At 37.6% G+C, this 56,644-nt stretch overlaps 1 protein-coding gene across 2 annotated transcripts; it reads right to left on the reverse strand.

The window, feature by feature from the left end:
• Positions 1-2,623: 2,623 nt before the first annotated feature.
• BEND4 (BEN domain containing 4) lies at positions 2,624-52,778 on the reverse strand. Of its 2 annotated transcripts, none has more exons than XM_031941519.1 (5): positions 52,196-52,778; positions 41,267-41,827; positions 28,035-28,126; positions 20,457-20,697; positions 2,624-9,013 (listed from the first exon to the last, which is right to left on the reverse strand). In XM_031941519.1, exons 1-5 carry the CDS (start codon positions 52,725-52,727, stop codon positions 8,796-8,798), a joined length of 1,644 nt encoding a protein of 547 aa, XP_031797379.1. In that variant the 5' UTR covers positions 52,728-52,778; the 3' UTR covers positions 2,624-8,795. The 2 variants fall into 2 exon arrangements, with proteins under 2 accessions (XP_031797379.1, XP_031797380.1); XM_031941520.1 differs by having other exon boundaries at positions 8,930-9,013; positions 20,528-20,697.
• Positions 52,779-56,644: the final 3,866 nt, after the last annotated feature.

Consider the following 56,644-nt stretch of genomic DNA (forward strand, 5'->3'; position numbering starts at 1 on the left):
GAAGGCTTTGATTTCCATTGAGACTTCTTTAGACTAAAAAGAAAGACCAAATCTCAGTGCATGGCTGGATTTGTTAGCTGTGGCACTAACTGAAAAACTGGGAGCCTGCTCTTTAGGGTAAAGATTGTGTCCACGCTATCCTAGAATAGTAATGGTACTTGGAGGACTTGGGGAATCTTGCAGAAAAGAACCTGAGTATCAGAGAGCTGAGACTATGGGCTAGGATCTCACCACTACCAAAGCAACCCCCAAGTGATACTGGTCCTAGGAGAGCAATGCATCTGCTGGGGCCTGGCTACACAGAGATGACCGCTGGACCAGGTTGACCACAGGAACAATGGAGGCAATGTAACTGGCTTGAGGCCCATTAGAGATGCCCCCTACAGTGGGATGCAGGCCCCGTCAACACAGTAGGATGGTCCCACAGCATCCTTATCCACATCCTCCCTGTGTGGGTCCCCATGAGCAATCCCTCCGCAAGTTTACTTCTCCCCCTTTATGGTGGGTACATTTGTGGGAGAGTGTACCCTAGGTTTATGGAGGGGGCAGGGATGTTCTTAGTATTTCACAAAACACTTTTGCTTTGAGCTAGTTGTGTCCTCTGGCTAATAGAGAACATGGAACTGCACAGGCAAAGTCTTGTGTAGCACCATGCAAAAGTAGACAAGGATCTTGAAGCCTAAGGGGTGATTCTGGGGAGCCCACATGTGAGAGGAAGGTGCTCCAGTCCCGACAAAGAAATACGCAAAGGATTGAAGGATTCCTTCACAGGTGACCCACCAAATGGTGGATCTCATTTGGAGAATTTTGTGAACTTGTTAAAGAAAAGCTAAAACATTAACCACAGTCTTGACATTTATTGTGCATTTTTTTTTCCCAACAGAACACATGGCATTCTAGAGGTTTGTGAGGTAATCAAATCAATATTCAAATTAGAGAGAAACACCCGAAATAGCAAACTCTAGTAACAAATGTCTTTTGTAATTAAAAATATTGGAGGTTTAAAAAAGCGTTATAACATTTTGAAATTACTGAAAGAAATGTGCTAACACATAGAAAACAACTTTTACTTTCTATAGAAATTGCTCACAAAAAAACCCCTTTCTAATCTATATTACACTATGCACTTGCAGTTGTACGGTACCTGGTATTTACCTGTCCCTAATGGGCATTTACACTACACAGTACAATCAAATAGAAATTAGTCATAGAGAAATACCTACACTGTTAACAATAAAAATATTAGGATCAATGGTTTTATCACAGTTTCTCCACAAGTATTTGTCATAAAAAAATTGAGTAAAGGCATGTTGGCACCAGTGCTACATGGAATTGCAGAGAGGGAAGGTAGACTGAGGCAGTGTTTAAATTGTGTAGGGTTTGGTGGGACTGATGAGTTAGGGGCTTTCTTCGGATTTCTGGAAAAGCCTAAGCCCCCAACACGGGCTCTTCTAGGTCACCTGTGGGTCTTACCTTCTTCCCACAAAATTTAAACAAAGCCGAAGTGACAACAAAACCGAAGGATCGATAGGAAAGAATCAGAGATCAGCATTGATCCTCTACAAAGTCTCCTGGGTAGTTCTCACAGTGACGTCAAGCAATGAAAAAGCTTTCCCTTCTGAATCTGACTCTGGTCAATTCTAAGGTCAAAATAATCACAAAATATAGAAAGGGAGAGGGATGATGCAGCTTATTTTCGATCCCTGTCAATGCTAGTTAATCTTTCTAAAAGAATTTGCTTTTTTTGAGCTTCAAATCATCCCTTCCTTGGGTTTGCTGTAACTGGGAACCTGTGTTAACTGAACTGTGTAGAAAGTGAGCATGAGAATGTCCGCTATCTTTTTTTAACCACTTATTTCCTTGAAATATTTTCTAAATTTGATGGGATTTTTGATCTGGATTTATAGATTATAATCTATGTGTAGAGACTTGCCAGTTTCCAGAGTAGGTGTCCGAGCGGTGAGAACTGAATTTGTTGTGCATGTTTTTAACCTCAGAATCAAAAGAAATCTTAGGAAAATGCAAGCATTAAGTTGTCCTTGATGAGCTCAGCACAGTGAACGAAACGTTCGCCCCAATACCAGATATTGAGGAGACAGGTGAGCTTTGAGAATATTGTGTCAATGATAAGGAAAACTATGGAAGGCGAATGAACTACTACCCCACTTGGGAAAAGGACTTGTTTTCTGGGCTTACCCAGTTTAGAGTTACTGGGCCTGAGAGTTCAGAATGAGCCCAAATGGTCTTTCAAAATTGGTCAGGACTGATTGATTTGTTCATTTAGAGATCTATATACTTATCTACAAATAGGCAGAGTTCTGAAATGGACCATAGCATATATTCAGTACAACCCAGAGGTTCTGTGCCATTTGAGACTTAGCCCTTTTTACCAGCTATCCATGAAAGATCATGAGGGAAATAAAGGAGAGATCACAATTATGATTAACTTCATATAGATCCCCAAATGTGATGCTTTAGAGACTAAAACTCACTTGTCCAGGGGTTTTGTGTCTAGTGTGTGTGTGTGTGTGTGTGTGTGTGTGTGAGAGAGAGAGAGAGAGAGAGAGAGAGAGAGAGAGAGACAGAGAGAGAGAGAGAGAGAGAGAGAGAGAGAGAGAGAGAGAGAGAGAGAGAGCGCCAATCACGCTTGCTACCAACCAAATCCAGCAAAGGTACATTTCCCAATTGTTAACCCATAACTTTGTAGAGGTCTATGATCAACTGTGTGATTTTTTTTGACATTACTCCAAATGAAATGATTATTTTACTCTCATACTCATACATCTGAAAGAAACCATCACAATGTTTACAAAAATACATCATCAATGATACATACTGCTGTTTAGACACATTAACAGTAGAGTTCTGACTCAAGCGTTCTATTAGAAGACATTTCACCAAGCAGTTTTGGCAAATGTAACCACATTAAATACACACCAGAAGACTCGCATCATATGTGCAAAGTCATTTTCTATTATATTTCTATAAATTTGAATTTATGTGCCACCAAAATCTACCACAGAAGGTCTGTACTGTGAAGGAAGAATGGGATTTTTCTTTCACTAAATGACATGAAGTGAGGAATTTTGAGTCTTTCCCCTCAAAATTAAAACAAACCCAAAGAGGTAGTTGATGATGTTTAGATTAGGTTCTAAAGCATTTACTGCATGAGAATCTAAATGCAAGAAGGGAACGTGGACTTGTCTGAAAAAAGTCACCAGACACTGTCTGCTACAGTGAGCCGGCAGCTATTTATACATCTAGGGCTGATTAATGGGAATAAGGAATCCCATGAAGTTGTCGTGGTATTCAAATTTGCCCTGCAGATTTCCACTGACCTAGAACCAATTGCCTTATTTTAAATGATGTCATTTTAATGTCAAAAAATCCTAATTTGAATTCCTGTGATTACTTCATGGTATTCATCACTCAAAAGTCAAAGCCTAGTTGTATCGTATATTGCTCATCTGTTCAGTTTATTGGACTGTATGATGCCCCTGTTGAATGCCATTTTTTTAGAATATGTAAGTAACTAGAAATAGCATTTTTTAGATATAAACTTTAAAAATGGTATTTCTAGTCACTTGCATATTCTAAAAAAAAAGACATTTCTCCCTCTATTAGCAAGAGAAAGGACTATGAACATAGTCAACAATGTCCATGTTTTGGAGAGATCAACTTATCTTTGTCTATTTGTTTATTTCTTAAATAAACTGGCCTACCTGGACACATTCAATAGACAACCATCAACATCAAAGGCACCATTAACAATATCAAATTTGATTTGATTATAATACCTCAGATATCTAGGCTCAAGTAATAGACTGCCAGTCCCTCATATGTCCCTGGATCATAGGATCCATAGAAAACAACATTTTACCATTATGTTCTATTGTATTTTTATTTCTTTTGTTAAATATTTCTCACATTTTAATCTGGTTCAGGTCACCCTTGTTACTTTTTTTTCTAAAACATAGAGAACCATATAAAACTTGACTATAGAGACTTCGTTACATGTCTGGAGGAAGTTACTATTATGGGAGGAACATGATGATAAGTTCTAGGGTCTAGTAGCACATCTCCTGGGACTTTTAAATAGAGAGAAAAGAGTTGTTTAGATATCTGCATGGGCATATTTCTACATAGAGGAAATGCTGAGAGTCATATCCACAGGATTTTGAACCTATCGCCCTCAAAAGGCCAGAAAACTAACCGTCATAGTTATTGGGGAGGTAGTGCGCTGTCATGGAAAGCTCTTGGACCCTGAGCTTCAGGAGTCTTGGTTCTATCACTAACTTGCTATTTGACTGGGTAAATCTCTAGGCTTTGGGTTCATCCTTTGCAAAATAAGATAGTTAGACTGATTTCTCCCTGAAACCTCTTTCAGTTTTAATTTTTTTTTGATATTTCTGTGATATCTTACTTCTCTCTTAACAAGATCCTGGCCAAAATTCTGCCCGACCAAATTCAGGGTAGTATGGCTTTATCCCTCAAAGTGAAATGTAGGCTTTCCCTTTGAGACACAATGTACACAGGAAAATCCATAGGGCACAATGAGACCTGAATTCTGCATTCATTATAACTTTCCAAATAAGGGAAGACCTTTCTGGCTATTTTCTTGCATTCGTTTCCTTCAACATCTGATTGTTGATTTGGATTTTCCTTAGCTTTCTGAAGAGCCTCCTGAAATATGAGGTCAAGAACTGACCACGTTATCTCAGCAGGTCTGATCAGGTCAGAGTATAGCTCAGTTTTGGATATTTAATGCCACCTTGGCAGCGGAAGATCACCTGAGACCTAGGGAGACTTGCTCCTGCAAAAGACCATCTCTTTGACACTAGGATTCTCCTGGTGATGCAAGATGGCTGTGAATCATGCACGGGATACCAAGATCTTAGAAGATTCCCTGTTATAAGTAGTCTAAAAGACAGTTAAAAAGACACATGATATGGGTAAGCAGGAAGCAGCATGTTGCCAACATGACTTGTGGGAAGGAAATGGTATAAATGATGCTTTAAGGTCTAGAAAGCACTTTCACCATCATCAAGGATGCATTTGCCCAGAAAAGGAAGTGGATTGGTAATATAGACAAGAAAAAGACAACAGATGGAACGAAGATGATTTTGTTACTCCTTCATCCTACATACATAAAAAGAACCAGAGAAAGGTCTTCGGTATAGTGGGTGGAGACAGTATGAAGGAACTATGTGAACAAATAAACAAAAATCATCCAAGAGGGGATGAATTCTCCTTTGGTAGAAGGAATATTCACAATAATGAAATTATGGATCCTCAGAGTTTCAAAGTAATGTGGTGAAGGGGCCCAAAAGCTGGTGTAATGCTAAAACTGCCAAACGATGATGAAGATAACCGAATCAAAGCAGTATTGTATTTTTGGAAGAGAGGAAGATGAGCAGATGATCCACACAAACTCCAGGCCAAGTTAGAGGTCCCTAGGGCAGCAATATGCTGACCTTTCATGTGGTTGTGATATTTATATCAGCTGTAGGGATACTTTTGACTTCTTAACCAGTTAATGTTATTTACAGCTATGGTAACAGAGCATCATTGGAAGGGATACTTAATGTCACCAAGCTTTTCCATATGAGACAGATGTCTAAGCAGATGTTATGGGGCAGCCAAGGGCAGATGAGCAGAAGAAGCACTTCAGGGACTCGCTGAAGTAGTAAAAAACCAATAGGATACAATGGACATACTGCATCTTTTTGGATCTCATTTTTGAGTGGACTGGATAAAAAGTTCCTGAAAGTCCATTCCGGAGCAAACACGAAATGTCAGGAAACAAGAGGCAGATGCAGCAACTTTAAATGGAGTAGTTGAGAAATGGTGATTCTTTTTCATTAAAGTAGGTGTGATGTCTATAATCAAAGCCTCAACAGCTGACTATCCAAGCTGGGGTAACGGTTATGGACGATTCACCATAAATCTTTTCAGTCATATTGTCACATAGATAACATTGCCCTGATCCATCTTAATTTATACTTGGTTACAAGGTTCTGGCAGAGAAGATCAGAGGGTACCCTAAAATAAGCTGCCTTTGTCCAATACTAGAAGGCCTAAGGCCTTCCAGATGAAGTCCGGGGAGTCATTTAGTGCATCCTTTCACTTTGCTTAGAAAAAAGAGATGTAGAGATTTCCTGGTTGCAAATGTCATTCCTTCAGAAAAAACAGATTTGTTTTGGGAATGACAGAGAAGGGGAATACCTGACTCGCCTAAGTCTAAAGAAACAGAACTTACTCAGATATAAGAGAAAGATGAGACAATTGTGGTGTTTCCTTTCCTGGCCAATGTTTTATCCTTGAATAATGATGGTACTGATCTCTGAGTAAGCCTTTGTGAAGGAAAAAACAGCAACCACAATCATTTGCAATATCTTGATGAACTAGTCTTTTAATCACCTAGTGGTCTAGTACTAGAAAGTACCCAACTTCTGCAGAAGGAGAAATAAAACAGGAACAAACCATGATAAAGACAACTACTTGTGTTACTTGGATAAGAGATTCTGCAGTTTTGTGTAAAAGTCCTTTCTTTTTGGTCACTTAGCCTTGTTCCCTGCCCTTGAATATGGAATGTCTTCTTATTCCAATAAGAAATTCTGTCAATTGTGTCCCAGATATTCCCCCTTTCTCTCTTGGATGATCACTTTTTTTCTCTCCCTCTCTTGTGAAATGCTTTACTTTTCCATGCTGATTAGCTTTGTATTACCACTGAGCTCGAAAGGTCATAAAAACCCAATATGTATCCTAAGAAGCTAAGGCTGCCAATAATGAGATATCAGTCTTTCTTAGCATGCTAACACATCTCTTTGCTTTCAGTTTGATCTCCTATCTGACCCAAAGTCATCCCCCCATGACAGGTTTGTCTCTTCCGAAAGGTCTCTAAGACAATTCCCTAATGTCCTTCAATATCAATCTTTCCTTCTTGGACTTTGAATATGGATGCTGACGTGGGCATCTTCACTAACTGTCTACCTAGGTACCTATAGGCAAATACCCTTTAACAGGTCAGGCAACAACAATCTATAGCAATAACAATAAAATAAATTTTAAAATTTGGAATTAGGAACTAAGACTGTAAATCAGCAAAAGAAACAAGGAACTGTTGAAATATTTCCTTGTCTTTCACACAGCAGGGACTCAATAAGTATTTGATGAGTGAATAAACAAATGAATAAGTGAATAAAAAGAGGTAATTTGTTACTTAGACAAAAAACCCAACAAAGGTAATATTTTATAAATACACATACATTTTCATTCACATGGACAAATACTTGTTGAGTACCCACTGTGTGCATGACACATCCATATTAAATACACTCAGCATCATTTTCATGTAGCCACTCCTGTGAATGGCTTTAATATTCAACAAAAGCTACCATTTTACCACTCTTGCCATAAAAATGCAATCATTTGGCACAGTTTCAAAAAACAAGTGTCACTTGACATCTGATCCTGGAGCCCTCAGGAATAATTATTTTAGCATCTATAGAACACTTTTTATAATGATAGATTTTAAGGATATTTTTAGTTTCACACATGTAGCTCTAGAGAAGAAATGTGGATGGAGGGAGAGGATGCCATTGACATGGCCATCGCCTGTTGCTCTCAAATGCCATGTTTTGGTCAATGCTGATGGAACAAATGGGGGAGAAAATAGAAGTTTTAAAATTTTACACAGATATACAAGAACTGAGAATCCAGTTCATGGCAAAAAATAAACAAAGTTCATGGAGAATTGCTGAAAATCCTGTTGCATAATAAATCCGATGGCATTGAAACTGTGTCTATTATGACGTCAGAACATCTGTTCGATTCAGTGAGAAGAATGAGCCAAGCCAATTTTTGGCAGAGTTGCAGACTGAGCAACTGATTGGAATTTCCATTTTAAGCCAATTATTTCGGGACCATGTATATATATATATATAGCTTTGTTTAAGGTGTCTGAAATGGTGGTTCTATGAATCTGTAATTTCAGACATTTGAAAGATGGCTTTTGAATGATTCTCTGCTGAGTGGATGAAATGTATTACAGTTTTTATAAACTCCAGAGATGACATAGTACCTTCTATGTCAACATGATGGAGTATCAGTAAGAATGACTGAGTGTGAACTGACTGCAAATAACCCATGCCTATATAGCCGATTCTACGTTCTCTGTATTTTAGAATTGATGTTCTTTTAAAAAAATATTGCACTTTGCTAGTATAGGAATAGCCTACTAAAGCCATGTATGCCTTGTCTGAGTTGTGATAGATTAGGAGTTCAATAATCTATAAGGGAAAAAAAGGGATTTATTGACATTAAAGCAATGCATTAATTTATATATCTCCTGTTCCTTCAGTTATCACTTACCTTAAAACAACTATGAAAATCTCCACCCTCTCCTATGGAAAGAATACTGAGCAACATTTACTTTGAGATCAATAGCCAACTTTAATGGCAGCGTTTAATGATTTCATCATAAAGATTTTTTGCAGGTCCACTTATATTCCCCACCTGACAGTCTAGATATAAAGCATTCGAAACCAATTGCAGTTTTCCATTAATGACTCTAAAAAGTCTGTGGTAAGCATAACATCTTCCCAAGCTGACCCCGAAATGGATTTCTATCTGGGACTTGTGCACTAGGATAAGAGGGTGAAAAGGTAGGGTGTCAAAAGTATGACTGAATATGAAATGCTTTGGACTCCTAATTGATATTAACAGTTCATCTCACAATCAGTATTCTTTAGTTGGCTGGCTGCTACTGTGGAATAGATTTCTTCTGATTTCCATCAATCTCCAGCTGCATCCTGGGAACCTTTATTGAGGACTTCATCCTGTGAAAGCTGATGCTCAATCCCTTCATAATACGAGCTGCCATTATGTAGGAAAGTCCCCACAGCTCGTCCTTGTCGGGCATGGCCAACCGCATCACTGAATACTTTATTTATTTGCTCCTCTGACGGCATCCACCAATCCGGGTTGGAAGTGCAATGCATCCTAATGAACTCTGCGAGAAAGCAGACATTAATAAAAACAAAACAAGACAAAGAAACAAATAATCACACAACAAGAAGCTGGTCTTTGCCGAAGAAAACGGGTCTGCTCCTAGCAAACTAGAAAAAGAGCAGTCCCATGACTATGGAAGTGGAGGCTTTATGGAAAAAGCTTTATGAGAAACTCAATGAAATGCCGTGATGATGCCATTTGTGAGGCCTCGTTTATTCCTGGATCTGTCGGTCCACATGCAAAATGCAAATTCAATCATCTAAGTGAGCTCTGGAAAAAGCCCTTCGACTCTCCCTCCCACTGCCACCTCCCCCCTCCTCTACTAAGAAAGCTTAAGGGAAGTTTTGAAGAAAAAGAAATATCATTTGTATGATGGATAATGTAGGTCTAAAACCAAAAGAGGAATAGATTTCCAAATCCATATTCATTCTCATTTTGGCAATTTTTATCATTTTAGTATTTTAGAAACATAATCATGTTAGAATAATGTTCTTTGACTAGCTAAAAATCTGCAAATTTCAATAAACTGGGACTAAAGTTTTGAGAAGTGGAGATGATTGCTTATGAGAGTCAAATTGCTGAACTATAGATTATAATTAGATTTTGAACTATATTCTATATACATGTATTTGTATTACTTAATATTTTAAAAAGTAGATTGACTTCCCCTTCCACCATCCCATACAATTAGCAAGTCTGGAGGGGGCAAATTCATTTTAAATTTTTTCATTTTTTAAAATCCTTTTTGTGATCATGGTCAACCTGCTGATGATCACTGTCTTTGTACTTAGTTAGGTTGGTTCTTTGGAAGTACAGAGTCCCCTACCAAGAACAGATTTAAAGCCTTTCAAGTTCAGTAGGTTCTATAGAAGCTTGTTCAAGCATAATCTTAAAGAACACAGAAATCTCTCTTAAAATGCCCAATTGAAAATACAGAATGACTTTTTTTTGTGATTAGTTTTTTTTTTTTTTGGTCCACACCTCCTATTTCACTGATCTAAAAAATCCCTCCACCAGTAAATTGATAACTCATATTCATCTGTTATTTATGGTCTAAGAGAATTGTTTGGGGTTTTGTTCATCATTACACAGGAAAGATTTAAATAGTGTCTTCCTGACTCCTCTATGTCAATTCTCCATGGATGATGTCCTAGTGCCTCTTTAACTTTAGTTATGCTTTTTATATATACCCTAGGCTTTCCTAATGAGTTGGGTCATGAACATAATTCCTTAGCAACTATCTTAATCTCAAACCAGATTGAGAAGACTTTTAAAAACATTTCTAAGTAAAGATGTGTTATCACAATTGTACTTTATATTTTAAATCAACTATCTTGATCTTAAACCAGATTGAGAAGACTTTTTAAAACATTTCTAAGTAAAGATGTGTTATCATCAATATACTTTATATTTTAAAGCAAGGCAGATATTACTATCCACCTTCAATCCTTTTAATGTTAGCTCCTCCACAATTGAACACTGTTGACTATGGGAATTTTTTTTTGGTCTGAGTCTTGTTTTGTTTTTAAGAATTGAGGTTTCTGTTCTCCCCATTCCATGTAACTCCATAATAACTAGTTGACATGTAAAGAGGTATTTTTATTGGCTCTTGAAGTTATGGAATCCTATATTTTTTAATTGCACAGACTCAGATATTATGTCCAATATCAAAAAATAGTTTTCTTAACAGTCACAAAGCATAGGAATAATTAATGATACAATGAAAAAAACAGTTTGGAATCAGAGAATCAATCTGGATTTGAATCCCGCTTTTGTCCCTGATAACCATGGGGGACTTGAGAAAGTTTCTTAACCCCTTAAAGACTCTATAAAATGAAAGTGTTGAGCTAATTGGTCTCAGAGGTTTCTTCCTACCTAAAATATAATCAGGGGGATTCTTATTTCACAGGGAATTAATCACAGGGAAGTTCTTATTTTAAACCATTAACTATTTATTTCCTCTTGCCAGTCTTTGTGTTCATCCTCAAGAGCCATCCATTCAACTAGTCCGATTTTGCTTTAGATTCTTCCTGAATCGTATATCTTTACTCGCATAAGCTAAAGGAGGGAAGCTGAAACACTGATCTATGGAGAAGTTTTGGGGCTACCCAAATAAAAATTCTGCAGAGGTCATTGCCCTTTGCCAATGATGAAATGAACAAATTGCAGAATCCAAGCAATGAAAGGGCTTCTTGGGTAGGATTTATATCTAATAGGACAGAAAAAGCAACATTTTCACACTTTCCCCCTGCAGACCAGACTGAAATGAACAACTGACAGATGGTGTAGAATTAGTGGATCTTGCTAATATGGACATTAAATGCACCTGAAAATGCACCATTTGTGTGGCCCTTGGAGCTCTCATTCTGCTTCCATATACCATTAGTTGAACTTAGAACTGGCCTGTATTTCCTTTCATAAACCCTGCCCCTCTGAGATTTTCAGGGACTGCTTTGGTGATGTCCAAGCATTCATTTAAAACAACATTAAAAACCACTTATTCTATTGTCTTTATTTGGGGGGGGGGGTAAGGCAATTGGGGTTAAGTGACTTCAAGTGTCTGAGGCTAGATTTGAACTCAGAACCTCCTGACCCCAGGGATGGTGTTTTTTCCATGGCATCACTTAACTGCTTCCTCTATTATTATTTAAGATGTTGGACTATGAGATCCCAACTAATTAAAAGCCCATTTTTCCCCTTGTCCTTTTTGTCTAGAATGAGTAAAATTGCAGTGTGTTCCCTACTAGTCTCCTTTAAAGCTTCACAAAGTGGTCCCCCAAGTCTGCTGAAAATCATAAGAATCATAGTGTATCATATATTGTATCTAGGATATACTGTGACATATTTAACATGTATAGGACTGCTTGCCATCTGGGGGAGGGGGTGGAGGGAGGGAGGGGAAAAGTCGGAACAGAAGTGAGTGCAAGGGATAATGTTGTAAAAAATTACCCTGGCATGGGTTCTGTCAATAAAAAGTTATAATAATAATAATAAAAAAGAATCATAGTGTATTTTGCAAAAGAAAGGGACCTGGTGAATTTGTATAAGTGTGTCAATTTCTTCAGGTGTTTTTGAGAGTTCTGAGGACCTCAAGTCTTCCTCTACATCAGTAGTTCTCAAAATGTGGTCCAGAGAATCCTGGGCATCTCTGCTTTCAGAGAGTCTGCAAATTCATATTATATATATATATATATATATATATATTTAGTTTTTATTTCTAATATGGTAAATATCTATAAATGTAACCTACATTAAAAACTTTTTGGACAGATCCTCAATGATTTTTAATGGTATGAAGGAATACTGAGAACAAAAGCTTGAGAACCACCACTTTACACCAGCCCAATAATGGAATATGCCCTTTGGAGAAATGGAGCTGGCTGGAGCTTGAAGGAACAGTCTTTAGCTCCTCACTGTGACTTCCCTTAGAGTTATTAAGAGTGTGGGAAGTCATACTCCCTGCAAGAGGAGAAGAATAAAGGCTTGGATGGGGCTTATGCTTACATTTCATAACAATCCATTAAGTTTACCATGGGAAGTGCCAGCTTTAAACGTGGGCAAAGGAGATGGGTTAATAACGTGAACACTATTGTTTTCACAGGAACTGTTGTAAGGAAGGCCTTTTGTAAATCTTGAAATGCTGTAGAAATAACAAGAGCTGTTATTTTAGCACTTTTGCTTTGAATCTCTCTAATGAACTTATAGAGAGTAATATTACATTATCTCCTCTATCTAAGTGTGTACCTTCTCTTCCTTACTAGATTAGATCCTCCATGAGGGCAGGGAAACAAGTTTTTATCTCAGATTTCTATCTTCTCCAGCACCCACACTAAGCTCTACATACAGTAGGTGCTTGAAATATTTGAATATTTAAATATTTAATGTTAGCTCCTCCCTACTCCATAATAACTAGTTGACATGTAAAGAAGTATTTTTATTGGCTCTTAGTGTTATGGAATCCTATATTTTTAAACTGCCCAGATTCAGCTATTATGTCCAATATAAAAAATAATTTTCTTAGTAGTCACAAAGCAGAGGAATAATTAATGATACAATGGAAAAGGACACTTGGTTGGACTGTAAATTTGCAGGACCATAACTGATCTATCTTTTTCTCTTCAGTTGTTTATGTACTTTTGTTCTTAGGTTCTAAGTCCATGTGTGCCCAACCTTTTTCATTCTCACTTGAAAATTTCTAAATTTCCTGGGGCATCCTCAAGGAGCACCCATAGAATTTGCCAGTAGTGGCAGCTGGGTTTTGGAACAGAAGGAAAGCATGGAGACAGCCATCCCTAGGTTTAATCATCAATCTAGCCTTTTTTCTGACCCAGATAAGCTACAAAAGATCAGAGGAATTAATCCCTTGCTGTCCCTACTCCTACCCCAAATTCTACCTCTTTTGGATGATACTGCCCTTTGTCCTTCCCCATATAGATTATCCCTTTCTTTCCCTTTTTAAGGCTGACTTGACATTTATTTTGACCTGATTTTGTTTGCATGAAAATTTTCTGTTGCTGGGTGCCTCCTGCTACTGAGGCTGGTGAATGCCTTGGGGGGTGTCCCTTTCTCTCCACTGAAGTTGATGGATGTCTTGAGTTCGGGAGCTCTGAGCTGCAGTGGGCCAAGCCTATAAGGAAAAGCTCTGAGTTGGGCATTAACATAGTGGGCCCTGAAGAGAGTAGGGTTGCCATATTCTCAGCAGAGGCAAGCTGACTCAGGACAGATACATAGCAGGTCAGCGTTTCCATGCTAAGGAGAATAGGAGAGGACCCAAGAGTGGGTCCAGCTCTTCCAGCCTGCGCAAAATAAGGAGGTACAGTCTTTAAAAAATATTTTAAATATGGAAATATGTATGGAGGGGTTGTATATGTTTAACATATATTGGATTACTTGCTGTCTAGGAGAGGGAGAGAAGGAGAGAGAAAAATCCAGAACAGAAGAATCCGGAACAGAAGATTTTGCAAGGGTGAATGTTGAAAACTATCTTGCATATATTTTGAAAATAAAAAGCTATTCTTTTAAAAAAAAATCTTTGCTTATCTAAAATAGTATGATTTCCTGTGAGCTAATGAGGTGGAAGAAAGGACACAGGAAAGATGAGTTTGGATTCAAGGACCACAATTGTTTTAATATGCTCATAGATAGATGTTCTCAAAGTATTTATGTATGTTTTATCTCCTCCTTTAGCTTATAAGCTTCTTCAATGTGGAAAGAAGCATTTATTAAGCATTTACTGTGTGCAAGGCATTCTTCTAAAAAAAAGTTTGGGGATAAAAATAGAAAAATAAGAGAATAAGAACTCTATCATATTGTTTTCCTCTTATAGAAGAGATAGAATTTATATAATGCTTTAAGGTTTGCAAAGCACCTTACAAACATCTCATTTTATTCCCAAAATAACCCTGGGGGGGTGGTACTATGATTGGCTCCATATTCCCATTTTACAGATGAGGAAATTGATATAGGCAGATATAGGTTAAGTGACTTGCCCAAAGTCACATAGTTAATAAGTTTGAGGTTAGATTTGAACTCAGGACTTCCTGATCTAGGAGCGAGTCCTCTAGCTATCAAATCACCTAGCAGCCTCTGATATTTTACTAAAGTCTGTATGTTGCATAGTGCCCTTCACATCATAGGCACTCTGCCTCACTCCCTCCCTTCATCCCTTCTCTCTCTCTCTTCCTCTTTCTCCTCTCCCTTTTTTTCTCTCTTTCTCTCTGTCTCTCTCTTCCTCTTTTCCTCTCTCCCTTTCTCCCTCTCTTTCTTTCTCTCTCTGTCTGTCTCTTTCTTTTTCTTTTTCTCTCTTTCCCTTTCTCTTCTTCTTTCCCTCTCTCCTTTCCCCCTCTCTTTTCCTCCTCCCCCCTCTCTGTCATATGTATACGTATGTATGTGTATGTATACATACATACACATACATACATACAAGCATACCACCTATCCATATGGAAAAGAAAAGAAACTTTTTCTCTCTTTCTTTTTTCTACCAAAGATTCCCTAACTTCTTCACCTCTTTCTTTTTTTTCCCTTCTCTCAGACTTATCAGAGATGTTACATTCTCTGTCCAACTTTTCCCAATCTTAAATGAGCATAGAAACTTAAAAAAAAATTCAGTAAGGAATGTGTTAGAGGATTGGAGCAAGAGCTTTCCTTTCCCACATTCACAATGCTTTACAACTGTAGAAACAGCCATTATGATTTTCAGAGCTCTGATAGAATAAGTTGGTTGCATTGAACTTGGGGCTAATAGTATTCATTGTAAGAAAGCAAAAAGTCCTTTCCTAGCATCCTGAGCAAGTGCTCTATTAAGAGCTAAAACTAGAATTCTTTTCTTAGAAATCGCTTCCATATTAGGAACTCTTAGTCCCACTCAGGAAATAAAAGCTCTCTCCCTTTTTTCTCAAGGGTTCAAAGACCTCAGGAGACAATCATTCAAGACTTGACACATCAGCCCCATGATAGTTATATCAATTCAAAGACCAAGGACTGAACCTTTCCTCTGACATATTAACCTTCTGAACTACAGAGGCATGAATTTCACCCACATTGACTCACCAGTTTCAAAGAAACGAGTTATCATTTCTTCTAAATTCTTATAAAATAGATGAATCTCATGTATATCATCATAGATTGGGTGACACAGAAAAGCCCTTCCATTTTATCATTCGTGGCAAACACCTAAAGACCTAATCAACTGCCTGGACACAAGGAAACATTATTTCCTTTCCCATTACTTCTTACTCCAGGACTAGTATACACCACATGTGTATTTTTATACTCCAGCTTAAAATGAAGGAGAAGGAAAAGAAATCAACTTGAGACCATTGATGAAAGTGGATTTTGGTTAGAGAGCTAATTAGCCTTATTAGTGCTATGATCAGTCATGGCAAAGATCTCAATTAAGTACTGGGGAGATATGGTGTTTCCTATCAATACCACATAAACTTTCTTTTAGTGGGAGAAATTAGAGGCCAACTTTCCTTTGTGTATTCAAATGAAAGCATTTTAATATTTGCTGTTTACATGATGGGATTTAGCCAATAGATTTTTCCTTCTTTACAAACCAAATAATGAGTTTCTTAAGTTCTACACCCTCTACTATTAGAACAAGTACTTTATGCAACATGTACCAAAATTCTTAGTTGGACACTCTATATAAATGGCTCCAATATCTTGGGAGTTGAAGAATTGGGGCAAGTATGAAGTATTTAGTTTTAGAGGCTGTAAAAAAAATTCTGTTTCTGCAGTCAGCCTAAAAACTACCAGGTCACCCTTGGTAATAAGTATTTTCATTCTGCCCCTAAAGAAGAGGATTTCAGTCCCTTACTACTGCTATTTCATCCAGACAACACTGGTAACTGGACAAATGGTGAGGGCTTTTTTGGGCTTCAGGGAGTGACTAATGAGGTTAATATCTTGATAAATATTAAAACATCACCACCTCCACATGGTAGTCTCTGCTGAGCAGGACCGTTATTAGTAAGTTTTTATTGCTGATTTTGGCTTTTTCCCATAGTCAATCAAAATAGAGTAACTTTAGGACTAGACTTTATAATTTCTGCTGCTTTTTAATGGAACTATAGTCTCAGAGGTCACCTAGGAGATCTCTATACCAAAGTCAGAACCTCTTCTAGAGTATAGCTGACAAAAGGTCATCCAGTCTTTGTTGGAACTCCAGTATGAGATTTTAGGATCTTGGATCACAGAGGCAGAGCTAGAAGGGATCTCAGAGGCCACTTACTTAGTCCAGCTTTTTACAGATGAGGAAATTGAAGGCCCAGAAGGTTAAGAGCTTTGCCCAACTAAGTACTAAGTATCAGAACTGGGATGTGAATCCACACCCTCTGACTCCAGAGTCAATGTTCCTTCCCTGTATACTTCCTGAGGAAGCTTGTGCTACTTTTGGACAGCCCTAATGACCGTTTTTCCTTCTATCGAACTGAATCGACTTCTGTGACTTTCATCCACTCAACACTCTTTTTTGCCTTCTGGGGCCCAGTAAAACAAGACAAACATTCTCTTCCACTTAATATCTTTGCAAACATCTCAAAACTGCCTCCCACCCAGACTTCTGCTCTCCAGAGCAAACATTCTTAATTCTTCCTGTGATCCCTGTCTAGTTTCCAGTCTACTCCACATCTTTCAGATAAATGCTAGATTGTCAACATGCTTTCTAAAAGGTCACACCCAGAACATTATGCTCCAGATAATGTCTGAATAGGTCACAGCTTAATAGGAACATCATCTCCTTTGTCCAAGAAAATTTGGCAGTCCATGATGCCATTCGATTTTTGGATTGTTATGTCATCCTCTTGAAGCATATTGAGATGCCAATGTGCTAAATAAGTCTCTGAGATCTTTTTTATACTATTGTCGAGTCATATCTCCCCCATTCTGTATTTGTCCAATTAGTGTTTTGAACCCAAGGTTAGGCCTTGACACTTACCCTATTAAATTCCCTCTTGTTAGATTGGGCCCCTTATTGAAATCTTTTTGCTCTGCTAGTCAGTCTCGGTTTTATATTATCCATCGATATGATAAATAAGCCTTCAACTAAGTCATTGATAAAAGTGTTGAGTGGAGAGATCTCTGAGGCACTTCACTAAGGACATTTCTCCAGGTCGACCTTTTATTAAACACCTACTATGTGCTAGACACTACACTAAAGGTTATGGATACAAGGAAAGGCACTACCCAAGTCCCACCCCTTCCCCCCAAAAAAAAGCCAAACCCAATTCATGCTATTAAAAAGCTTACTGTTCTTTGGGTCCAGTGCTTCGGTCAGTTCTAAATCCTGCTAATTAGTATCATCTTCTTCATTTTATCCATAAAGCTCGCATGAGTGAATTTGTCTAATAGCTTGTTGGAAGCTAAGAAAACTTTGTGACATTCTTTTGATGTAATAGACTATTAACCTTGATTTTAAAAAATAAGCAAGTGAGTTACTTGTTTCTTGACAGAATTTTCTGACTTTCCTTTTGGAGTACCTATGAACCATTTCTTTAATAATGTATTCTAGAATTTTGCCAGGGAACAAATTTAAGCATATTGTCCTATAGTTTAAAGACTCTGCCCCCCTCTTTCTCTTTTAAATGGGGACATTTGCCTGCCTCATGTCTTGTGGCACATCGCTGATTCTCTGTAATTTTCCAAAGCTCACTATCACACGCAAAAATAGTTGATACATATGTTACTTTAAAGGTAACAAAGTACCTCACAGACATTCTTCTTGTGGTCCTTGCAATAACTCGTGTGTGTGTGTGTGTGTGTGTGTGTGTGTGTGTGTGTGTGTTAGGGGTAGGTCCTAAAGACATAGTATTTCCTTAAGCAACTTGTCCAAAGTTACACAGCTAGTAGGTATCAGGAGCAGGATTTAAATCTGGGTCTTTCAAGGGCTCCACATCCTGCATCCTTTCCAGCATCCCACACTCCCTCTAGCACTTTCCTGATTTGTAGTTCCTTTGGCTCTGGTGCCTTGAAATGTAACTGGATGTTTTCTTGCCATGGCTTTGTTTACTTTAAGTTTCAATTTCCTGTTAACCATTTTTGTTTCCAATCTCAAGAACATTCTCATTAGCAGGAGAAAATATAAGAAAAACAAGAATTGAGAATGTCTGCTTGTTCTCTTTTATCTATCATCTCATCTCCCATTAGCATATCTCCCTGTATCCTTCTAACTTCTTACTCTCAACATAGCTAAGACCCTTTTCCTTTGTATTCACCAAAAAGCCTTTTGTGTGTCTATTTATTGTCTATAAGAGAATGTAATTCTGTAATAGAATACATCTTCCATATATGTATTTTTAAAATCTGATTTTTCCTAAAAAAGTTGGTAAATGAGCTCCTTATGTAGTCACAATTGTTTCTTTTAGATAGCTCTTATTTATCACATATGCTGGAATAATTGATGTGAACACTCTCAGAATTTTGTTTCTAAGAGTATTCCATCACATTTGAAAGTAAGTTTTCTGTGAAGAATTTTAAACCATGGGACTCTTACTTTTTTCTGGCCTTTCTGAAATCTGCTTATCCCCAATCTAGCCTATAAGTCAGATAACAAAAGGCTTTCCCCTCCTTTTCTATCACAAACACTAAAATTGCACGGTCAGATTTTCTTGAGATTCCTAGAATTTCTACTTTAGCAACCAGTTTTTAATTATTGATCAGAATTAGGTCCAGAATAGTAAATTTCCCTGGTACTTCCTCTATGTTTTAAAGTATTAAATTATGATCAAGGCAAGGCTATAATTTATCATATGTACTGTTACTGGCAGAGGTGGAGGAGAGAGAGAAAGCGACAGAGACAAGACAGAGAGAAAGAGAGAGACAGAAACACAGAGACACATAGCAGAAGACAGACACAGACACAGAAACAGACAGAAACAGAGAAGCAGGGACAGAGATAGAAAAGTGACAAGAGACAAAGAAAAAAGGAAAAAGAGGGAGAATTAAGAGACACAGAGAGGACAGAAACATATACATATGGGGAGGAGCCTCTCAGATGTCTAGATGTCTGGCTAGTTGAAGTCTCTTCGCCATAATATTACATATCTGACAGCTTTGGATCTGCTTCTCGAACTCATTATTCATTTTTTCTTTCTGCTTGGCTGTTTTGTAGCATCTGTATACCATAATATAGGTTACAGGAAACTCAGAGTATTCAAGTGACTTTCCTAAAGACATACAGTTAGTGAGCTTTTCTCAGACCATCCACATGCTGAATCAATATTTTTTCCTGTCAATTCTCCCTCCCTTCACACTAATCTTATTGGCACAACAGATCTACTCAACTTTAAAGTGCTCCACATTGACTACTAATACTGATTAAAATACCAGACCAACAGATTTTCTATTAAGGTGTTTTTTTTTAATAGCATGGGAAAAATCTAATTGAGTTTAATGCATTTTGGGCCAGAATAAATGTCTATTGATATTCAGCTAACATTATAAACAGATTATGTAAATGTGGGTTAAATAGTTTTGAAGGGCTGGAAAATGGGATACAGGGAAGAGCAGAGATTTGGAAAGGAGAATTGGAAATCATCTAGCCAAAATTATATAAACAATGATGAGAAAATTGATTTCTTCCCTTATTCTTCCATGTATTTCCCCCTCTAGTCCTCCTCCATACATTTCCCCTAATATTCTATGCTCTCCCATCTGTCCCACTTTGGTCAAAGAAGACCTCTGGTTGAAATTGAATCTGGATTTAGCATGTACATCACAGTGCTCCGTAATGTCAATACACCATTAAATCGGAGCACTGCTGCCAAAGCAAATAAAATGTTCTCCAGGAAGTTCTGGATAAGGAATCGATGGGCCACACAAAGCTTGTGAGATCTCAGGAAAATCAAAAATACAGGAAAGCCGAACACTTCTATTGAGCCCCAGCCAATGCGGTGAAATGGGATCACGTATGGTGGACACTGAGCGAAAGGATGCAGTACCTCTGAGACATGTTACTTTAACTGGATCCAGAGGACGTCTTTCAGGACCTGTCTCTCCTGACTGCACTGACCTTTTCCTTTTTCCAAGGCCGCATGAGTACTTAAGCTCATCGGTTGTAAAAACAAATCTGATGAGGTATCGAAGGAGCCGCCTCCCATCTTTCTTGGAAGAATTTACAGCCTCATCCCATTGTTTACTAGTGATGTAGACAGGATAGTTGTTCAACAGCTGCTTGCTTCCCTGGGAAAGTGAAACATTTTCCATTATACACTTCGGCAGACAGAGAGAAGCTCAAACCACCTCTGCTTGAAAGGAAAACAGGCTCGTAACCAAGCAGATCTGCTGACAATGAAACGCGTATTGAAGGGAGCAAGTAATCGCTCATACTCAGAACGGGCACTTTTTAAATTACATTTGCATTTTCTATAACAAGAGCCCAATGAGGTATAATGAACACCTTTGAGAGAGCAGCTATTTATAACTTGCACTTTAACAGGTAGGTTAAAATGTGTCAAGATTCAATGACAGGGAACACCATTTAAATATACCCATAACTTTCCTTTTCAGTCTACTCAAAGGTAGAAAAATGACTTTGAAGAGTGGGATCAAACATGTCTCATCACCCCCTTCACTTGTGGGTAAGTACTTCAGACGTGACTTTTATGACATATTTTCATAAGATATTTATTACTTGCGTTTAACACCTCACACCTGCTAGCCAGTCTATTACCTTGAAAACAATGTAGAGAAAGTAAATAGGAAAGTAAAATTTAAAACTAGAAAAGGTTCATTAATAGTCACAGGAAAACACATTAACTCAAATTATAGCTCTGTGCAAATGCCACTATGTCAACTCAAAATTTTTCTTCCTTTTAACCTTCATAATTTATGTCTGCTATAAAATCCCAGGGCTCAATAGCTGCAGTGGGGCTAATTACGGGAATTTCAGTAACGTTTATAAGCCATGTTTAGTCAATTGTACCTACACTACCATTACTTCAGTTCTTGTGGTCTATAAAATTCTATAGTCCAGGACCAATTAATTAACCCAAGATCTCAGTTTTAATGTACTCCTTCTCCAGTAATTAAGGTATACAAAATAAAGAAGGGAAAACCCTAACAACTCATTCAGTTTTACAATGCTGAAAATTTACTACTGGTTATAAACGTGGTAGTGTTTAAGCCTTGAGGGGCCTGATTTGGAAAAACCTTTGTTCAGCTATAGGCTATTATGCTTATCTTGCTAAATTTGATTATTCATATAAATGCATATGTCTCTCTATATATAGACATATATGCTATATAACTTTTGTTATTTTTTAGTCATTCAGTAACATCCAACTCTTCATGACCTCATGGACCATACTGTCCATAGGATTTTCTTGACAAAAATCCTGAAGTAGTTTGCTATTTCCCTTTCTAGAGAATTAAGGCAAATAGAGATTAAGTGATTTGTCCAGCGTCACACAGCTAATAAATCTGAGATTGAGTTTGAACTCATCCCAGTATTTTATCCACACATATACACACAGAGAGTAACAAAACTCAAATTTGATCATTTATGTGAAGAATTTTGCTAATCCAAAAAGTGTTGTGTACTTGTTAATTTTATTTCCAATAGAGTCAAACTCCTCAGTTTCTTAAATCATTAAGTCTACACTGTGATTTAAAAAATAATGAGCATATTTAGCACAAACAGAAATGAAACTAACCAGTGGCAGTGTGTTTGGGGACAACCAAACCTGATCAAAAGGTTCCATCACTATTCCTATGAGTCTGTCAAGACAGCAAAAAGTCAAGAAATAGAGCAAATTTCAATTAATCAGGAGCTTCATTTAATCATTTTCCTTGTTCTATTTTTAGTACTAAAAGGCATGAGAAAAATGGTGCCATTGACAGCATAGTTCTAGACTTGGAGTCAGGACATCTGGCTTCACACCATAGGGAACGAGTCATTTAGCTTCTTTGGAATTCAGAGAACCTTCCCTAAGTGTTGGATCATAAATTGTCTTGAATTTATTTGGTCTATACATACCCTGTATTAAACAGTGTATTAAGTACACACATATATGTGTATATATATGCATAGCGTATAAATATGGATCTATCTATGTATATACATATATATGTATGTGTGTGTAAGTATGAAGGTTTAGGGGGCACAATAGATAGAATACCAACTCTGAAATTAGACAGACCTGAATTCAAATCCATCCTCACACAATCACTTACTAGTGTGACCCTGGGCAAATCACCTACCCCTGTTTGCCTCAGTTTCCTCATCTGTAAAATGATCTGGAGAAGGAAATGGCCAACCCCCAATATCTTTGCCAAGAAAACCCCAAATGGAGTAAAGAAGAGTTGGACATAACTAAAAAAAAATGAATTGAATATATGTATGTATGTATAAAATAGCTCTCCTGATAAAATTTAAGATTTGTTAGGAAAGGAATTGCTTCATTTTTTTTTTTTTATGTCCCCGATGCTCAGCACAGGTACAAAGTAGGTGCTTAATAAATGCTTGTTGATTCATTGATTGGTACGTGTGAAAAAAAGGGATAATGATTCCTATGAGACCTACCGTACCATGTTGTGAGGAAAGAACCCTGTATGCCCTTAAATGATATAAACATTTGAATCGTTATAGGATTGAAAACTTGAAAAGATTTCCATGATTATCTAGTCCAATTCCTCATTTATAGATGAGGAAAATGATTTGCTCAAGGTCACTTACTATTGTTCAGAATTCGAACTTGGGTCTTTTGACTGAAAGTTGAGTATGCTTTTTATTTTGCCCCAATGGTTCTGTGCTTAGACATTCCTCCAGCTATGGCATTGTATGCTTTAGTTATCTTTAGAATAATCACCAAAATTTTGCCAGAATTTTTTGAGGGATCAAGTCATGAAATGATGTTAAGCACTTCAATCATTAAAGCAGGAAAATAGAATCTAGGTTTAAGAAACATTCTAAAAATGAAGCTTAAAATTAAAAAAAATATGATTAACTTTCCGCTAGATACTACATTTAACTGAAACTCCTTATTTTATTGAACAATTAGGTAAATTATCAGGATTTTTCCCATCCTTGCCCTTTTGAGCAAGCTTTAGAACCTTATACCAGCTCAATCTTTTGATCATATTTCTTCTCTAAAGATTTTGAGTGTGCTACTCCTCTCTCCTCAGATAAGGAGTATAAGCTCCTTGAAGATAGAAATTATACTTACATACATATGTATACATACATATATGCATAAATATACATGTATATACATATACATATATTTCAATGTATTTCACAAAATGCCTAGCATAGTATTAAGTAATCAAAAATCGACATTAAATTGATTTTTGCCTTGGACAAGGGGAAGACCTCCCCCCTTAAAAGGCTTAGCTTCCACAATGTCATATCTTCTCAGAAAAGTGTTTTATAGCTTCAAGACTTAGGAGCTAGAAGGGACTTTAGAGGTGATCTAGTTTCTTCCCTTCATCATACAGATGAGGAGACTGAGACCCAGAAAAAGTTGAATGATTTGCCCAAAGTCACACAGGTTGTAAGATGCGAAGCTAGAACCTGAAGCTTAGTCCTCTGACTACCAATGCAGCACTTTTCCGCCTTACTGATGATAAGTGTCTCCATTTAATTAAAGATTTGGAAAACTCATGTTAAATTCCGTATGCTTAAGTGTTGGGAAGTTTTTAAACCTTTTCTATCCAAGTGACTGGAATGAGTTTCAAGCATTACTTTTTTTCATGAATTAACAAACATCATTTTTTAAAAATAGAAAGGAACACAGAGTGAGGTTATATTAGTAACATCCTGACAATTAAATAGATAACAACTTTCATAGGTCTCTCTTAAAATCCTTTCTTGTAACTAAATACATAATCATCTTGAATAATCAGGGCTCTAGTTGGTTTTGTTTTTTAGAGGTAGCTTTGACACAAAAGTTTCAGATAAGCTAATCAAACCAGTAGCTCTGAAAACTGAATGCATAAAGCCATCAAAAAAAAAATGGTCCATGTTTTCAAGAGATAGATAGTTAATGATCTTTTTCTTTATCTCAGAGGTTTTGGGGGTGCTGTTAAAACTCTCCTAAAAATCTGGATTTCAATCAGATGATATATTCCTATTCATTTCAGGCTCCAAAAACACACACAGTTATACATTTCACTAAATTCTCTGGAGTGACCCCAATGTCATTGATGGTTTATTAAATATCCTGAGCTGGCAAAAAATGATAAAAAAGAAAACACATAATAAAACCTTTTGACTCCACATCTGTATAATTCTACTACTTGAATTTTATTCTCTAATATCCCACCTTTATCTACCAAAAAACCCAGAATATTTAACTGTATTTTTTTAGCTGAAGAACTTGTGAAAGCCCCTGAGAAGCAGAGGGACAAAAGGTCAGTCTGGTTTCCAATTTCACCCTTTCTCATCTTTCTGACAAATAGCTGGGTTGTTCACAAAATGTTATTCACCTCCAGATGGGTTTCCTGGTTTTGACCAGCTATTTAATTTTAATTTCAAAATAGTTGAGGATTTGCAGTCTCTATTTTGCAAAGGATACAAAATCATTCTCTCTGTAGCTGGGAAACTTGTGTGATTATGCTGAGGAGAATCTAGTATTTGTTGTTGAAGTAGGGAGAGGGGTATGAATGTAGATCTGGAGGGTGGAAAGAGAAGAACTAAACCTAAAATGTTTTCTATTGATGTTCTCCATTGACGGTATGTTCCCAGATCCTAAGTGGGCTTAGGGGAGGGGGAGCACAGGGGTAATGGAAGAGATAAGGGAAATTCCTAAAATTAAAAATATCACCCAGTTGATAGTAGAAGGGGAAGAAGATTCAGAAGAGTATATATTGGCACATAAAGGAAGAAACTTTTGCTTCTTATTGCATCCCTTCCTCAAGGAAGGATTTATAAAATAAAGAAATGGGGAAAGAAGAAGTGGATGAGGATATGGGTGACTTTGGTTCCATCACTTATTATTGGTGTGACCCTGGGCAAATCACTTGATTTCTAGAATCATAGATTAGAAGGGGTCTCAAAGGCCATCTACTCCAATCTCCTACCTGATACATAAATTATCTTCTCTTATTGTGTTCAGACCACAATATATAATCCTCTACTAAGTCTGCACTTGAATCCTTTCTATCAGGAAGACTCTGTTAGAGCCTTTTTGATGACACCATATTCAGGAAGCTAGGGTCATCTCTATTTTGAGATGAAGCATCACAATAAAACTGTAGTCTTATTATGCCTTATTTAGTGCAGGGAATTCCTCCACATAATAAAAAATCCCTCTTTTTTTATGATGGTTCTTGTAATGAATGCATAGCATAAAGCATATCATATTCATATTAAAGATAGGAATAAGACTTGTAATTTCATCGTGTTGGGGAACTCCTTGGATGAAGAAATTCTTTGCCAATAGAAACTGACCCTTTTGCCATTAACATAGTCTTGGAGCATTGCCTAGAAAATAGAAAGTTTAAATGATTTGCCTTGAGTCACAGAGTCAGTATGTGTCAGAAGTGGGACTTGAATAAAGGCATTTTTGGTTCTTAAGTAAACTCCCAATTCACTGTCCCTTTACACATTCAAATTATATTATTAGAATCAGTAAATTATGATCTTTGAGGTATAAAGGACCAGTCAATAGGACCACTCCGGGATCCTTCTCAAACATTTTTGATATTCATTTATAAAAAAGCAACTCAGTCTCTGTTAATGTTTAGATTTACCATCGATATTTATAAAAGAAATACTGTCTTGGAAAAAAGAAATTTTAAAAATAAAAATAGGATTATAGAGCAGTTACATTATAGAAGAAACAGCAGCATTTAAAAATAATTAATTGGGATAAAAGACAATGGAACAACATTACTGAGGAGATTTTATGTGACTAGATTAAAAAGTAGTGTATTGGAAATAAATTCAGTAATTTTCCCATTCAACTGGAATAGGAAAAGTACTTAGTTGACACAGTGTATTGAGTCTGGGGCATAGAGCTAGGAAGATTGGATGGAGGTCAAATGCTCCCTCAGACATCTAGTAGCAGCATGACTCAGTTTCCTCAATTATAAAATAAAGACAATGATAGAACATATCTGTCAAGATTGTTGTGAGGATCCAGTGAGATAATATTTATAAATTACTTAGCACAGTGCCTGACTGTATAGGAACTTAATCCTTCCTTTTCCCTCTCCTCTTTCCTGCTCTTTTTTCCCTCCCTCCCTCCCTCCCTTCCTTCCTTCCTTCCTTCCTTCCTTCCTTCCTTCCTTCCTTCCTTCCTTCCTTCCTTCCTTCCTTCCTTCCTTCCTTTCTTCCTTCCTTCCTTCCTTCCTTCCTTCCTTCCTTCCTTCCTTCCTCCCTCTTTCCTTGATAGTTATTGAAAGGCAGTATGGTGTAATGGAAAAAAACTAGACTTGAAGTCAGAAGACCTGGGCCTGTTTTCTGGTTTCAACACTTCTGAATTCTGGTTTCAACACTTATTAGCTTCTTGGATAAGTAATATAACCTCAGCATGTTTGCTCAATTGTTAAATGAGAATAAGAACACTCCTATTACTTACCACACAGATTTATGGTGAAGCTCAACTAGGGAAATGTCTATAAAACACTAGGTAGACTTTAAAGTGCTGGCATTTACTTAAGATTTTATCTATAAAGCAAAATCTCCAAACTGTTTTGTCTTATTTACTCTTCATCTCAATAGTTTATCTCTGCAAATATGGCAAGGTTAGAAACGTGATCATCCATTGTTCAACAACAAACTGGGAGAATTTTCTATATGAAAACTCTTCCTAGTAAGTAACAACTATTTCACAGCAAAGATTTCAGTGAAACGTCCACTTGTACCAATTAATTTCTTTGGGAAATATCTACTGCAGTTGTGAAGATAGTGCCTGGTATATGGTGGGTGTTTAATATTGATTGATTGATTGATAGGAATTTCACTGGTAGTAGATGTTATACTTGTATTTCTCTAATATGAATAGAAACATGGTGGAGGTTGGGGTAAGTGATAAGTGGATTGTGAAGATCTGCTAAAAATGGTGACCATTTGAATGGACTACATAGTTTTTTCTTGATTAACAAAGAAACTTTATATTTAATCAGTAGTCAAACTATTTCACCCCCCACTATCATAATAGCCAGAATTCATATAGCACTATAAAAGTGCTATACACATGTTACTTCATGTGATCCTCACAATAACCCTGAAAGGCAGGTGCTATTATTATTTTTATTTTACAGATGAGGAAACTAAGTTTAGGAGAGGATAAGTCAGTTGCTCAGAGGCATAGCTAGTAAGTGTCTGAGGTGAGATTTGAACTCGTCTTCCTAATTTCCAAATCCAGTACTCTTGCCCACTGTACCATTAACACATCAAGGCACATGTAAACCCAAGAAGGTATACACACAGATCAGTCCCTCACTTTTAGAAATACATCTTGTCATCAATAAATTCTTTGGTTCTTTCTTGGTAGATTGCTAGATTATAAATTTCATCTCATTGAAGTTAGTAACATAAAATATGCTTTTTTTGTCTTTATAACATACACTACCTCTGTGGGCTGATCTGCTGGCTGTGGTATCATAAGCTGGTTATGGTGCTGAAGGACAGTTTTCAAATAATCTAAGACCGTCTGGCAGGGCACTGTAGAAAACAGATTGCAATTACTGAATATTCTTAGTGTAACAACAACAACAACAACAAAAACAGCAGCAGCAGCATCTTTTAACTAAATATGGTCCTCCAAGATTTACATTATCAATTCTCCAATGAGCTTTACTGCAGCAGAAATGCAGTTTCTCTTCTTCTGATTTGGGCAATCATTTAATTTAATAAATCCAGAGCAGGTGCGGCAACCTCAGAGACCTTTAAAGGTTTTTCCTACCTTCAGCATTGTGTACTCTGAAGGGTTTTCAGATTAAAGAAGATTACAGGCTAAATCAGGTCAACATAATGATAATAAAAATTTTACCTCATAAACACAATTTAAATGATGGAGAGAGAGAGAGAGAGAGAGAGAGAGAGAGAGAGAGAGAGAGAGAGAGACAGGGCGGGGGGGAGAGAGAGATTTTTCATATAATTTAATCATTATTCAAAATTAACATTCAACCACAAGTGACACTTGAAAAGTTGTAATCTGGTTAGCTAATTTTTATTGTTAACAAGATATTATGTGATTAATTTTTACTTCTTAATTTTTCCAGGGGGCAAACTGCATGCAATTCAGAAGCTTCCCTACATATACAAATATACTCACTTGGATGCATTTTTACTTCATAGGTCCTTTCTCTGAAGATGGTTAGTTAGCTAGTTCTGGCTCAGAAAAAGGTCTTTCTCAAGCAAATGCTGCCACATATTTAATTAAGCATGCACATTTTTGGGAAATAGTTCTTCTCTACTGTGACTGAATTAGCTTGACTTAATAAATAAACAAATTGTTAAAAAAATTATGTTTTTAAAAACCTTTTAATATTAACCCTTTCAGGATGACCTAATTAAAAAAAAAAAGAAATGTCTTCAGAACTTCGCTAATATTAATTTGTAGAGAATTCTTTTGGTAGCTGTCCATAGTGTTGAATAGGGAACATCACATTTAAGAAAATAATAAACATTATTTTTAACTAGAGACCCCATTTTAAAATGTCAGCACTAATCATTTTCCAGCTTGTCTTTCTCTTATTGAAAACAGACAGAATTTTTCCTTTTCCCCCAATACTTACTGCTCTTGGGTCTTGAGGAGTTTTAGTATTCACAATTAATTCTCTCACATTTCACTAATAAATTACTAAGAAATTTGAACAAGAGGAAGTCAAAAGGCAAGTTGGGAGAATTTTTACTTTCAAATAGTTAGGTAATTAGCAATATTTATATGTAGGTTTCTTAGGCAACTCCTTAGCAGTTGTTTGATTTAATCCTTCAATTTCAGTGACATTTGCTAAATGATTATGCAAGTCATTTTTTAATAAGCTATGATATTGCACAGTACATCTGTTTTAAATAAATTAAGTTCAAAAAATCTAGATGCTTCTCCAAATTTAGGGGTCACAATCTCTGTTGGTGGAAAGGTTACCCACACTAGGAAATGATAAATCTTCCAGCATAAAAAGAAAGAATTCTCCCCTTACTGATTTAAGTTATATTCAGCAACTTTCCCATGCTTAACAATGACAGATTAAGAATACATTTTATGGCAATAATCATTGGTTACATAAAAATAGGAGAATTAGGAAAATGTAGTGAGGCACAAGAGGGCTAAGAGGTAGAATCTAAGAGTCAGTAAATTTGAGGGTTCCAATCCTGTCTTTGCCTTTAATTGTGTGACCTTAGAGAAATCATTCAATCTTAACTATGCCTCATTTTCTTCATCAATATAGAAAGGATATTAATAATAATAATACCTGTCTCTACAAAACTTTCAGAGTCATGATGAGGATAAAATGATAAAGCAGATATGAAGCAGTCTAGTCAGCCTTGCTCACTTCTTCCAAAATTTCTTTTTCAGAAATATACACAATGATTGGTAAATACTTAAACATCAAAGAACTCTTATAAATCCTGGTGTGAACTCTTATCTGACTTACTTCTAATTGGATAATTAATAGTTGTATGGGATTTTTCTACCCTAGATTAGTAGAAAGAGCAATGGAATAATTTGTTTACTACTAATTATAATTGAATTAAACTCCAAGGGAGGGTAGTGGGACCCCCATGGTCAGTTTGTGGTATGCCATCATGTTTCAAAGCCAGAAAAAAACGAAGATTCAGGGCAGCTATATCAGAGGCTGACTTATGTCCTCTACAAAACCTTTGTTTTTAAACCAAGACATTATAACTAGTTAAATGTCTTGTGAGTGTGAGCTTATGTATCTCTTTCTTGATACAAAGTGAACTATTGCAAAAAGTATTTTGGAAAAATTAGACAGACAAGATAGCACTACTATTTTTATCAGTGTTTTGTTGAGTTTTTGATAAAAATTATTTATTTGGCAGAAGATTGATTTCTTTGATACTTGAACTATTGCTAGGAGTGGTGGTACAGGTTGCCTAAGGAAGAGATGAATCAGCCAGGAAGGGACCAGAGCAGATCAAAACTCCAAGATACCTGATCAGCACCTAGGACCAGAGCTGGGATTGACTCCTGAACTTCCAGCGTGATGGCTGGGTGAGAGATGGCTGGCTTAATGCAGATTTTGAACTTTAAACTATGAATACTCCCATCTACAGGCATTTTTGCTGATAAATGCCATTTTTCTCTCATCCAAACTATGAATTTTTTATTTATTTGGTATTTGTCAAATGGGAATAATAATACCTGTAGTCTCTACCTTTTAGGGTTGTTGTAGGAATCAAATCAACACACACACAGACCCTCACACACTCATTGATACAAACACATCGATATAATATGTATATCTATGTAAACATACACATATGCAATACATATATGTATATATACATACATATATGCAATACATATATGTATATATATACATACATAATGTTCCCAAAGTCGTAGTTTCTTTAACTTATTGAAGCTAATTAAAAATTAAATTATTAAAGTTTTTAAATGAGCTAAGATCTTTTAGTCTATCATATATATATATATGTATACACACATACATATATATATATATAGATAGATAGATAGATACACACAAGATATTGCAAATCTTAAAATGCTGCTCAACTGTTAGAAAATACTACCAATCCATGGCTCACCAATGCAAATATGTGCATGCCTTTTCCATTACTCACTCATCAATAAAAGTGATATAGACCTGCAAGGGACAAGTGGGACAAATTACTAATCCCAGTTTATGAGTAGAAGGGATGGTGATGGCAGTTTCATTTTGCTCTCTTCACCTTGCTACAAGTGTCAGGGCACTGATGGAATGTAAGGTTCCTGAGGATAGAACTGTATTTCATTTTCTCTCTGAATCCCCGAGGCCTAAGCATAGGTACATCATAAGTATTTCATCAGTGCTTGCTGTCTGGTTTGGATTGGTGTCAGTTATATTTTAAACCACACAGCTCTAGCTCTTTCTTTAGGATCATGTAGTTTAAAACAGAACTGCAGGTGGATTGACCAATTAATGAGCAAAAGTGGCTGATGGGATCTGTGAGAATATTGGACCTTAAAAGCCTTTCCTGGAAGTAGGGATCTTTGTGTAGGACTTTATAACTCCAGCATAATGATGGGGACCAGCCCGAGAGCTAAGTTGAATCAAGCAAACATCTTATGCACAAAATAAGTGGTAAATATTATTCTGCTCTAACATGGAAATATTAAGTAATATAGACCTGCCAAATCAGGGGCCAAAGTAGGAAGAGAATCATGTTTTTGTTTTTTCTCCTTGGCTCATCGAGCAGCTTACTTAGCTAAATCATGCTGCTCTTTTAAGAGAGAATTGTCATTTTGCCCGTAAAACCCTGAAAATCTCCTAAATTTTTTTCTTCTTAACATGTCCTGTTATTTTGGTAATTGGACTGTCATGGTATTTTGGTAATCATACTATATAATGATCTACAAACAGTTTCCAACTGTTTTGGTTTCTAATCTCTACTGGGCTATTTATTCTTTAAAGTTTGCAAATTAAGGATTAATAGGATCCTTCTGAATAATAAAATCATGATCTAGAAATATTACTCTCTAAAAGTCAATACACTTATCACCTATCTATGTGACCTTAGGCAGGACACAAAATAAGAATAACTACTAACATCTGCATAGAGCTTACTATGTACCAGACATTGTGCTAAATGTTTTACAATTATCTCATTTGTTCCTCATAATAACCTTGGAAGATAGAAGTCTCATTTCTCTCATCTGTAAAAATAAGGGGTTATATTAGATAGCTCTGAAGGTCCATTTCACTTGGATATATCTATGCTCCTATGATCCTATTTTGAATAATGAGTTTTAAAAAAATTATAATTAATAGAGACGATACTATTTTGGACTAGTCACACATCCTCACTTTGCCAATGCCAAAAAAAGGCTAAAGCAAAATGAATTTCATGTATACTTCAGAGGAAATAAACTCTGAATGGGGGAGAACAATGGAGGTTAGAATGGAATAAATGAAGTAACTGTTAAAAGTGCCTTAAACTGACCTGGAGCATTTATACTGCTCTTGAAATGAGTGTTCTATTAGATAGCTGTTTTATATAACTGAATAAAAAACCACAAATACGATAATTCTGGAAGGAATAAAATAAGCTAAAGAAAGCAATCTAAGCATTAGATTTTTTTTAAAGGTAAAAATTTAACAGCAATATGAAAAATGACGCATCATAGATGTATTATCACATATGTCCCAGTGCTCATGTTCTGTTAAATGCAAAGATATTCCTAACCTACCCTCTCTAGGAAATGTACTCTGTTTTGTTTTTCTAATAGGAACGATATGTGGATTGGGCAGTTTCATAGCTTGGGCAACTCTGAAATCTCAGTTGATTCTGGTCCATGCTAATTTACTGACCAAAGATCCTTGTTACTAAAGAAAGCCTTGGGTACTATGTCTTTAACAAAATCACTCTTGTTTGTTTCCGAGGCTGTCAAGTGAATGGCTTTTCTGACACCATTTTAAATGGTTCTGTTGATTGCATGGTTTTAGTATTCTTTAATGACTGAGCAACTGGTGTAGTGACTGTCAGATAAGAGAGTCGAGGAAAATTGCTCCAACACTACTCTCTCCCATATTAAGGCCACTGGATCTCTATTTTCTAATTTTCATTGCAGATAGCTGTATTAAAATTTTGATTACAGTTTCTCTTCTCTCATCCCTCTCTCATCATTTAATCTGTCTTGTTATGCAGTTGTTTCATTTCGAGACTCCAAACATGAAAAAATCCATCTCAAAATATGTCACATACCAATCCCATGTTACTTACAGGAAAATGGAAATTATTTACTGTACTATTTGACCTTTTAATGGTTTACTGAATTGGAAGATCCTGAATACAAATGACTAGAAGCACACTTATTTTGAATATCTTCCAATACTGTGGAATAGTGCTCTAAGGTGTTATATCTTAACCAGATTAATCTTTAGATAGTAGGCATGTAAACCTTTGACAGACCCAGATCTACACTTTTGCCATTCCCATCCATTCTTTCTGGAGATTGCACCCCCCTAGCATAATCTTCAAGGTCAGAAGAAGAAATAAGTATCTATTATGGGCTACCCATTGTGCTAAGTGCTTCACAGATATTATTTCATTTAATCCTCACAATAACCTGGGAGGTAGGTACTATTATTATCCCCATTTTCTAGTTGAGAAAACCAAAGAAGAGAGGTTAAGTAACTTGCTCAGGTCACACAGCTAGTAGTAGTCTTGAGAGTGGATTTGTATTCAGTTCTTCAAGCTCACCCCTATGCTATGATGTGACATTCAAGTAGGAAGTTTGGGAAAGATGATTATTATTGGATCCCCAAAAGATGATCATTTCTTGTTTTTTTCTCTTTTCTTTTCTTAACAAGTCAATATTCCTGACACAGACTAGAACTATAAATATGTTGAAGGAGAGATTAAAAAACACACCACGATTTGAAAGTAAGGAATGTTGAACACAAATGGAAATTTTCATCAGGTCATAGGTGGCACAGTTTAGGAAATATCCTGTGGTGTGTTCTTACTTTTAATTTTACTGGAAAAATTTTTGGATTTAGAAGTAGGAAATATGAAATCTAATCCTTTCTTTGCCAGTTGACTTGTTCTGTGCTCTAAGAGGGGTCACCGAACCTGTTTGCACCTGTTTCTTCACCTATAAAATGGAGAAAAGTAACATTTGCTCTGCCCTATATATCTTGTAGATATGTAGTGAATATAAAATGAGGTATCCTATTCAAGGATTATTTTCTGCATATAGCAGCCTTCAGTCTCATTCTCTTTTTCTCAGCTTTCCCCCTGCATCAGCTACTCTCAATATTGATAGAATTTTCTTTTCTCCTTTCTTTGTTGATTCGACTTTCTCTTTTCTCTTTTCTATAGATTTTCTCCTTCCTCCATCTAACCTTCATCAAGACCTAATTTCTACTGCTGTAGTCTCATTATAAAAGAAATACTTTTGGTCATTTGAAGGCAGTTTTAAAATGTTATACAAAGCAGTTTATATGTCTTTTTACCATTATTAGACTGTGCTCTCCTTCAGAGCAGGAACTGCCTTTTTATGCCTAGTATAGTGCCTAGAGCACATAGTATGTGTTTAATAATACTTGTTAATTTGCATATGGTGTTATAGACTAATTTAAAGAGGATGAAATTAAAATACACCATTGGCACCCAAGTAAGGCAAATTGACCCCTTCTCTCAAGGAAACTAAGACACACGATTCCTTTTTTATAAGCTTTCTCTGTGAAAGAATTGTGTCTGTGAAATAACCTTCTAACCTTTTTATATCTCTTGAAGTTTGCTCTTAGGTTTGGGAGTTACTGCATCATACTATGTCACAAATAACTTAGTCTCTTTCCTTCCCCTCTGATTGCCTTCTTATTCTCTGAACTTGTCTGTTCTTGATTGGCTATAATGAATGAACATAGTCTCTCAGAGCAGGCAGTACATCTGAATGGTCTCTCTAAGGAATAATAAACTCCTGGTCCTTCCGATAAAATGATTAAGCTTCCAGAGTACAAGTTTTTAACCTAGGGTACATGGACCTCAGAAGAGTCTCTGGATTTTTTGGGGGGAGGGGGTGTCTTATCATCGATGGAAAAAAATAGGTCTTTATTTTCATTAACTTTTTCTTGGAGTTTAGCATTTCCTTCAATTATTTAAAAATATTATTTTGATAAAAGGTCTGTAAATTATTCCAAACTGCTAAAAATGATAGTGACCCTCAGGTGCTTAGGACAACTTATGACCATTAAGTAGCATTACAATTGCTTAGAGGAAGGCAGGTTTGAAGCTATGTAAACCAGTTATGGACTAGAGAAAACTGCTTTTGCCAGTGATGACTTACCTTCAGAGAAACAGGAATTGCATTCCTTTGAGGTGGGAGGTTATGTAAACAGATGAAAGTTTTGGGGAAATGCCCAGGCAATGGGTCTGATAACTTAATCACAGCTGACCTTGTTGCTTGTCAGGATAACTCTGGGATTCCTTCGCTACTTGGGTCAAACTTTCTCATGCTGAAACACCTTTCCAACCAAACATGCACATCTTTCTCATGGGATTCTATATTAAGGTTTTTCTTCACACATGCTTTATAGTTGGTAACTCAAATCTGCTGACTTTAAACCTGAACCCTCCCCTGATTTATCTTCTATTTATAATTGGCAAGTCATTTCTTTTTTTTTTTCTTTTTTTTCTAATGTCAATTATTTAAAACCAAATTGACACAAATTAGATGGGAATTCAGTATGAAATAGTGGTTGATTTACTATAGGTGCTATTAAAGTTGGTGAGGAAATTATTATTAATTTTTAAAATTGCCACTAATCTAATTTTAAGCTAAGTGTTATCTCTCTTCTGAATCACAAAAGTATTCAAGAAGTTCCAACGGATCTCAATTTTTGTAAAAATGGCTTTGTATACAATGGTACAGAATTGTATTTCTATAATTCTTACATACATGTATGTATCTATCTATCTATATTTAAATATAATCCTAAATATTTTATACATTTTTTGCAGTAATTTAAATAGAGTTCCTCAGTTTATTCCTTCCTGCAGGGTCTTATTGGTAATTAAAGTGATTGTATTGAGAAAGATTCTAGTTTATCACCAGTACATAAAATGGTGGCTCTTGGTTTTTAGACATATGTTATTTATCATGTTAAGGAAAGATGCAGTTTTTCCTATATTTTCTCATGTTTTTGATGGTAATGATTGTTTTATTTTGTCAAATGTTTCTCTTGCATCTATTGGTATCATTATGTGATTTTTGTGATTCTTGTTATTAATATAGTCTGCTTACAATATTAAACTAACTCTACATTCCTGGTATAAATTCGACCTGGAACAATCCTGTATAATCTTTGTGATATCTATTGTAATCTACTTTGTGAAGTATCTTATTTAAAATGTTTATATCAATGTTTATTAGGAATATTGACCTGAAGGTCTTTTTTTCTGTTTTGATTCTTCCAAGTTTATGTACCAAGATGATATTCGTGTCATTAGAAGGAATACGCTAGGATTTCTACTTTTGCTATTTTTGCAGAAAATGTATGTAATATTAGAATTAATTTTTTGAATGCTTGATACGACTTGTGAACCCATCTGGTCCTGGGGATTTTTTTTCTTTGTGAATTCATTTATGATTTATTAAGTTTCAGCCTATGACATTAATTTGTTTAAATTCTCTATTTCTTGTTCTGTTGATCTGAATATCTTACTTTTTATGAATCTTCATTTATTTTATTTAAGTTGTTGACTTTGTTGGAATATAGTTGGTCCTCTCATAATCTCATTTATTATTTATTTGTTTTGAATTTTTATTTTCCACATTTTGTACAGTTAAATAGATTTTCGTTGCTTCTTTTTAATCAAATTAGTTTATGGTTAATTTTATTTCTAAAAGCTCCTACTTTTATTTATTAATTAATTTTCCCCTGTAATTTTGCTAAATTTCTTCTGTAATTTTTTATGATTTCTATTTTGTCATTTAATTGAGATTTTATAATTAATTATAGTTATACATGACTGAATTAACAACAAAGGTTAGTTGGTTTTCTAGTTTTTTAGTTATACTACCCAGTTCATTTATCTCCTTTTTTTCTTTTTCCATTAATGAAAATGTTCAAAGAAATAAAGACCTAGATAATTGGAGAAGTATTTAATTATTCAGGGGTAGACTGAGCCAATACTTTTAGAGAGGGAATGCTACTTAAGTTAATTTACTCATTCAATGCCATGCCAATCAAACTTTCAAAGGATTATTTTATAGAAGTACAAAAAATAATAACAAAATTCACATAGAGTCAAAAAAAGTTCCAAAACTTCAAAGGAAAAAGTGTGAAAAAGTGAGAATGATTGAAGGGGGCCTAACGATACTGGTTTTAAAATTTTACTACAAAGCTGTTTCTCTCAAAATGATTTAGTGCTGGCAAAAAATATATCAATCAATGCAACAATTAAGGTATACAAAATCCAGAAACAAATGAACACTAGCAACCTAATGTTCAATGAACATAAAGACCACAGCTTTAGGAATAAAGGACTCATTAATTAATGAAAACTTCTGAGAAAATTGGACAGCAATGTTAGAAAAATTTAGGTTTAAAGCAATACACATCATTCTAAGATATGGGCCAAATAGATATGTGAAGTAGATGTAAAAGGTCACATTATAAAGAAATTGGAGAAACAAAGAAGAAATTGTCTATCAGATTTATGTAGATGGAAAGAAAATGACTAAATACAGGAATCGTAGAAGACAAAATGGATGATTTTTGATGACAAAATCAAAAAGGTTTTTCCTCCCCACAAACAAATCTAGTATAGCTAAGATTAAAAGAGAAACAATTCACTGGGGAAAACCTTTTCCTGGAAGATTTTTTGATATATTCCCAAGAATCCTAAGATATATAAGGAACTGATTTATATTTATAAAAATAAGAGCTATTCCTCAGCTGAAAAAATTTTTAAAGAATATAAATGGGTTGTTCTCAAGGAAATCCTAGCTATCTAGAGCCATATGAAAAAATGCTCAAAATCATTAATAATTAAAGATATACAATATCTCTGCTTTTGCAGAACCAGAAGAACAATTTATAAAATAACATCAAAATTATGAAGATGGACAATTCTGAAAAACTTGAAAATTCTGATCAACTGAATGCTTAGTTATGATTCCAGAAGACTGATAAAGAACAAGGCCTCTCATCTCATGACAGAGAGAAGATGAATTAATATGCAGAATAAGAAATGACTATTTGGTCATGTCTAATATGGGAATATGTTTAACTGGATTGTGCTTATGTAATACAAGGATTTTGTATTTTTCCTTTCATTTGTCTCCCCCTCCCTCTTTCCTTCCTTCCTTCTCCCCTTCTTTCCTTCCTTCCTTCCTTTCCTCCCTCCTTCCTTCCTTCCCTCCCTCCTCCTCCCCCCTTCTCTTCCCCTCTCCTCTCCCTCTCTCCTCCTATTTCCCTCCTTTCCTTCCTTCCTTCCTTCCTTCCTTCCTTCCTTCCTTCCTTCCTTCCTTCCTTCCTTCCTTCCTTCCTTCTTCCTTCCTTCCTTCCTTCCTTCCTTCCTTCCTTCCTATTGGATGGATGCATAGAAGAAGGCAAGATTATTGAGAAATAAAACAACAAATTAAAAACTGTATTAACTGTGTCATTATTGCTAGGACACTGTTGAGATGCTAAAGACTTGAAGGACACTGATTCAGGTCATGGGAGGTGAATTGATCCACGGGTTTGTTAAGTGATATGAATATCAAGTCTAACAGCTTGCTGAATGTTTGTGACTACCAATCTATCAAAGAGAAAGAGGATTGTTGTTGTTAACCATCTTAGGAACCTGAAGCAATCAAAATCTGTGTCTTAAAACTTCATCTCAGGTTAATATCTGAGTAGTCTGCATTATAATTTTGAAGAGTGAATATGAATTCTATAAACATATATGCACACATATTAATAATTTCTCTCTCTACATATATGCGTATATATCCCAGTGCTGTTCATTTGTCCAGTGATAATATAATCAATAAATATTTGGATAATCTTTCATTCTCTGCACTAAAGAGGTTCCTGGAAAAGAAAGAGGGAAAAACATTCAGAATTTCTACTCACAGCATAGCATATGGTTGATTTATGGATAGGAACAACAAAAAGTGTCAAATGCTGAGATGTGATGGGGCTAGACTTGGGTAAAATCCTGTGGAAACCAAGAGGAGAACACAAAGAAGTCTTCCTCTGTGATTGTCAATGAACAATTCTGTCTAGAGCACCGAGAGTGAGTGCATCATATTCCAGGGATCAAATCTAGGAAGCCAATGTGTATTAACTTCAGTCCCCTGTCTCTCCTCATCTGGACAGACACTTGGCTCAGTATATTACAAAAATGTATTGAATAATATATCTGAAGAGGCAAATGAGAGTTCTTTCTAAAAATGGGGCTTATCTCCATGTAACATAAATTAAAGCTAACTTTTAATTCACATTCTTATTGTATACAGTTCTAATATTTAATATAATAAATAGTTGTTTGAAAAACAACATGGATTTTTAGAATTTTAAATCAAAAGACCTAGAGGACTACTTAAGGAGTGGAAGGAACTTAAAAAGCACCTGAATTATTACAAAAAAAAGATATCTAGAGTTATATATGACAAGGAAAGAAATGGTCAGTGCGGTGGAGAGGGGGATATTTAGAATTTTTTAAATCAAAAGAGCTAAAGGACTATTTAAGGAGTGGAAGGAACTTAGAAAGCACCTGAATTATTAGAAAAAAAGATGTCTAGAGTTGTATATGATAAGGAAAGAAATGGTCAGTGCCGTGAGAAGGGGATATGAATGAAACATCTCAAGAATGAGGAGACAAAATTTTCATTTATACTGGCACAGTGAAGTATAGAGTTGATTATTTATTTGGCTACTTTCATAAATGTAGTCAGCTAATCTGGATAATTCAGGCCTGAATTCAGCCATTTCCACAAAGAGAATAGCTGAGACCTAATTTGATTGGATAATGGCCTCAGTTTCTCCATTTCAGTTGATATTTTTAGAGAGGGCAGAAGAATTCACTGGAATTTTTTTCATAGGCTAGGGAGGCAATAGAGTGTTAAGCAAAGAATTATTGACAACACAAGGAGAACAATGTGATTCAGTCTAAGAGTGTGACATGTTTGACAAACTATGTTTGACAAAGAGGATGGGTTGGTAATTATTATGTATTATTTCTGGGTAGAAATAACTGTAGAACTACTCTAACAAATATACAGACCTCATAATTTTTCATTTGGGAAATCTATATTAGGCCTTATTTGGAGAAATGCTTTTAAAATACTGAACTTCTGGCTCGTGCCCCAGCAGCTCTTTAAATTCTTTCCTTCCTCCCTACATTTTCTCTAGTCAAGTTGTGAGCTGTCTTACAGTATGCTTTTCTTTTCCAAGATGGCGGTAAATACCTTTTCCCATTAACCATGGGCTGGAAATGCAGTGAGATGAAACAGAAATCAAACCCATCAAATATGTTTTTCTAACCAAATGAAAGCAAATTGTGATTTCGTGAAAATCATTCCCCAAACATCACTTTGCTACTTTGCAAGTACAGCATGTATGCGAAACAGAAAATATTTTATATTTAGCCAGTTTAGTATCATTGATCTTGCTTGAATTATTGGTATTTTTGACCTATGAGGTTTAGTGTTCAGTTTCTTACCAACTTAAAATAAGAATTTGCTCACTAAAAACAACTACACATTTTTGTAACTTAAGAAGAGAAATCAGCAGAAAAGAAGAGGTCATTTGTTAGGCATTATTATTATTATTGGCATTATTTTAATTTCTATCACTGGCTAAAAACATATAAATTAAAATCACTGAAATATGAAAATTAAAAGTAATATTACTCTGTAAAGGAAATGAAGATTATAACTCTACCTTTGCATCTTCCTAGGAACTGGTTTTCTATAGATACAGATATCGTCCCAGGAGCCCTATCCCTAATATGTTGCAGCACAATGCTCCAGACTGGCCTGCTTTGTAACCACCCTGTTCAAGACTTGGGCTTCCGAAATGCCCATTTTCACGACCTTGGTAAAATCAGGGCAAGAGAAGGGACAGAAATAAAGGCAAAGGACAGAATGCTTGCCGAATTACTCAGCAAGAATACCTGGGATGCTCTCCAGTTTTCTTCTGAGCTCTTCGTTTTCTTGTTGTAGGGAAATGACTTCCTGTTCTAGCTCTTGGCAACGAGGGCAATACCCTTCTTCTTCTTCTTCCTCTTCTGGGAGGGTCGAAGATGACGGGTGACCGTGTGATTCCGAAGTGGCCGGAGAGGTCCATCCACCTAAAGTATGGACTGGGGAGGTTGAGAGAGGGTCCACATCTGCCAGGTGGCTATAATCATTTACAGATGAGGAATTCTGAGATGGAAAGCTCCCAGAAAGCAGATAATTTTGTAGGGAATCAGTGAAAACCCTCAAGAAGGCTGAAGTTTGCTGTTTCTTTTGCATATATTGCATCTCAATGTCTAAGTTGTCTGATGTCTGACTATGGACAATTTTTCCGATCTGACACTGTTCTTGTCTTTCGCTATAACTCGAGCCTTCCTGCTTCACACAAGAAATCATGGATTGAGAATGGTTGGAGTCCAGGAGTTTTCCGCCACAGTTTAAAAGGCTAAGAACCCGACTGCACTGCTGGGCAAAGGCATCCAGGATCATGCGACTCTCTGAAATAAATAAAAAGATATATCATGAGATTCACAGCAAAAAGTCAGTAGGGAGACAGAAGCAGGCCCACAGCCCTTTAAAGCTCAACAACAACAACAACAATATTCATTAAGGTCTCTTTTATGTACCCAGAGAATATGAGTTAGCCACCCTTGCAGGGGAATATGCTATTGGCTTTTAACGTACCGGTCATCATGTCTTATATGGAGCTATCACATTTGAATGAGTTCAACAATGTTTTACACCTACTGTGTAAAGAACACTGTACGAGGCACTGGGGGAAATAATAGTTTAGATAAGATAAAACCTCTTCCCAAATAAAGAGAGCACACACAATTATAATGCAAAATCATATAGTTTTTAGTATATTAAAAAGAATCAATTAATCAGCACAAATTTATTAAGCGCCTAACATATACTAGGGACTCAAAAACTGAAAAATGAAACAAACTCTACTCTCAAGGAGGTGACATCCTAGAATTTGAGAACCTAGAAGTTATTTAATTCAACTATCTCATTTTATAGATGAGAAAATTGAGTTCCACAAAGCCCTTTGGAGTCTGCAGCCCTCTCTCCACATGACCTACTGTTCCTGAGGGTTACTATTTAAAGCCCTGAAAATGTTGTTCCTCCCGTTGTTCCCTGTAATTCCATCACAAAGAGATCACATATAGAAAGCATCTTTAGGGTAGTTTAATGCCCTGGGAACACAGTTCAAATTACCTTCGCTGGCCTTCTGGACTGGGGCTACTGGTCAAAGATCAGATCCCCTACACTAGGATTTCTCATGATTAGTGTGACTTAATGGACAGAATTTGGTTAACTTCATTTGTGAGACAGTTTGCTATAGTAGAAACACTTTTAAAATAAAAATTTTTAAAAATGCAAAAAAAAGAAATATTTAAACAAAGACTCAAACTAAAGCTGTTTCCAAAAGCTTCCTAGAGAGACCAAACAATGGACTCTGAAGTTTGTGAGGAGGAAAGGGACATTCATATCTGGAGAGAAGAGAGGAAGAAGAGAACTTTAAATGATTGATAAGCATTCAATAGAGTAGTGGTTCTCAAAGTAGGGTCTAGAGAATCCTGGGGATCTCTGAAACCCTTTTAGAGAGTCTAAAATTTCAAAAATAGTTTTTATTTCCAATATGGTAAATGTCTATAAATATAACCCAGATAAACAAAAATGCTTTGGAGAGATCCTCAATAATTTTTAATAGGATAAAGATACTGAAAACAAAAGTTTGAGAACCACTGTTTTATTGAATAGAGGAAGAGAGAAGGTTATCTAGACTTTGTTTATAGGCAAAGGAGTCTGAAGTTTGCCTGTATACTAGGAAATGCTAGGAAAACATTAAATATTTTGAGTGGTATAGTGACAGGACCAGGGTGTGTGTGTGTGTGTGTGTGTGTGTGTGTGTGTGTGTGTGAAAGAGAGAGAGAGAGAGAGAGAGAGAGAGAGAGAGAGAGAGAACAGAGACAAAGGCAAAAAGACACACACAAACACAGAGGCAGAGAGAAAGACGCACAGAGATAGTTTAGGCTGGGAGAAATATGAAGGATGTCTTACAGTTGGAAGAGAATGGAGGAAGAAAGCTATTGGGAGGTTATTGCAATAAGTTGGGGTTGGTCGTGATGGTGGTAGTGATAATGAAGATTAATACTAGGATGATGACAGGAGAAATAGCAATGGAGACAGATACAAGAGATTTTATGGTTGAGTCAACCGGTCATGAAAATTGATTGTATATGAGAGGTGGGAGAGAAGGAAGTATCAAAGATAACCCTGAGATTTCTAGCATGGAAAACTCGGTAAATTGTGGTGGTACTAAGAAAATCAGTAATGTCAGGAAGAGGGGAAAGTAACAAGAGGAAGTGGTATAAGCTCTTTTGGAAAAACTAAGTTTAGGACACTATGTAGGTAAATGTCCCCTGACTACACAATTGGATATATGGGTTTGGTGTTTAGGAGAGAGGTCAGAGGTAAATAGTCAGATTTGGGAATACTCTCCCAAGAAGTTGTCATTAAGTCTTGAGTAAGGTGGTAGAGTAGATATAGTTATGGAGGGAGAGGGAAGGAAGGAGAAAGAGAAAGAGCAAGAGCAAGAGCAAGAGAGAGAGAGAGAGAGAGAGAGCGAGAGAGAGAGAGAGAGAGAGAGAGAGAAGTGAAGAGACAGAGAGGGACAGAGAGAGATAAGGATCAAGAATACAACCTTTGGAGGCACTATTCACATTAAAGAGCTGAGAAAACAAGATAGAAAAGATGTACTTAAAATGGCAAAAATGTGATGGAGACTCCAAATGATGATGTGGTCAGCAGTATAAAAGTAACCAAGAGCCTCATGAAGACTGAAAACTGAAAAAAAGAGCACTGGATTTGGAAGTCTGATGTGTGATTGCTGCTTTCTCACCCATATCCCTCAGGACTACAGACAAGCATTCACAAAACGTCTGGCTGTGTTTGGGGGCACATATCATTGGTACGGAGCCCAGTTTTTATTTCTCTTAGTTTAAGGAAAGTCACAATTAGGGCAAATAATGGATTCCCCTGAATTGGTTACATTATTCGAATTAGTATATTTCTGTAACTGTAACCAACCACCTTCTTTTATATAACTTTGAATAGTGTGAATTTGAAGACTTCCATCTACTTTGGGGGATTTATTATTTACACTAATGGGGACATAGTAATATAGGAATTTGCTTACTAGTCCATTTCCTGTTTCTAGGTTTTACAATGGCAGCATTTAAAACTTAGCTCAAGCATTGGCTTCTTCAGAAGGCTTTTCCTGGGCAGTACTTCCCCCACACACACCAATTCAGCTCCTCTCCTAAGCTTTTCCCTCTAATGCTATCTTATCTTATATTTATCTTATATGTACTGATTTATCTAAATCTTATTCCTCCAATTAGCATATAAAGTCTTTGAGGACATACACCATCTTTTGGTTTTTCTTTGTAGCTCTAGCACTTAGCGTGGCATCTTGAATCTAGCTAGGTAATATTTCTATCACGTTTTAAGATTCACAAATGTGATCTCATTTTATATTTACAATAACCCTGGAAGCAGGTACTATTATTAGCTTTATGTACAGATAAGGAAACAGGCAGATAGAGATTGATTGCCTTGCCCACAATGACATGTTTAGTGGGTGTTTGAAGTGAGATTAGAACTCAGGGCTTCCTGATTCCAAATCTTATCCTCTACCCATTGTGGCAGCATTGGCCAGAAGTGCCTAATCAATGCTTGTTGACTGATTGCACGCGTGATCCATATGCATCTGACTTCATATGCTGACTTGACTTTACTAAATCATATTCTAATGAATTAAATTAACTAATAGAGACAAGATTCTACAATTACATTAATAGTTTCAATGATCATGACTTCTATTCTTGGAATGCCCTCAAGTTTAAAAGTATATGATACTAATAGAAATTAGCTGACCTGAATTTTATCGGTTATTGTTTCTCTTTAAAGAATGTTGTATCCATTGCCAGTTTGACAGCCAATGAAGAATTATTCGGGAAGAAATCTGGAAATTTCTTCCAAAATTCATTTCTTATTCACAAATAAGTGTAAGATGAAATGCATTATATTAAGTTAACTATGTAGTAGTTCAAGAAATATGATTATAGGAGAATAGCCACTTCCAGGCCTGTACTAATTATGAGCTGTGTTTCTTTTACAATCTACATAAGGCATTATGGGATTATTAGCAGAATCTACCAAATATTTCTGATTATTTACTTTCTTAAAAATAACGCAATTAATTCTCTTCTTTTTGTGGGGACAATAGGCAAATGTAAACCAATAGTCATGGTTTTTTTTTTAGGTTTACACCTTGGAGGGACAATGTCTCATTTAATGTCTACTCTTCCCTATTTGCCTTCCCCAAAGTGCATAGAAGCTATGCTGCCTTTATGATTCCGGGACTACAGAATCCAGTTTGGGGGTATATGTCTGAGGAGGGAGGAATACACTGCTTAATCTGAGAGCCCTTTAACATTCCCATAGGGTACCCTAGAGCTAAAATTCCTATGTAATGATTTCCAGGGGATGGAAAAAGCTTTTTAGACTGTCACACATCTGGGAGTAAAGCTTTAAACAGTGGCCACAGGATTCTCTAGGAACACTGGAGGTAATCCACTGTCCTAGAGAATATGGAAGATAGAAAGAGGTATGTTCTTTTCCCTTCCTCTGATGAAAAATCATTTATTGTATTCATCCAATCTGGAAGGGAAGAAATGGGCCTAGAGTTTAATTATAGACATTGTAGGAAAACACCATAGACATGTGGGTAACATTTGTTCACAGAGACATAGAAATTAAAGTGGTAAGAAATTTCAAAAAGAAAGGCAGTGTGGTCTAGTGGATTTAGGAAGAGCTGGATCCATGTCCTGGCCATGATATATATACTAGTTAGGTACCCATGTCACTTAACCTCTTGGTGCCCCTGAGTAACTCTCTAAGACCAAAACAATAACTAAAATATAACTAAAATATAAAATATAACTAAAACTCATATGGCACCTTAAGGTTTGCAAAGTGCTTTGTAAGGATTATTTCTTTTATCCTTCATCACTCCTGGGATGTAGGTGCTATTAGTATCCTAATTTTATGGATAAGGAAACCAAGGCACACAGTTGGGTGAAATGGTTTATCTAGCATCCTACCACTGGTAAGTGTCTGAGATCATATCGACTCCAGTGCACTTTTAAACCTTTTGTCACCTAGCTGCAATAAGTTTAGACAAGTCACATATACATATACATGTACATATATATATATATATATATATATATATATATATATATATGTATATGCTAGAAAATTTTTGAACTGGAAGCTCCCCACACTCTTGAAATCCCAAGTCTATAGGAAATTTCAAAAAAAATTTTCCTTACTTTTTCATTTCCTAGGAATCTTAGAACTGCCAGGGACTTTAGAAGTTAATGAAATTCAGTTTGCCTATTTTGTAAATCAGGAAGTGGGTTCAAATAGGCAAAAAGACTTGTTCAAGGTCATCTAAAAAGCTGGAAGAAGTTTCTTTTATTTGAAATATCACAGGAAAATACAGATTGGGATTTTATAATTTTAGAACATAGCATTTTCCCCATTCAGTCAGAATAGGACAATAATCCTATTCTGGACCAGAAGTTATTTTTGTCGTATGCATTTTAATCATAATAGATCCAACTGGTAAAAGGGCGATAGTACTTTTATTTATGCTTGATAAAAGGGGAAAAGATGTAAAAGTTAAGGTTAAAATTAAATTACATGAGACAGCTACTGAAATACATTTGTTCTATATCCTATAGAACATTCAGTATTTTAATTACCTCAATAAATCACTATATATTTTGGAGGAAGAAAGTCTGACTAAGTTAAGAACTTTTTTTGGAAAGATAATCTCATAGGGTACTGAGAAAGAATGATTATGTAAAAGAAATACATTATTAACAAAATGTATTAGACTATATTTAGAATATCAGAAATTGATAGAAATACCAAAGGCAATTTATTAACACCATGGGATTATTTAATCTTTTTTTCTTTTCAAAATTTTTTTTTGTCTCAGAACTGATGACAAAACAGCAATAGATACTCAAAAGCTGATTCTTTATACTTTTAGTAGTTAAGGATTTGAATATTTTCACATTTAGGAACTACAAACATTAGGATGAAAAATATTACTATTATACTTGATGTAAAACACAATCAAATCTTTCCACTTAACATATATTTCAGTCATAAGCATTTTAGCTTTCCAGACTTTACCCAATTAGAAATGTAAAAATTGTGTTCTGCCAGCGATTGCTAAGAAATGAAAGTTCAGATTTCATGTAAATACAATTAAATGGTCACTTTTCCATGATTCTTAAATGATAAAAGTGTGAAAAATGTATCATATTTTTTAAAACAAAATTTAAATTATTGAGGGCACTAATGAAGTGAGGTTACAGAAGCATCAATTCAACAGTTTACAAAAGTGTTCTAAGGCAACTTCATCTTAGTTATACCACTCACCAGCCATCAAAAGCTGAAAATACTAACAGATTATGATTACAAGTCAGTCTATAATGATTACTTTTATCTAATTTATTTTGTTTTGTGATACTCCCTACTTGTGGGCAATGTTATGTTCTAAGTCAAGTCTTCTCTATTTCCAGGATTTGAACACATGATTATTTTTTTAAATGAGAAAAAATAATATTTTATTGCTTCTAAATTTATCCATTTAAGTGTCTTAGTGAGGTAGCAGAAACCCACCCATCAATCTTATTTTATGTAAGTGTTCTTGAGATATTTACCACTCACAAGATCTTCCCATGAGTATTTTGTTTCTTTAAAGAAAATCACTGGAGTCATAATTAGTGGCAGTGTTTTGGTTCAATTCCATCAAAGAGTGAAATCTGTTAACTCTGAAGCATACTACTTATATATATTCACATATATATGCACTTATATATAATTTATAAAAATATATGTAGGCAGCGACCTACCATCATTTATCAGATGAATTCACAATTAGTTAAATGTAGAATCCCTCATTTAAAGAATTACTGTAACTTTAGTTTAAAAAAAGGACTTTATGAAGTAGTGGTGTATTTGGGAAGTTGGAAAACAAAATCTTTTTTAAAAGCACTTATGGCCTTAATTCAAAGGACTGTGTTCTTTTCTTAATCTATCCGATTTTTTTTATAATGTCAAACATCAATACAGCAAAACAGGATGCAATTTTTCTGAATAAATAAATCAATGATGTGTCAAAAATTAACAGATGAGTTAATATACTTGGTGCTATCAAAACCAGATGGTGCTTCCTAATATTCATCCTGCTCAGTCAAACCCTGAATATTTTCTGGACCATCGGTATATAAAATAGGATGCTGCTATTTGTGATGGCAAACAAAAGCAATCATGCCTGCCAAGCACATACTATAACAGGCAGCATTTCAGCTCTGCTAGACAGAAAGTAATTAGAATGCTTTTAATGTCCAAAAGAATGATGCTGATAGGCTGCCACAGATGTGTAGATTTATGAATATTTATATGGTGGTTTATAGCTGACACTTTTATCAGTTGAAGAAGATAAAATATCTGCCTGACTCAAAAGCTTGACAGTCAGGTTAATAAAATCTCATTAAAGAGAATGACCTATGCAATTATATAGGATTTATTGTAATTCATTTTTGATTGTACTCTGCTTAAAGATGCAATTTCCCATTTCCTGATGCCAAATTTAGGCTGCATATCAAGATCTACGTGGGTTTTTAACTCTAAGCCATCCATAGAGGAAAGATATGCTTTAGAAATCATGGTATGGTACATGTTTAAAAGATAATTATTTTGATATTTCGTTTAGAATCATCATCACGTGAAAATAATGAGAAGAACTTGGAAATCTATTTTTATAATATCACATTTAAAAAAAATCTTAGAGTGATTCCTATTGATAGAACACTAGAGAAATCTCCAGTCATTTGCTTAACTCGTTGCCTTAACTCATTAATTTTCTAGTCATAGAATCATGTTTTCTATTCTCAAACTTTGACTTCTGTCCGTTCCATTCTTTAACTTACTCTTTGAACTATTTCAATGCATCAGCTAGACTGTCTTTTAGGAAAACACACTTTTTTTGGGGGGAGGGGGCAAAGTGTTTAAATGTCTGTCCGTCTGCACACTTGCTCATTGGTTCAAATAACAAGCACTGGTTTCTCAAGGAACCAATCAGTTCTTTAGATAACTATCCCTCAGATAGATACTCACATCCTTTTTGAGAGTTGCCTCTGTTGGTCAATAGCATTACTATTAAAGGTATAACTTGTACATACTAGACTGTGGCTTTATTCTGTACTTTGACTTGGGTCCCACCAGATCATGCTTTCCTCACTGTTGGAAAGGAGTTCCCATCTTGCCAAGGAAAAATCTAATTTTCTGCCCTTGATATTATTAGGCTAGCACTCTCTGTGGTTCATCTTTCACTGATGAAAAAGAAAGACAGCTTCCTCCTCTGTCTAGTGATACTAACTTTATTGTTATTTAGGAGTTCAAGACCCTATCAGAAATGATAGAAATGTAAGTTCAACTATGGAGGAAATTAGAAGGAAAAAAAGAGTGGTACACAGGACAAGGCAAAAGAGAAAAGAATCTAATGAGCAGAAATTAAAAAAAACTGTCAGGGTAGGAGAAAGAGAAAAAATGAAAAGAAAAAATTCTGGAGAGAAATAGGAGGAAAAAACATACCAAAAAAAAAAAAAAAAAAAAAAAGGAAATACAAAAGGTATTAGCAAAAGAAGAAAAAAGATAAAAAACCTGATGAAAATAAAAAGAGAAGGAAAAATAAAGGGAAGAGAGAGATTAGCAAGATTGTAAAGGGAAATTAAAAGACTGAAAGCAAAGGCTGAAAAGAACAGATTTTTAAAGAGAGAACCAAGAGTTGAAGAGAAGGGATCAAAATAGAAAAAAGTGGGAAAATATGACAGAAAAGGCCTTTCTAAAACTGAGAAAGATAAAAAGAAATAGTTAAATATAGAAAGAAAAACAGAAGATATAATAAGCTCATAAAAAATAATGGGAGAGAAGGCTGAGACTGAGATGAGAGAAATAAAAGAATAGAAAACCCAAAAGTAGAATAGAAAAATAGGAACCAAAACATGGAGAATAATAAAGTAGAGACTACTTTGATTTAAAAGGAAGACAATAAGAGGAGGGAAAAGGACAAGGAAAGAAGGAACAGAGAAGTCATAACATAGAAAAGAAAAAGAAATGAGACCAGGAGATGCTAACAAAAAAAAAAAAAAATGAAAAAATGCACACAAAGGCTGAGCATAAAACTCATCTAAACAACACCTGACACACAAAATTGGCCAGTGAAGCGGCAGAGCTAGTCTTCCCCATAACCTATAATTAGGTTTTCTTTCTCAAAACTAATCATTCAAGTGTCAAAATATTGACAAACAGCAGAACGTTTGCTTAGGGCTCCATAACTCATATGGGGGCAAGGTGCCCTCATTTTCAGCTGGAGAATCAGTCCATTAATCAATAAACATTTATTAAGTACCTACTATGTGCTAGACGGTGTGTTAAGGGACTCAGGTTCATCACTGCACAGTTTATTTGCTCCCTAGAGCTATGAAAGGCCTGAGCAGGAACTTTTGCCTATTATGTGTTAAATAAAGCCATGAAATAAACGCCCTTAGGTTTTTCCCACTCGGATTTCTTATCTGCCCAGCTTTTCCCAGCAAAAACTGAACAGAAAGAACCCCTTTCTCCAGAGACTAGCATTGCAGACCCAAGGGGGAAAGGGTGTTAGAAGCAATTTAGACCTTTTTTATAAACTGCTTCTCACAATGCATTTCCTCTGTAAACTCTATGCCATCCGGACCGGAGAAATAAGGCCCCCTGCCGAGCAGCATTTCATATCAGACAATTCTGGTAGGCAAACATAGAGACTTCTTGGGCCTCCAGTAAAGAACCAAGACTTTCTATCTCTCATGATCTCCTTGGAGGTCAAGCTCCCTTTCACTCAAGGTAAAAGGAACAAAAAGCAACATTCTGTGGCCAAGCAGAGGGAAGGGAAATGGGGAGGGGGGGGGGGGTGGGAAAAGGGGAGAGAAAAGAGGGGAAGAGAAAGAAGGAAAAAGAGAAGGGGAAATTAAAAGAGAAGAGAGAATTAAAGAAGAGAAAAGGGGAAATTAAGGAGGAGAGACGGACGGAAGTGAAGAGGAGAGGACAGGGGCGCGGAGGACAGGAGAGGGGAGAGCAAAGGTTAATGACCCAGGGGGCGGCGTTTGGGCAGCTACAACCTCTAGCGGTAACAGCTGTCACTCTAGGGAGCCGGCCTGGTCTCGGGAGCTGCCCAATCGTGCTGCTCCGGCGTCGGGAGGCAGACAGGAATCTGGGCAGCTTCTACCTGTTAGAGGGCAGCCTGGTCGCCGCAGGACCTCGGGAGCGAGCCTGCTAAAGCCGCCACGCTAGTTCTTTTTCCCAGGAACTGGATTTGGAAGGGAAAGCCACCTGTTAGGAGCAACACTGTGCGGCGAGTGGGAGGGAGGGGAGGCGCAGAGGAGTTAGAGGCAGCAGCCGCCAGTACTTTCCCGAGCCCCTTTCGGGTGGGGTCCGCGGGATGGGGGAGGCGGGAGCCAGTGGAGGAGCTCCGAACTCTTTCTGCCTAGTTTGTCCGTCCCCTCGGTCTCCTCTCGCGTTCAGCACCTCAAAGTTGGAGAGCGCGCCGGCCGAGGGGAGGGGTCTCCCCCACTCCCCCCCCGCCCCCCACCGCTCCGCTTCTCCCTCCCCCCGGGCCCCCCCACTGCGGCCCCGGGGCGGGGGGAGAGCTCGAAGTTAGAGCAAAGAGTTGGTACCTGCGCTGAGCTCCAGGCTGCCGCCGGCGCCGTGGCCGCCGCCTTCGCTGCTGCTGCTGGTGCTGCTGCTGCTGCTGCTGCTGCTGCCCGCGGCCGCCGCCTGGCCGGCTCCGTACCTGGAGACCCCGGCGGCGGCCGCGGCCGCGGCGGCCGCGGAGGAGGAAGCCAGGGCAGCGGGCGGAGGAGCGGGAGTCCTCAGGTGGCCCTGGGACACGAGCGGGGTGCAGGAGGGGGAGGAAGAGGAGGCGGCGGCGGCGGCCCGGCCCGGCCCGTTCGGATAGGAGCTCTGCGCCTGGTACTGAGGATGCTGCTCGCTGCTGCTGATGGAGGCGGGGGGATGCTGAAAGTGGGGCTGCTGCCCCCCTGCAGCCGCCCTGACCGGAGCGATTTCCACCATGGTGGGTCTCTCGTAGCGCTTGGTCAAGGCTGGCCTCTTACTGGGGAAGGTCTTGAGGACGCTGTAAGGGCTCCGCTGCTTGTAGATTTTGGGGAGGCTGGGCCCCTCCTCTGCTGGCTGCATCTCCTCCTCCATCCTCCTCCTCCTCCTCCTCCTCCTCCTCGGGGCTGCTTCCCCCCTGCACACCCCCTCCCCCTCTGCTCTCCGGGCTCTCAGGCTCTCCCTGTGAGTGTGTGAGTGTGCGTGTGTGTGCGCGCGCGTGTGTGTGTGTGTATGTGTGTGTATCTGCGGGGCCGCTGCCGCCGCCGCCGCCGCCGCCGCCGCCGCTGCTGCTGGGGCTGCTGCTTGTCGCTAAGGCTGGCACTGCCGAGCCCCCGTGCGGGGGGCTGCTGCCGGGGCCGTGATTGACAGGCGGTCTCTCCAATGCCTGGAGGGAGAAGGGAGGTAAAGAGCAAGTGTTTAGGGTAATATCTGCTAATGATAATGGGGGAAGGAGGCGGGCCCTGGCATCACAGCTGCGGAGAGGGCTTGCCTCCTCGGTCTGTGCCTCTCACTGGGGGGTGGGGGACGCACTGCCCGAGGGGGAGGGGAGGGAGTAGCTGGGGGGGGCGCCCTGCAGACAGGTGGAGCGGGGGTGCGGCCCCGCGGCTCGCTCCGGCCCGTCCCGGAGCCCCCGGGCGCCCCTCCGGCAAGCCCTCGGCCCGGGCACTTGCTGCTGCCCCTCGCGCTACTTGCTGCGGGCGGCGGGCGCATCCTTCTCCTCCCCGGGAGGGACACGGACCCCGGCGCCCGGAAAGGCGCTCGGGGCGGAGGTGGGGGGAGAGGTAAACCTGCGGGGAGCACTGATCCCGGGGAGAACCCTCCTCTCCCCGGGAGAACCCTCCTCTCCCCCGGAGAACCCTCCTCTCCCCGGGAGAACCCTCCTCTCCCCCGGAGAACCCTCCTCTCCCCGGGAGAACCCTCCTCTCCCCGGGAGAACCCTCCTCTCCCCCGGAGAACCCTCCTCTCCCCCGGAGAACCCTCCTCTCCCCCGGAGAACCCTCCTCTCCCCGGGCGCCTCTCGGCCTTGTGCTCCTGACCAATAGCAAGTGTTCAGCCTCCGCCTGTGAACTTGCCGAGAAGCCCGAGCCTGGGCCAGCCGGCTGCCGGGGCCACTTGTTAGGAAGACTGGCTCTCCCTTGACTTCTCCCCCCGCCCCCCACTTCGTTCCGCACCCCGGCGGACTGCTCCTCCGGACCGCGATCCCGGGCTCCCGGCTCCCGCCCTGCTGCCTGCAGCCTGCGCTTCGGAGCCGGGGCTCTGATTTCTGGGGGTCTGTCCCCTGGCAGAAAGCGTTCTCAGATCCCACATCACTCAATCCTCCCGGGTCTCAGTTTCTTCGGCTGTACCACGAGGGCGCCAGACTAGACCATTTCTGAGGACCCTTTCCTGCCTCAGCTCCAGACCCTCCAGGCCCCTTTGCACGCGAGGTGTGCTAAGCATCCCTCCTCAGATCCTGGTCCTTTCCTTCGAACCCAAGTTTGCCATTTAAACAAGTAATGGGCACTTACAGCCTCCATCACCGACTGACTCTTTGGGGAGGGAAGAGTCAGAGAAAAGAAAACGCTTTCCTGCCTAGCCGCTGGGCTTTGGCAGGCAGAGGAACGCTGAGATTCTTGGCTGGGGCCAAGCTAAGGGCCCTTTCCCCCGAGCGTTAAGGCTGGGCTCCCTGTCGGTGGGGCAGGGTTGTCTGAATGGTGGGATGCAGGGAGGGAACTACGGGCATGGAGCAGGTAGCTGGGAATCAGACAGGTCATGAGAACAAATGGACTTGGGCAGACTAGTTTCCAAGAAGAAAAATGAAGGAAGTAAATTCATGGGACTTAGAGCTGGAAGAAGTCTCAGAAACCTCATCTGCAGGACTCCCTATTAGTCTGAAGCTCCCAGAGGGGAATAGACTTGACGGATGTCACACAGCTCCCAAGTAGCAGTTTTGGTCTTCTGTCTCCAAATTAACCAAGAAAATCCTGATCATAATCATTGATTTTCTTCTACTCTTTTGCCAATATACCCCTTAAGCCAGTGTCTGTTTGAGAACCTCTTCTCAGTCACTTATGTCATTTCAGTCTTTAAGTAGTTGAAGAGTAATATAGACTTGTTGGACCACCCACTCAAGGCCCATTCTTATACTGTGTTCTCCCTGTTCTGTTTCATATCTGGGCTATCTTTTCTCCCCACCCCCCTACCCTTTGTTGCTTCTTTGATTCCTTCTAGTTTTGTGTCAGCCAATTAACAAACATTTGTTGATTGATTCACTGTGTTAAGAGCTGGTGGGCACCTCCCAAGTCTGGTACCATTTCAGATCAGGACCCACCACCACCACCACCACCACCACCATCCACTCAACTCTGCAGTCTGATTGGTTGAACTCTCCTGTCAATCTTTGGGTCATTGATTCATTTCCTTGTCCTTTGAGTTGACAATCTGATCTCTAATAATCTCTTCCAGGTATGGAAACTTATTTCCAGACTCTGTGTTTTGAAAAATGCTTTCCTCTCCCCCCCATCCCTATATTTTTCTGCCCTCTTTCCTTTCCCTCTGCATTCTCCTCAGATTGCAGTCTCTTGGTTTTTTTTTCCCCTTTCCATTTATTAGAGATGAAATAAATAATGCCATAAATAAAAGTATTTGGGAGTCCAGGAACTGTCAGACCTGATTAGGGCATAGAGGACATTTTCTTTCTCATTATGCAAAAGCATTTCATGGAGAAATAAAAGAGGTTTCATTGTAACTCATGCATGTCATATTTCAAGGAATTCAAGATATTAATCATATTTAACATTATTTGCAACGTTTCTCTCTGGCTTCAGAAAACTGCTAAATGAGGACACGTGGATCCCCAGGAAAAAATGGAGACAGGCATTAGAGGGACAGTTAAGAAATAATGAAATGCTGGTGAAAGACAGGGAGAGAATGAGATGCCATAGAGACGTTTCTGAGGCACCTAAGTGAGAAATGGTGGAGATACTTCTGAGATGTGAGACAGCTGAAATTGAATGATATACTAGAGAAAATAAATGATAACAAACATCCCCACACTTTCCTTTTCTCTTTTGTAAAACAGTTCCATATTTTGCATTTGAAATGTTCCTCCTCCCAACCAATAAGTCATAGCTTTGGAAAATGGAATTATGGGAGTAGTTTATAATACTTCTCCTTAAGAAATAATTTTCTATTACTGTTTGTTTTGTGTTCTGCTTATTTATTTTTTCTCCCCCTTCCCTTCTGCGCCCCATTGTCCCTTCCCCTCTTTATAATGCTTAGAATGTTGTCTGTTGCAGTTGACCAAATCAGTATTGCATATTAAAAAAATGATTCTTCCTAGGAAACCTTTCTTTCGTCTAACCTTCAATAAAGGAGGAAGTTAGAAATCTTGACTCAACACAAAAATCTGAATGAGGTGCCCTGCCTCTTGGAAACTGTAACTTTAAAAACTGACTCCTCCCTATTCAGGGTCTATGAAAAGAGAAAGGAGGGGGCCAGCAGAATTCATCTTTCTTGTTCTGACTATTATAGCCTCTTGGTTCTTACTAGGGTAGATTAGAGCTTTCTCAATAATGGACCCATAACAGTTCCAATAATCAGAATTGTGATGAAAGTGATGCTTGAATATTTTGGTGGAATGGATTTCATTGATGCATATTCTCCCTCCTCTGTGAGTCTGAACTCATAGTCCATCCTTGTTTTATTAAGGGGTTGACTCTTTTCTAAGCTTTCTCATTAAGATTCTATGGAAGGGCCACTCATCAACTAAAAGTCTTCCTCTTGTGGGTACCAATGTGCCATCTCTTGGCTCTCATTCTTGATTCACAAACAACTCATCTTTCTTTTCCTCTTCTTGTTATAGGTGCCCTAGATTCCATTTCTGACCCTTCGATAACCATCTGAAGAAGGTATATGGGATTTAAGGAGGCTTGGTGGGCTTCAACAGTATCCTGTCTTGTGGAAATACATGACAGGGAGTTACTATGATTCTAGGCTCTTGGGTTTCCCTTTCTTTTTTGATTCCCATC

The sequence above is a fragment of the Sarcophilus harrisii genome, chromosome 6, assembly GCF_902635505.1.
Source record: "Sarcophilus harrisii chromosome 6, mSarHar1.11, whole genome shotgun sequence".
NCBI lineage: Eukaryota > Metazoa > Chordata > Mammalia > Dasyuromorphia > Dasyuridae > Sarcophilus > Sarcophilus harrisii.

Coding starts and splice junctions, on each gene's coding strand:
- BEND4 (XM_031941519.1), bottom strand. CDS start 52,727: ATGGAGGAGGAGATGCAGCCAGCAGAGGAGGGGCCCAGCCTCCCCAAA. Junction 28,127..41,266: donor AAAACTGGAGAGCATCCCAG/GTATTCTTGCTG, acceptor TGTTTTCTACAG/TGCCCTGCCAGACGGTCTTA. Junction 20,698..28,034: donor CAGCAGATCAGCCCACAGAG/GTAGTGTATGTT, acceptor TCACTTTCCCAG/GGAAGCAAGCAGCTGTTGAA.